The sequence below is a fragment of the Ylistrum balloti genome, unplaced genomic scaffold, assembly GCF_031769215.1.
Source record: "Ylistrum balloti isolate Yb309-2 unplaced genomic scaffold, AGI_CSIRO_Ybal_v1 Utg370242, whole genome shotgun sequence".
In the NCBI taxonomy this organism is placed as follows: Eukaryota; Metazoa; Mollusca; class Bivalvia; order Pectinida; family Pectinidae; genus Ylistrum; species Ylistrum balloti.
Window position 1 is genome coordinate 2,695,470 of NW_026782196.1, and position 72,089 is coordinate 2,767,558.

The 72,089-nt window shown below is 36.0% G+C and overlaps 1 protein-coding gene across 1 annotated transcript; it reads right to left on the reverse strand.

Annotated features, from left to right (window-relative positions):
* Positions 1–418: 418 nt before the first annotated feature.
* On the reverse strand, positions 419–37,136 carry LOC132552312 (uncharacterized). Its single transcript, XM_060216472.1, has 5 exons — positions 37,040–37,136; positions 18,116–18,163; positions 17,486–17,704; positions 12,045–12,515; positions 419–1,371 (listed from the first exon to the last, which is right to left on the reverse strand). The coding sequence occupies exons 1-5, from the start codon at positions 37,134–37,136 to the stop codon at positions 419–421; spliced, it is 1,788 nt and encodes a 595-aa protein (XP_060072455.1).
* Between the last annotated feature and the right edge of the window lie 34,953 nt (positions 37,137–72,089).

The window sequence follows — 72,089 nt, forward strand, 5'->3', positions numbered from 1 at the left end:
ATTTGTACAGATAGAGTTTGTAATCGTAGCAGATTCATTAGCCAATGTCGTCCCTTACTTTTTCCACAATCTGTGCCACACTCAAACCAAATCACGTAGATTAGGGATTAGAAAGTTAAAATATTGTTAAGACTGGATATCGAAAAGGTGACATAATATGAATTTTTCACGTTTGAATAGATTTTTTCACACACTATGAATGAAGTACTAAACATGCACTGTAACACGTAAATGCGTGAAGACTTGGGTAATGAATGTCAGTTTTCTGATTATTTGCCTTCTCAAATTTATTTTCAAAATTACAATTCACTTGAAGTTGTAAAAATAGATTTATTTGATTTATAAGTAGATACCAACAAAAACAAGAAATAACATGAAAAAGTTGCCTTAGACAATCACAAAGTGTCGGAGACAGAGTCTAAGATACCATGGGTCTGATTTTACTGTTTCCAAGTTGTCTTCTCCTGGAGAGAACTTCTAACAATAAAAAAGTAGAAAGCACTGCGACAACAGCGAATATTGCCGTTCCCAAGGAAACAATAACGGCTATCATATACTCATTAAGGATTCTGTCATCATCAGAAATGTCATCGTACATGAATGAATATTTTGATACGACCACGTGTTTTGTTGTAGGAGATGTTGTTGACTTAACGGTTGAGGTCACTGATGAACTGCTGATTGAGCTGGTGATGGAGGTGCCGGTCGAATCGATTGCCGTTGTATTGCTATATGAGGGGAAACTGTTTTCTCCCGTTGAATTTACGACTTGAGTATGAGTCGCTATCGTGACAGCAGTCGAAGCAGCTTTGTTCCCAGGTGTGACTGAGATTGACTGGGAGTCCACCGATGCGTTGCACGCCGACGGTTCTAGTGGAAAGAAACGTCCGACAGATAAGTCCTGTACGAACACCATGAGGGGAATGTTATCCTGTGTCTCTAGCACATATACGTCATCAGTCAGATTCCAAATATTCCATATATGGAACTTTCTGTCTTCAAGTACAACAGTCCGAGCGGACTCGATAGTAGTTTTTGATTTTTCACTCGATCGCCTGATATCTAAGAAACCAGACGTACTCGCGCTCATGGCAAGAATGCAAGTGTTGTTCACGCAGTTTTGAACTACGGCGACGTTACAGCTGGACATGTAATCCATTGGAAGCGGTAAATACTGATTCCGGTACGTTTGTTGGTCATGTGACGTTGGATGCTGCACCCACGTGGTACATAAGGTTTGAATTGGCTCCGCAGACAATACAACAACTTCCGATTGACCAGTCAAGTTCACGGTCAGTGGCATATATGGTAACGTGTCATAAAATGAGGAATTCCCGTCGCTTGTGACTGAAATATTTCCTTCCAGTACACCTGAAAAATATATATCAAAGATGCAAATATATTGTTAGCTTCACAAAGTAAAGTAATTCTTAGTTGCAAGGAAATTTGATAATAGTTATACAACACTTAGAGCTCGTGAATAATGATATCCATTAAATCTTATGATACTGACATTTTTATGGCACCTAATTAACAGGACGTTAATGACACCAGATGCGTTTATGACTCCAGATAAAGGTGACATTGGTGATTCATGACGTGTTAATAACACCCTATAAATATATTACCTAAGCTATTGGAAAAATAAATATAATCAGAATGAGATGGAAGGCATTATGAAATCAAAAGAATATTTACTTTTGTTGTGTGTTTAAATGTAAAAAATACTATCAATTAAATTCAATAGCACATTAAGTATATATAAAATTTCCTAAAATATCTCATTTAATCTTAATTTGAAATGACAACAAGCAAATGTCTAAAACATTGTGTATCCATTCGTTTATGTTAACAGACAATTGACCATAATAACTGTGGTAAGATCAGCCCCCCCCCAAATATGTCTTCACAGTGAAAACTTTATCATATGCAATTTCACAGTGAACAATGACAAAGTCCCCGAATCTGAACGACAAAAATATTTATATTTTGTGCAGGTAATGTCAGATGCTCTGATGGGTAAGCCAGAAATGGAATCATAATATTGATGTTCTCATGAAACAAATTTGAAATTAACCATAAATGTGACATCATAATTGTATTTGAAATTGCATATAATCTACTTTGTACTTGTACTAAATCACCATACTTCTTCATAATCCCACAAACCTCACATGTTCCAACATTTGAATGTTTTAGCGATGTTCATAAACAATATTTGTCCATGCTCTAGACACTTCTGATTTTGTTTTGCTTAATTTGAACTGTTCCTTGGTTGGTCTTAAAATGTTATCAACTTTCCATATCCTGTTTTATCCATGGGAGAGATATTACACTTCAAAGAGTGTCCATTAAGCAAATAGGATAAATCCTTTAATCTAATTTACGGCGAAAAAAGCATTTTCCCAAGGGTTGATATTGGTAGACTTATTTCCTGTATTAATATATATCCCAACCATTATCACCGACAAAAATAATTGGTGTTGTAATTTGGTCTTGGTCAAACATGGGATCCATAGTAGTCCTACTAGGGAGGATTGATAATTTGTGAGCCTCATATTGAAGGGTTTGACTTTTGGCGGACATAATCCCCTTCAGTATCTACACACGTTTGCCAGCGATGTTTAATGGTCTCAATGCCACTTTTAAAGATGTCCTTTTCTTGACCGTTTAGAAAGTCCTCCACTGCATGTACGACGTCATCATCTGACCGGGGAACGGAAATAGCTTTTTTTCAATTTTGGAAGTAAATGAAAGTCTGATGGAGCAAGATTAGGCTAAAAAAGGCGGATGTTCAATCAATTCAAAGCCCCAGTCATTAATGGCAGCCATGGCAATGACAGACTTGTGAACAGGGGCATTGTCCTTGTGGAACAACACACCTTCACTAAGTTATCCGCGGCGCGGAGTTTAATATTTTCTCTTAACCACCTTACAAGTGATGCATAATATGTGCTACTGTTTATTTGCCCTTTTGCAGATAATCTACCATCAGAATACCATCATCATCACAGAAAAGCGAGACCATAACCTTTCCAGGTGAAAGAACAGTCTTTACCTTCTTTAGCGGGGATGAACTAGGGTCTGCACGAAATTTGCATGATCTGCCACTGCGAGCTTCCGATTAGCACGCATCAAAGACCGCCTGGTGTGTTTCTGTTCAACTGTCAAATGTCATGGTACCCAACGGGCTGAGAGCAGTCTCAGATTTTTTTTATAAGAATGGAATGTACTCTTTCCTGTGAAATCCCATCTTTACTGGCTATAGGTTACTCGCCTGTCAGCCATAACTAAATCATAAACATAATTGACCTTTTTTGGTGGGTTACCATAGTGACAGGCCTCTTAGGACAGGTGTCATCCCCGAAGGTCGCTTGCCCCGCTTAAAGTCTGCCACCAACCTTTTCATTGTAGCATATTCCCTAGTGGGTATCCGTATGTGCTAGATCTTTCTTATGCAAATATTCAATCACTAATTTTTTACAGCGGTTGTGTCCATTTTACAAAAGGCACTTTGACTTGTTTTATTTAGAGTGCTACCTTTTCAAAATTAACTGGCCAAATGACACCAGTCTTTGGGTATGCAGCCTTAAATGGTCAGGGAATAGTAGAATTGAAAAAGTTTATCTCAGCTTAACTGCTTCAATACAAGGCTCACAATTTATCAATCAGCACTCGTCGCATTATTGACACTAAACACGGTGATAATATAATGTTACTAAAACCCTATGGAATATTATGCTGTCGACACCTTAATCATTGTGTAAAACATTCATTATATCGGAGAACTGATACCTTAGCAGTGATTGACACTATAAAACTGCAGCTGGTTATAGGGGAATATGACAGAAAAATGATGTCAGTGGTGAAATATTTATTCGAAAGCCTACTAGGGTCATTTTAAAAAGCAAAAACATTTTTTTATCTCGTTAGAGCGTGCGGTTGAAAATTTAAGAACAACTGATCCGAAACTTAAACAGCTTGTAACTACTAGAAAATGAAGTAACTCGTTATAATAAGATCACTAATGCGTTTAAACGATTTGATTATCTGGTAAAATCCAGACAGTTAAGGCATTTTAACGAGATGCTATAATGTGATACTCAACATTTTTTTACGTCATGTTTTAATGTTTTAATCGACACTGGCTTTGTGACAAAAGAAAAAAAAAACTAATCTGCACTAACTTTGTGACAAAACAACCAGAACTGACTTAGTGACAAAACAGCATGCACTGATTTAGTGACAAAACAACCTGAACTGACAAAACAACCTGTGACAAAACAACCTGCTTTGACTTAGTGACAAAAAAAAAAACCTGCACTGACTTAGAGACAAAACAACCTGCACTGATTTTGTGACAAAACAAACTGCATTGACAAAATAACCTGCACTGACTTAGTGACAAAACAACGTGCACTGACTTAGTGACAAAAACAACCTGCATTGACAAAATAACCTGCACTGACTTAGTGACAAAATAACCTGCACTGACTTAGTAATAAAACAACGTGCACTTAGCTTTATATGGTAATCTTCACTGAATTACAGAGAAACTTGTACCGTCATGATGTTTGAGCACAATGACTTAATTCCAATCATATTTGCTTTCCGTTAGACCCGATTGCTGCACAGAATTTTAAGATGCACAAGTGTGCATATGCTGGTGATAAAATCGATACACGTCTTTTAGTGTGAAATCGTTACTCCTGACACCGAACATTTGCTTCCTGCAGTCAGTCCACAGAGAGCAAATCAACACAATCTCATCAAAACCAAGCATTAGGTTTCATCAACATAACAATATCCGGTTAAAATCTGTCACAAAAACACGTTCCATTTAAAAAAAAAAAAAATTATTCCCCAAATGTGAATTGTTGTAATTTTTTGTTGTCTCCCTTGGAAACTTTTGAAATCCGGTAAAACGCGATTTCTACGGTGTTACATTTAGAACATAAACAACCTTATTTTCTGTATTAGTTATCTCGAGCGCTCGACTGAGTGTTTAACTCTTTTATCTGGAACACAAGACGATCGACACGTACTAATCTATATGTGATGTGGACGGTTGTTGGGTCCTGTTAACTATTTGTGTAATAACTGATATTGTGTGGTACATTATTTCTGAATACGGCCTGCAACCTGTACAAACATTAAGGACACCACATTATTTATGTTACGTCGCCTATCAAAATTAGTCGGTACCAATCACTCTGTAAAGATTAACATTCGGCAAACGTTTGTTAATTGATAATCAAGTTCTGACTTTTAAAATATTTCTTGATAGAGTAATATTTCATTTAGAACATGTGAAATAACGACTGGTAGAAAATATGATAATTAAGAATTTTGAAAAAGAGGATGGATGATTTTTTAAAGCTTTTGATAGAGATATGAACCATACTTGCGAAATCAGTAATGTATTTTCTTTTTATATGCGATTTTATTCAAACAGATTCAAAAGTTATTATTTTTTAGTATTTAGTATTTAAAACCATAGAGACGAAATCCATAGACTTTCATATAGAATGAAAACACGTTTATGACAATCATTATCACATAATTTAGACAGGTTGCATTTTGATAGGCTTTTAAGATAAAATGTTGAAGAAAAATTCAAGCGGATGCAGTCATTTTGTTGCGCTATGATCAATTCATGATGTTACGTCATTGTCTACGTTATGACGTCACAATCGATTCATGAATGGCGCAGCCAGTGGAAAACGCTCTAGGGTAGATTACACTGGTGACATAGAGCATTGGGATAAATACGTGCGTGTCATCAATGATAATTATAGATATTGATTACTTAACGAGTATTAAATATATCAGATCCACCACATGTATTCTTACGAAGAGACACAAGTAAAACTAATTATAAAAAAATGGCTTTACATTTGTATCCAATTAGAGGGTTCACATAAAGCAATACCCTTTAAACGCTTAAAATTTATGTTGATAACATTTACCAGCAGTACATTAGAATATGTAAATTGGTAGCTAGAAATCACACAAAATCCAATTACGATTGGAAATTGTTCTAAGGTGCTTCGAGTATTGCTCTTTTGTAGTACTTCGTTTACTAATTACGATTTTAAACCTTATATGGAATATTCTTGGGCACGAGGATCAATCGGAGAACGAAAGATGGCTTTACATTACTGCGAGGCATCGGTTACATGATGTCTATACGGCTTGCTTTGAAGACATCTGATTTCTTCATCACTCTATATTTGGTTTAACTCTCAGAGGAGTTTACACACATTTATATATGCCGTAAGCTTATCTCTATAATATAAGTATGTACATCGACTTAACTGCATCGAAAACTCATCGAAATATCATATTGAATCAGTAACATTATTAACTAACATTGCCAAGAGGGTTAATGTTTTAAAATGACATACTCCATTATAATTCTGTTAAATTATATAAGTCAACAATCCGCGATGTTAAAAGATCTTGAAGGATCACCGAAATATATTACTAACCTTTAATTTCTTTTGAAAACCTACTTGAAATGAATGAGAATTTTGGAACCTTCCAATAACTGTGGACAGAGACGCGGTCTATTTCCAATCAATCAGTAAGTAACGAGGGGGACCTTCTTCCATGAATTTAATCACTGAAGGATTTATATCGATGAAGATGATGATTGGTATTGCCGAAAAGCCATCACGAACAAATAGGATAATTTTTCGCACCGCATCTATATATTGAATATAAGGATAGTGTAAACGAACTGAAACACCTTCTTCAGTGTGTTTAGCGTCAAATGTACATACAAATGTAGGTCAGTAATTCTGTACATATTACAATAATATATATATAAATTACTGCTCTAGACAAGTTATTGATGTCATGATATTATTTGAATCACGACATGATTGAACTTTATGACTCCAAAACATGTGAAATACCTGTTGATTAATATAAACCATTGAAAAAAACAGGCAAAAAATCTCTACAATACCCTATTTTCTTTCTGAAAACTTTTTGTATGAATATAAAACAATTTTGTTTTTATCAACAATAATTCCGTATGATGTTCGTTAGTACAGGATATTACTAGGTAAACTTTTGGTGGGTCTCTAGGTTTTTTTTACTATAAATCAACTTGCTTCCATTATCAGGTTTTCTGCAGTTTCTTTGGATATTTTCGAGATTAGAAGTTCAGTGATGAAATGAGAATGATTTACGAAAATTGCAAAAAAAAAAAAATCTAATTTCTTTGGAGGAAAAGGGTTTAAATAACAGTACATAGTAATGGATAATGATCTCCGTTTTGAGGATTTGTGACAGTAAATCTCAACATGTTTGACACAAGTACAAAATACACACAAGTGAAAGCACCAATACAAATTTAGTATTAGACTCCGTAGTGTTAAGCAATGAACTTAACTGCATTATGCAACTTGTTCGTCCTTCTCGGCCTCGTTTGTGACCTAGAGACCTACCTTATCCGACTAAAACTGACGGAAATGTCAAAATCTAGATTGGGAATAGTACTAACCCCGTCGTCCAATAGATTTCGTAACTTTCATATAAATCTGGTTAAGAGATTCGGTGTGAAGCCGATAGGGAATTTTATTCCTAGATCATTGACTTCCGGTTCATCTAAAGTTTGTTTTTATAAAAAAAAAAACCCCTTTGGACCGAGCCATAGTTTTTTATGGAAAAAATAGATTTTGAAAATAAGAATACATCTATGCATACAGTTTAACAAAGACCAATGTGTAGTTCGGATTTGATATATAACAATTTAGGATTATGTGTGTTATTTGATAACATTAATGCTTATGTGTGTTATTTGATAACAATAATGATTATGTGTGTTATTTGATAACATTTAGGATTATGTGTGTTATTTGATAACATTAATGCTTATGTGTGTTATTTGATAACATTTAGGATTATGTGTGTTATTTGATAACAATAATGATTATGTGTGTTATTTGATAACATTTAGGATTATGTGTGTTATTTGATAACATTTAGGATTATGTGTGTTATTTGATAACATTAATGATTATGTGTGTTATTTGAAGATACGTTGTCCATAAAGCATATGTACATTATGCATGTAGCATTAAGATAACTTTTCTGTTGTCCCTTTTACAAGAGAATCACAATGCTAATTGTGCTATTATCAAGAAAATCATACGGAACGCGGTGTTGGTTGGGACTTTCAATGTTTCACTCCGAAAATACATCCCGCTGTTATTTTGTATCAAACTGGAGCGATACCTCATATTGACACGGTTTTCAATATTCTCCATTATTGTATTACTATGCGTTGCTGAGAGGCAGTGTCAATCTTTCTACTTCTAAAATGTACGATAGTTAGTCCCTTTTCACGGTCGCGCTAAATTCGATATCCAGGTTAGAGTCCCGATATCGCGATTTCCGTCATAGCTGTCAATAACTGACATTAAAAAGATGTCGACTGACAAAAGGGGAGCTTGATGGTCAATAACTGACATTAAAAAGATGTCGACTGACAAAAGTTTGATGGTCGCCATCATTTGAAACACCGAAAGAATCTCCGCGACATGTACCTGTTGTTAAAAACAGCTAAACTGAGATACCAATTTAATGCTTGAACACTATTATAAGAGACAGGAAACAGATAATTGCTTTCCATATATATGTTGTTTTGACTGGGGAACATCTTTTATCTTCGGTTTAAACTTATCTCAAGTACGGTGATGTGATTTGGAAAACTGTTGTTTGCTCACAGAAAGTCAGCTAACGCTTTCTTGTCAGATCAATAGATCGCCTCGGTATGAATTACACAGCCATGTTTTGTCCCCAGTTATCAATAGAACTAAACATATCATCTTGCTCTTACTCAATCTTGTATATAATGATATTGATGTTTACTTTCGATCCCCAGTTCAAACTGTTTTGCTTGTTATATTTATTTAAAAAAAAGAATATTTTTGTTTAAAAATGTACATAACTTAAAAATATACCTATTATACTTTGTAGGGGTTTCCGTGTAAAACTTACTTTTTCTTGAATTTTGCGCTAGATCGAATTAGAGTTTTAATTCGGTTGCCATGACAATATTATTTTAGTTTCATTTTGTTTTTACGTTGTACATATCAAAGTCTTATATGTTTTTTGCAGCCTGTAAAGAAAACCTGTCATAAATGTCCCTCACTCTGCAACGCACAATTAGTCTTACTCCAGATATGTTGGAACAAAACCTAGAAAATTGATTTTTCTATTATGTTCACATTTCTTGGGAAATAGTTCCTGAGAAGTTTCTATTATATGCTGGTATCAACATGTAGAGAAATAACCAACATATGAGAAAATGTGTGAGATTCCTTATCCCATTTACAGCTGATTGGTTGTAAAGACGGATAAACCTAATTTTGCTTCCACTTTTAAAAATTTAGTTCAATGACAACAAGAAAAATATTGCGTTTGAATTCCTCCAAAACTTTCTATAGATTCTAGCAGTATTATATCGTAGTAATAAATATCATAACAAATAAAAGGAAACGATTTCCAGTAGATTTGGACTAATTTTTCAGCACTCTGTTAACGTAGGGTTATCTACTTCCTGAATAAAATTCTATTAACATCCAATTTCATTCAGCATTATTTCGAACTTGCTTTGTTATCGGTTCCCGCTGTCTTATCCTAATACTGTCATAATGTAGCACCATGCCCTGTAATTCTGTACAGTGATGTTAAGGTAGTGTACCGTGACAAAGACTTGACGCACATAAGCTATATGGATTGATTACGGCGACATCTTAGTAACGCGGCTGATGGTATGTGTTGGTGACAACCATTGACACAATCAGATTATTTTACACGATAATGTATCAAGTATTGCATGTTGAACCTATCCTAATGACATTAAACTCTTCAAAGGAGGTAAGAATTGATCATCTGCATTTCTTCAGCAACTCGAGTGTAAAATGAATAGATATTACATGCTTTAGATGAAGATAGTTACTATCAAAAGGTTACAAAAAATCTATAATGAATCGATAGTGTTTCTAGGATCACTGATATATAAATCTGCTTTGTGTACTAGTAGTGTAATTAGAGACAATCAGGTGACATAAAACATGAAACCTCGTACCCTGATCACATGTTTTATGTTGTGGTGTTAATTATCAGCATTGTTCTAAAAAAGCATGACGTTAGAAGCTGATTAACTGGACAAAAAAAATTTACTCCAGAGGAGGTAAAGCCGATCCGCTTCATCAGAATTCATCGGGTAACCGCAGATCGTACTAAATAGGATTACTCTCCACTGATTTTAATGAGATCATATGATATTGATACGACGTAGTTCAGAATAAACACGTGTAGTTGACGACCTTTTAAAATTATATGAAAATTATGATTTTTTTTAAGTAATGGGTCTAGTGCACCTCCTAATAAAGAGCCTGAAATTTCGTTCGGTCAATTTTTGTTTTACACTATCCGCTCCTACGTTAGATAATTTAGGCTCTTGGCATCACTGATGTGTCTTGTAAGGACGAAACATCTGTATGATGTAGCATCGCTGACGTGTCCTAGAAGGACGAAACAGCTGTATGATGTAGCATCGCTGACGTGTCCTAGAAGGACGAAACAGCTGTATGATGTAGTATCACTGACGTGTCCTAGAAGGACGAAACAGCTGTATGATGTAGCATCACTGACGAGTCCTAGAAGGACGAAACAGCTGTATGATGTAGCATTACTGACGAGTCCTAGAAGGACGAAACAGCTGTATGATGTTACATCGCTGACGTGTCCTAGAAGGACGAAACAGCTGTATGATGTAACATCGCTGACGTGTCCAAGAAGGACGAAACAGCTGTATGATGTAGTATCATTGACGTGACCTAGAAGGACGAAACAGCTGTATGATGTAGCAGCACTGAAGAGTCCTAGAAGGACGAAACAGCTGTATGATGTAGCATCACTGACGAGTCCTAGAAGGACGAAACAGCTGTATGATGTAACATCGCTGACGTGTCCTAGAAGGACGAAACAGCTGTATGATGTAGCATTACTGACGAGTCCTAGAAGGACGAAACAGCTGTATGATGTAGCATCGCTGACGTGTCCTAGAAGGACGAAACAGCTGTATGATGTTACATCGCTGACGTGTCCTAGAAGGACGAAACAGCTGTATGATGTAGCATCGCTGACGTGTCCTAGAAGGACGAAACAGCTGTATGATGTAACATCGCTGACGTGTCCAAGAAGGACGAAACAGCTGTATGATGTAGTATCATTGACGTGACCTAGAAGGACGAAACAGCTGTATGATGTAGCAGCACTGAAGAGTCCTAGAAGGACGAAACAGCTGTATGATGTAGCATCACTGACGAGTCCTAGAAGGACGAAACAGCTGTATGATGTAGCATCGCTGACGTGTCCTAGAAGGACGAAACAGCTGTATGATGTAGCATTACTGACGAGTCCTAGAAGGACGAAACAGCTGTATGATGTAGCATCGCTGACGTGTCCTAGAAGGACGAAACAGCTGTATGATGTTACATCGCTGACGTGTCCTAGAAGGACGAAACAGCTGTATGATGTAGCATCACTGACGAGTCCTAGAAGGACGAAACAGCTGTATGATGTAGCATCGCTGACGTGTCCTAGAAGGACGAAACAGCTGTATGATGTTACATCGCTGACGTGTCCTAGAAGGACGAAACAGCTGTATGATGTAGCATCACTGACGAGTCCTAGAAGGACGAAACAGCTGTATGATGTAGCATCACTGATGTGTCCTAGAAGGACGAAACAGCTGTATGATGTAGTATCATTGACGAGTCCTAGAAGGACGAAACAGCTGTATGATGTAGCATCGCTGACGTGTCCTAGAAGGGCGAAACAGCTGTATGATGTAGCATCGCTGACGTGTCCTAGAAGGACGAAACAGCTGTTTGATGTACTTTAATTTATTTTTTGACACTACTGTATCTTCCTCTAAATTTGTATTAAATTGTGTTATGGACTTAAATGTACAATGATTGATATTATGAAAATGTTGAAATACGTTGATTTAAACTTACCTATGAATTTACACATGTGGACAGTCTTATTTGACGGGGACATAATGTGGAACTCCTGACCCATAAAATTTGTAGATGGAAGGCGTTCCCACGTAAAATCTGTACTGAAATTGCATTGACTCCCAGCCTTTCCTGACATCACAACGATACCAAAGCACTGGCTGCTGTTCATTCGGACACCATCTAAAGTATACGTAGAGTTCAACAATACAGTTTCGTAATTGTTGATTTGCATAGAAGCGACCATCTCCAAAGAAGTAATAGAAGAGGTGTTAGTATTCATGTATACATTGACTGTTGTGTTATCCTTCATCCCCACCACATAAACACCTTGTTGTTCATGTTGGCTAGCGTCGTCTAGCAGAAGTAAATAGGCCGTCGCCAATTGATGCGAAGATGGTATGTACATTGGATCCCCCTTGTCTGACAATATCTGCATATTTGGGCGAGCGTCTGATGTGAATCGGTGAACTGAAAGAAATAATGAAGAGTTTGTATATTAATCTTCGTAGAGTACACACAAAGGGTAACTTTTTTCAACTTTTCAACATCAAAAGTACAAGGTAAAATAGTTTCCTTTTGAATATCGAATAATTAAAAAAAATATGTTGTGAAAGCAACATATACTTTGTAGTATCCATTTACTTACACAACAATGTAATCTAGTGCTCATGCTGTAAAATGCTATCTTTATATAGAAAGCAATAAAAAAAAAAAAAAAAAAGAAAAGAAAAACAAAGAGATATTCAAAACGGTGCGTAAAAATAATGTTTATCCCGTTTAAGGAATATTTATGCCTGTTTACAACATTGGATTTCGTTACACATGTCTGTTTAAACAGAACCATGTTTATGATTTAGAATCCATTGGCGAGATGGCAAGCAGAACAGGGAACATTACATCAAAATAAAGAAATGATACAGCCGAGAACGGAAACATCTATCACACGTCTGAATGTGGTTACTGTCAAATATCCGGCGCCTTACAAAGCAGGTTGTAGGAGTCGCCTCAGTATAATTGGCTATATTGTGGAAATGGCCGTTTAGTTAAGCCTGATATGAATGGGGGCTCCGTAATATGTCGTTCCTGGCAACAGTAGAGAGATTGAAAGAAAGCTAGCTCGTGGTATCGTGGCTGCATGTTTTACAGGAGAAAATAGAAAGAGTTGTATATCCATTAGATTGACTTTGTTATTGTTTTTGTGTTGTCTACTTCGAAGACACTGAACTGGATGGATACGAAACTGGACGCGTTTGATGTTCGTTAGTTTGTCTGTTGGGTCCTTTGTTGTATACATTGTTCTCATTTGAGAACGTGACATTACTTACTTAGATTGACCTAGATTTACGTTGAGGGTATCGTCGATGAAGCATCAGACGCTTACACTTCCGGAAAACCTGGTCTTATTCTATTCTCCTTGTACTGTTTCAGGAGTATCCAGGAAGATCTTTGTTTTATTTTTTTCCCTTATATTATTGAAATGGGATTATGATTATGTACGCATGTTTTTTCTTGTTGGTTTTTGTAAAACTTGAATAAGCTGACATCGACACCGTGAGAATGTTTGGTCGTCAATATTGGTTTTACCTTTGCCGACAAGATCTTCTATATTTCTTTTGGAACAAATTATGTTTGTCTCTTCTTTCTTAAAGACATGTTGCCATTTGGTTTTAACCCTAATTTGAATGGCGATGTGTTTTCAATGAAAGAGAAGACGGTTCACTGCTGGAACACCTGGTCCTATTATCTTGCAAATTTTAAACTGGTTACCAATTTTCTATCGTTAACATACATTAAGATGATGACTAATGTATTAGAAAAGTCTCCATTAGTACTTGTTAGTGTCAGGGTTTTGATATAAATGTTATTAGTTTATACACAGTAGCTAAGTATCCTTATCTGGTTATCATTATTAGAACAGAACGATTTTTTTTTCTAAATTAAACTTCACAGCAAAATCAAAACAAACGATACTTTATACGGAGACCATAGAGACATCACAAGGGGAATAAAACAGGTGTTTCGGAAGGATAAACGCACTCTCCTTCCCCGCCAATACCTGCTAATCTGGACTGGATCAATATATTCCAAGTACGTTCATGTCCAAAGGTATTCATTTTACAACTTAATATTTCTATGATAACATGTTTGTTTATATCCAAATGAAGTCAAAGTTCATTCTGACTTAAAATATTCCACAAGGTCATTCACAGATATGTTGTCTGGTAATGTCTCCCATCAATATAATTTAAAATCTTGTTATTTACATATATTCAGCAGTATGTTTTCACCGTATCTAAATTCCATGCTTTAGACGGCTCACGAAACAAAACGTCCGATGATGGATGACAATGATATCAGTATACCTACATTTTAATCGATGCTATATAATACAGTTATCGTTCTAAAAGAGCAAAGCAGCTGTATGATGCAGTTGGCTTCATTTCTTGTCTCTGTTGTATCTAATTCTAAATCTGTGTTGACAGATGTTATTCACTTTTTTGCCTTTCTTTCAATCTTCGAACTAGCTGATGGTAGACACTTTTAAATTATATTGAATAATGGGACACTTCAGAATATACAAATGTACAGCTGTACTTTACTGTCTTTAGAAATCACAAGATATTTGAATATTGGTAATGTTATTGAAACAACATACTTCTAAATTCAGGCCTTGGTACACAATGAGAAGTCCTAGAAGGACAAAACAGCTGTACGATGTAGTTAATTTCATTATCTACCTAAACAACATCTAGGTGTGTGACCACTCGATTTAATTAATTGTTATACTGGTAAGCAGAAAAGAAAGTGTGGTATCTACAAAACAAGTTAGAAACTTACGAAGTGGTGTGTTATCTATAACTTTTAATGATATCTTCTTTTTTCAATCAAAGAAATATGTTCGTATGTCGCCGAATACACGCCGATACATGTAACGTTACTCGTTCACTAAGTCTATTACATCTAGCATTTAAGAGGTGTTAAAACTACCGTAGTATGTCCATATATAATTAATACCTTCTGAAACAGTAATTACAGACGTATTTGATATCTTATTTTATTGTTTTTATTCTATTTGCTATATCAGCATATCCCGCTTTCTGGCACCTGCGACTACATGATACAGATAGACAAAAAAAAAAAAAAAAAAAACCCGAGCGTCATACAAATACCACATAATTTGCTGAAATATTCGAAATAAAACACTATTTGAATTCAATAATTTTACCAGCGACTGTGTACTAATCATTTCCATTCAGGAATATTGAGGTACCGCAATGCACTCTGGGAGAGATTGCTTCATCAGTAATGACAGAGCGATCAATACCTGCTTACAAAAAGCAGATAACTTTGTATTGAGAAAAAACGAAATTTCCTCAGCTATAATTAAAATGTAATTTCAACGAGATAAAATTCAAGCCCGACCCATAGCACACCATTAATGTGAATTGAATGCGCTCCTTGAAACTAAGATGGGTCAAGGCCGCCGTCTTGATTATATTTTTGACCAACACGACACTGTTTTTTAATCCAGGCTACAAATCGCTGGTTAGGTTTGAGTCTCAGCAATCTCTCTCATTTACAATGTGTATCAGATGAAGCATCGGTAATAATTGATGTAAATGTTTTGAAACTCATTTAAGAACGGTTTATTTCAAATTCAACAGTTACTTACTTCTCTCATTACAGTTTCAAGTAATCATGAAAAGAATTTATCTGTAATGTGATGCTTTAAAACCAGACACGTCAGTGTGCAAACAACGGTCAACGGAAATATTTTCATGGACACACCAGTAATTTGATTACATTTTTGCGATATCGTTGAATATAGATATTTTTTCGCGAAAATCCTAAGCTTGCTGTCTTATAAAGGACTATCCCAAGGTAAGTATTAATATCAGCCAATCAAAGTGACAGGATTGGCAGTTCTGACCTGTCGCTGTATTTTCATAGCAATATCTAGCGGTGGGTAGAAAAACTACGGTAGGCAATCCAGTCATGGCTTCCATGGGGGATTGTTGCTCTGTCCGCCATGATGTTTCCATTCGCACAAAACACTACTGGGAATTCCAATTTCCACATCACATCTTAATGACTGATGTTTTGTGCAAATATTCCTTTTTTTTCTTGTATGTGTTATTTTTAGAGCTTGCCTTGCAAGCGATACCTGCGGGGTAAGTCGAGGTACGCCTACCATCAAAATCTGTAGGTCATTTGTTAGCAAATGTTCACTTCTTTCAGAAAAAATGAAACTAAAATTGATGTACAGTCGCTCTGTCAGTGGATAATTTGATGATGGTGGTCATTTATGTTAAAGAAAGATCTAAAAGAAAGTTAAAAATAGGGGTGAGAAAATTGATAAAAGGATAAAGACCACAAAAATCTTGAGGAAAAAGAGATACATCCCAGATTTCGTTTTTAAGATATATTTCTTAACGACTTGTCATTTGCTTTGATTTGTTTTGCTGTCAGGTCATACGTTTCCGGACTCCAGTCCAGCGTCAGTAAATATGATGACAGGTTGATTGCGGGATAAGCCCTGGCTAGACATTTCCACATTTTTCTAATGACTATCAGATATCGGCGACAAATAACACCTGCGCTCTTAAATGACTGTCTGATGCCATGTCTCTTCCTGCAGCAATCGGTGTTGCTTAATAAATGACATACTCTTCCGTTCATAATCTGAGTGACCATGGGGCGAAATGAATTAATTTACATCAATGATATACCGTCTTGGGTTTCGATTCAGCAGACGGAGATTTATTGATTTTCTCTATGAAATATGTTATCAGAAAAAAGTGTTCATGGACGGCTTGACACAGGGAATGACTGACCTTGACCTTGTATAGCCTATGACCTGGCTTATATCAACTATAACTACGGAACCCAAAGTCGTAACGAGATTGAGCTACCGACTAGATGGGGTCTTCACATATAATGGTTTGGTTCGATGAACATGGTAATCTATTTGGTCTAGCGGCTTTCCTTGATGGAAAATGTGAAATAGTATTTCGTAAGAAAATCTATAGAACACATCGGTAAGAGCGTAAATCTCCTTGGCTGAAATTCCTGTCTGATTTAAATATAATGCCAACATTCTAGGAATTCATTAGGCATGGGTGTATGATATAAGGTGTACATATGTTTTTTTTTTTACATGCGCTCTTATTTTACATATGGTTCTTTGAATCGAATCAAATAATGTTTATTAGCAAAAGCAAAGTCAAGTTCCTTTTTCTAACATGGTCGATAATTCAGACAGATATTGTAGAAAGAAACTTCAACATAAAACCCAAAGTCATTATGGCTCTATATCTATGGTCTCCATTGTTAAGAATGGACAAACTGAATGCCAGATTCTACCACGAGATTGGACTGAAAGACGTGGAGGAAAATGGAAGAAAACATGTCATCACATCTATGGTTCTGTTACATACCGTGTGCTAGGATACGAGGCGATCTGTACATCATGGAAGAGACAAGTGTTAGATTTGTATCATCAGTATAGCTTTCGTTGTATCGTGTCATCATAGTTATGTATAAATCTTGTCCATCTGCGACATTAGGATACGCTTGAAGTGTCATCTCGCAACCGGAAGTAGCAGTGCCGTATGCAAGAGGGGCGTAGTAATATTCATTTACGTCGTCAGAGTTAACTGTGAATATAATAAATATGTTATGGTAAGTTGTATTTTTAACATTAATCTATTGTACAGTCGTTATAGGGATTATAATGTAATTACAAGATTTATTAAACAATAGGACTACTTTGGTTTTTTTTTAAATACTAGAAAAGTGGTATGATACTATAACATCGGTAATGTTTGTAAAGCAAATTAAATACCTATTTACCAAGTAGTAGAGAGAAAAAAATAACCAACCTTACAATCTTCTTGCTTCTACAATAATAATGTTACCATTTTCTCACATAAATTATGTAGAACAAACTCATTAAACTTCCCAGATGTCTTGGAAGATATTTCCTCCAAAGCGTATTTCCTATGAATATTTACTCTAAGCGTACCTACACATTTTCGTGAACTCACACCAATTAAACATATTCTTACCTCTTGTCAGAGAAACCACCCATAAGGTTGCCATGAAGCTGAGTGCCGCTGAAATAAACAATTAAGTCGTTACATTTATAATTACTGATATGCATATCTCAGTACTGAACATATTATAAAATATTTATTACGACTGTGATTTATCACGGATAACTGTTTCTGAAGGAAATTATCTATCTTTAAAATATCTAAGCAACGTTATCAATACATTTTAAAGAATAAGTGGCTTATCGACAGGTAAATCTGCATTTGTTGTTTCTAACGTATCCAAGTCTACATATCATTCATTAAGATTAACACCAATTCCAACTCTAGTCCTGCCACCATCATCACTAATATCTTATCGATATATATTTAGTCTACACATCCCCTCTCTAGTTTTATCATCATTTATACTGATATTTGATAGTCACATGTCACAGTCACGTGATATATGCTTTTAGGATGTATATCGTCTCTATATGTCCAGTTAAGACTATCTATATATGTAATAGTTTGCTTAGTGCTCACTTCATTGTGTATCTTATACTTTTTATAAAATACTGTCTCTTGAATGTATTCATACTTAGCAAATTAAAACTGACATGATATTACATTACATCTCCCTACCTCCAGAACGATACACATGATATAAAACACATTTCCCTACTACCAGAACCTTACATGATATAAAACACATTTCCCTACTACCAGAACGATATACATGATATAAAACACATTTCCCTACTACCAGAACGATACATGATATAAAACACATTTCCCTACTACCAGAACGATACATGATATAAAACACATTTCCCTACTACCAGAACGATACATGATATAAAACACATTTCCCTACTACCAGAACGATACATGATATAAAACACATCTCCCTACCACCAGAACGATACATGATATAAAACACATCTCCCTACCACCAGAACCTTACACACGATATAAAACACATCTCCCTACCACCAGAACCTTACACACGATATAAAACACATCTCCCTACCACCAGAACGATACATGATATAAAACACATCTCCCTACAACCAGAACCTTACACACGATATAAAACACATCTCCCTACCACCAGAACCTTACACACGATATAAAACACATCTCCCTACCACCAGAACCTTACACACGATATAAAACACATCTCCCTACCACCAGAACCTTACACACGATATAAAACACATCTCCCTACCACCAGAACCTTACACACGATATAAAACACATCTCCCTACCACCAGAACCTTACACACGATATAAAACACATCTCCCTACCACCAGAACCTTACACACGATATAAAACACATCTCCCTACCACCAGAACCTTACACACGATATAAAACACATCTCCCTACTACCAGAACGATACATGATATAAAACACATTTCCCTACCACCAGAACGATACATGATATAAAACACATCTCCCTACCACCGGAACCTTACACACGATATAAAACACATCTCCCTACCACCAGAACCTTACACACGATATAAAACACATCTCCCTACCACCAGAACCTTACACACGATATAAAACACATCTCCCTACCACCAGAACCTTACACACGATATAAAACACATCTCCCTACCACCAGAACCTTACACACGATATAAAACACATCTCCCTACCACCAGAACCTTACACACGATATAAAACACATCTCCCTACCACCAGAACCTTACACACGATATAAAACACATCTCCCTACCACCAGAACCTTACACACGATATAAAACACATTTCCTTACCACCAGAACGATACACACGATATAAAACACATCTCCCTACCACCAGAACCTTACACACGATATAAACACATCTCCCTACCACCAGAACCTTACACACGATATAAAACACATCTCCCTACCACCAGAACCTTACACACGATATAAAACACATCTCCCTACCACCAGAACGATACATGATATAAAACACATTTCCCAACAACCAGATCCTTACACACGATATAAAACACATCACCCTACCACCAGAACCTTACACACGATATAAAACACATCTCCCTACCACCAGAACGATACATGATATAAAACACATTTCCCAACTACCAGAACGATACATGATATAAAACACATCTCCCTACCACCAGAACCTTACACACGATATAAAACACATCTCCCTACCACCAGAACCTTACACACGATATAAAACACATCTCCCTACCACCAGAACCTTACACACGATATAAAACACATCTCCCTACCACCAGAACCTTACACACGATATAAAACACATCTCCCTACCACCAGAACCTTACACACGATATAAAACACATCTCCCTACCACCAGAACCTTACACACGATATAAAACACATACCACCAGAACCTTACACACGATATAAAACACATCTCCCTACCACCAGAACCTTACACACGATATAAAACACATCTCCCTACCACCAGAACCTTACACACGATATAAAACACATCTCCCTACCACCAGAACCTTACACACGATAAAAAACCTTACACACGATATAAAACACATCTCCCTACCACCGGAACCTTACACACGATATAAAACACATCTCCCTACAACCAGAACCTTACACACGATATAAATCACATCTTCCTACCACCAGAACCTTACACACGATATAAAACACATCTTCCTACCATCAGAACCTTACACACGATATAAAACACATCTCCCTACCACCAGATCCTTACACACGATATAAAACACATCTCCCTACTACCAGAACCTTACACACGATATAAAACACATCTTCCTACCACCAGAACCTTACACACGATATAAAACACATCTCCCTACCACCAGAACCTTACACACGATATAAAACACATCTCCCTACCACCAGAACCTTACACACGATATAAAACACATCTCCCTACCACCAGAACCTTACACACGATATAAAACACATCTCCCTACCACCAGAACCTTACACACGATATAAAACACATCTCCCTACCACCAGAACCTTACACACGATATAAAACACATCTCCCTACCACCAGAACCTTACACACGATATAAAACACATCTCCCTACCACCAGAACCTTACACACGATATAAAACACATCTCCCTACCACCAGAACCTTACACACGATATAAAACACATCTCCCTACCACCAGAACCTTACACACGATATAAAACACATACACACGATATAAAACACATCTCCCACGATATAAAACACACTCCCTACCACCAGACACACGATATAAAACACATCTCCCTACCACCAGAACCTTACACATGACATAAAACACATCTCCCTACCACCAGAACCTTACACATGATATAAAACACATCTCCCTACCACCAGAACCTTACACATGATATAAAACACATCTCCCTACCACCAGAACCTTACACACGATATAAAACACATCTCCCTACCACCAGAACCTTACACACGATATAAAACACATCTCCCTACCAGAACTTACACACCAGAACTTACACACGACCACCAGAAACAGATATAAAACCTCCCTACACACGATATAAAACATCTCCCTACCACCAGAACCTTACACACGATATAAAACACATCTTCCTACCACCAGAACCTTACACACGATATAAAACACATCTTCCTACCATCAGAACCTACCACACGATATAAAACATCTCCCTACCACCAGAACCTTACACACGATATAAAACACATCTCCCTACCACCAGAACCTTACACACGATATAAAACACATCTCCCTACCACCAGAACCTTACACACGATATAAAACACATCTCCCTACCACCAGAACCTTACACACGATATAAAACACATCTCCCTACCACCGGAACCTTACACACGATATAAAACACATCTCCCTACCACCAGAACCTTACACACGATATAAAACACATCTCCCTACCACCAGAACCTTACACACGATATAAAACACATCTCCCTACAACCAGATCCTTACACACGATATAAAACACATCTCCCTACAACCAGATCCTTACACACGATATAAAACACATCACCCTACCACCAGAAACTAACACACGATATAAAACACATCTCCCTACCACCAGAACATAGCACACGATATAAAACACATCTCCATACCACCAGAACCTTACACACGATATAAAACACATCTCCCTACCACCAGAACCTTACACACGATATAAAACACATCTCCCTACCACCAGAACCTTACACACGATATAAAACACATCTCCCTACCACCAGAACCTTACACACGATATAAAACACATCTTCCTACCACCAGATCCTTACACACGATATAAAACACATCTCCCTACCACCAGAACCTTACACACGATATAAAACACATCTCCCTACCACCAGAACCTTACACACGATATAAAACACATCTCCCTACCACCAGAACCTTACACACGATATAAAACACATCTTCCTACCACCAGAACCTTACACACACAGAACCTTACACACGATATAAAACACAACTTACACAGATATAAAACACATCTCCCTTACCAGAACCTTACACACGATATAAAACACATCTCCCTACCACTTACACAGAACACCTTACACACGATATAAAACACATCTCCCTACAACCAGAACCTTACACACGATATAAAACACATCTCCCTACCACCAGAACCTTACACACGATATAAAACACATCTCCCTACCACCAGAACCTTACACACGATATAAAACACATCTCCCTACCACCAGAACCTTACACACGATATAAAACACATCTCCCTACCACAAGAACCTTACACACGATATAAAACACATCTCCCTACCACCAGAACCTTACACACGATATAAAACACATCTCCCTACAACCAGAACCTTACACACGATATAAAACACATCTCCCTACCACCAGAACCTTACAAACGATATAAAACACATCTCCCTACAACCAGATCCTTACACACGATATAAAACACATCTCCCTACCACCAGAACCTTACACACGATATAAAACACATCTCCCTACAACCAGAACCTTACACACGATATAAAACACATCTCCCTACCACCAGAACCTTACACACGATATAAAACACATCTCCCTACCACCAGAACCTTACACACGATATAAAACACATCTCCCTACCACCAGAACCTTACACACGATATAAAACACATCTCCCTACCACCAGAACCTAACACACGATATAAAACACATCTCCCTACAACCAGAACCTTACACACGATATAAAACACATCTCCCTACCACCAGAACCTAACACACGATATAAAACACATCTCCCTACCACCAGAACCTTACACACGATATAAAACACATCTCCCTACCACCAGAAACTTACACACGATATAAAACACATCTCCCTACCACCAGAACCTTACACACGATATAAAACACATCTCCCTACCACCAGAACCTTACACACGATATAAAACACATCTCCCTACCACCAGAACCTTACACACGATATAAAACACATCTCCCTACCACCAGAACCTTACACATGATATAAAACACATCTCCCTACCACCAGAACCATACACATGACATAAAACACATCTCCCTACCACCAGAACCTTACACATGATATAAAACACATCTCCCTACCACCAGAACCTTACACACGATATAAAACACATCTCCCTACCACCAGAACCTTACACACGATATAAAACACATCTCCCTACCACCAGAACCTTACACACGATATAAAACACATCTCCCAACAACCGGAACATAACACACGATATAAAACACATCTCCCTACCACCAGAACCTTACACATGATATAAAACACATCTCCCTACAACCAGAACCTTACACACGATATAAAACACATCTCCCTACAACCAGAACCTTACACACGATATAAAACACATCACCCAACAACCGGAACATAACACACGATATAAAACACATCTCCCTACAACCAGAACCTTACACACGATATAAAACACATCACCCAACAACCGGAACATAACACACGATATAAAACACATCTCCCTACCACCAGAACCTTACACATGATATAAAACACATCTCCCTACCACCAGAACCTTACACACGATATAAAACACATCTCCCTACCACCAGATCCTTACACACGATATAAAACACATCTCCCTACCACCAGAACCTTACACATGATATAAAACACATCTCCCTACCACCAGAACCTTACACACGATATAAAACACATCTCCCTACCACCAGAACCTTACACACGATATAAAACACATCTCCCTACAACCAGAACCTTACACACGATATAAAACACATCTCCCTACCACCCACACATGACATAAAACACATCTCCCTACAACCAGAACCTTACACACGATATAAAACACATCTCCCTACAACCAGAACCTTACACACGATATAAAACACATCACCCAACAACCGGAACATAACACACGATATAAAACGCATCACCCTACAACCAGAACCTTACACACGATATAAAACACATCACCCTACCACCAGAACCTAACACACGATATAAAACGCATCACCCTACCACCAAAACCTTACACATGACATAAAACACATTTCCCTACCACCAGAACGATAACACACGATATAAAACACATCTTCCTACCATCAGAACCTAACACACGATATAAAACACATCTCCCTACCACCAGAACATAACACACGATATAAAACATATGCCTAGCAATATAACTTACTTAACACTTATATATAACATAAACAGCAGATCACTGTGGTACAGCATTGTTCCACCGCCACTAAACACATCAGTATGAAACACACCACTTCACACTATATTTAGTACAATCGTTACATTCTTGACCTTGGTAAGCGTCATACAAGCGTCACGAGACAAGAGACATTATGACAAGTGTTTTTTTGAGGCGGAGCAAATGTTCCCACTTTACACCATTTGTTTAATTGAAATTACAAATTAAATTGATTTTATGGACTTCTTATTAGATACACAAATTCATGAACGGAAACATTATGATCTGAAATAGTAACATTTAGTACATAAAACTAGCTATTTATGTACATACATCCATACTCATTAACATTCCAAGGGGCTACACATGAAAAAGTCCATCCACCAAATAAACTGAGTGTAACCGTTATGTTTGTATTTATAATTATCTTAATTGAAATTTAATTGAATTGAAGTCAGTCATATTGAAGCAAAATGGGCTTAACGCTTTTTGAAAAATGAGGTCAACCCCGTATAACTGTCCTCAGAAAACTGATTGGGTCGAGCAGGCTTCAACGGTATGAGGTGGATAATTAATAACCTCATGCATGTTCGTATGGAATTTCAATTCCAATTTATTATTATTATTTTCTAATTTAGTTTCGGCATGATTAAGACAGGGGTTTAATTAATTTGGGATCAAGACCAGAATGGTTAGAACACTCGTCACAAAACACATTCTATATCGCGTGTAGCTTGAATATATTGCTGCTGACTACGTGTATTACTGTATGATAGTAGTTTATTTTACACTATATAGCAAATCGAATGACCTATTTTTGTCAATGAGTTACGCGTGTAATCAATTATTCATTTTTGTTCTTTTGTTTTTGAAATTAACAAACCATCTTCTGTAACTACAGCCATTGTTCATTTATTAATTGATAGTGGTTGCAAGGGAGGTTTTCACTAAAATATAACATGTCTGCCATTTATGGCGATTGCATCAAAACACTTCAGACAAAACTATTCGCAAAAACTAATACTTCACAATAGAAATTCGATACAATGCTAAGCAAAGCTAACTGTACTTACGACACCTAATTCCTGATCAATAGGTATAAGATGGGATTGGTAAGTAGATAACGTAGTCCACAATACTTTGACAGATTGACAAAGGGTTGGATTGTCAGGGTAAGGTAGTCTATTTCCAACTTAGACTTAAGTACACTGGTAATGAAGGTAAGTAAATACAGGTGAGTAGAGATGACAGTCACGAATGATGTAGTATTATTGATAGATATATACAGCTGATAGTGATAAGAAGGTACATTTCAATTATCTAATGTCGGGTACCTGTAAATATTGACAGGAGGTCGATAGATGGTACCACAGATTAGACCTTTAGCTATTGATTTGATGACATTTATTCTTGGATATACTGTAGTGAGCCAGATGGCACCGTTAGCTACAGGTCACGTTACGTAGATATTTAGAAAAGACCTGTATGTCACATGATAATGTAGACAGCAATAGGATAGAATATTACTAGCCAATTTTCAGTATGACTACAAGTTGCACCACAATAGCGTTTGGTGTTATATTAATGCATCACTCGATACACGTGTATACATAAGGACAACCAGATGTTCTAAACACCTGTATCGCTATACAAACAAAATCATATTTCGGAATCGCTTGTAATATATGCTTCATAACCACTTATTGAATACGATTTCGTATTTTATAGTTGAAAAAGAAAAAAAATATAAAATTAAAAAAAAAAGATAAATAAATATAAATGAAAAAAAAAAAAAAATCAAATTAAAAAAAAAAAAAAAATCCCAATGCATCTAGTGCATTTGAGTCAGGATACAATCATAGCATTGTCCTTTTTGAAAAAATAATCTTTTTTTTTTTAAATTATTTAGTTTTCTAAGTGAAACTCTAAAATATAGTACTTGTTACTTGATTTCCCTTTACTTCCACTGCCACAGAACAGGGTTTATAGTCGCACTATTGCAACGAACATACAATTATACATTGTGTGCACATGATGCAGCTATGTCTTCTCGGCATCTTTGAATATTTCATGACAAAACGCATTGTTCTAGATTTGCCACCTTGTCAATGATGCAAGTTGAGTCTACAAGTCTACATCAGTTAGGGAATTCTATGTTAATGTGACAGCTGTGATTAAATATTCAAAGGGATTCACAGTCATCTGCACAACTCAGGAACAGGACGTCCTCAACACTTAGAAAAAAGTACAATATCCTGTTTCTGTTTTATTTTTTAATCGTGTTTTAGAATATAATATAATAACTGTTACAGTTGATTAAAAAAAACCCAGACAAGGCAGTTTTAGAAGAGAGAGATGGAGAGTGAATAAAAAAGAAAATTTCAAAAAGCGACAAATAAAACTTATTTTCTTTTACAACAATTGTGTAGCAAGTTATTCCAACCAATATCAATAACTCTTGTCGGCCTTGGAGACAATCACGTGGTCGGTCAGGTGATCGAACTCCGGACACCAGTGCAAGCGAGTGCGTTACACTGCTCCGCACAACCATCGTGAAAAATGAGCTGTTATGTAAATTGATATGATAAAACAAATATGGATTTCACAATAGAGAAACCATCTTGATTTTTATTGAGAAAGGAAAGATAATATGTAGCGTTTCCTGATAAATGAAGGGTGAAATATGTTGTTTGTTATTCTTTAGGGCGATGTTGGCGATACCACAATAATAAAGTAACAACTGGCAGTTAACTCCATGCCACAAGAAATGTGGCCTGTCTGGACAAGTATTTTGTGTTGGTATATTTACAGCTGTGTTAAATGATCGAAATATTTCCAGTCTGGTAGTCCACCGTATTTATGACAGCAATAATTCAATGTCCGATTCGTATGAACATGGACATACAGAACGAGCCAGCGGGAATTACCCTGTACTCAGGCGAAGCTATAGTTAGGTATTGTCAATAATGGTCCTTGACCTCTTCAATTAGATACCATAGGAGACGTGGACAGTACGCCGTATTGGTGAAAATGAATCTATTCGGTTATTTTCAGAAAAAGTGAGACAAGCAATTGTGATGTTTTGTTGTTTAATACTTCCACACTTCACATATGCAGAATACAGATTCTGCCGCGATAGGTAGGTGTTGTTTTACTGCCGAGGCATCAATTAATCATTACAGCTGTTTTTAAACAAAACAATTTAATCCACATGTTAATTACACTCAAAACGCGTTCTGAGTTTTCATGATACCATCAACTTCGACTGGGGCAACTTCGTGCTCGTCGAAGTCACCATGTCTAACGCTCACACAGACAGCGTTTGCATTCATTTCCATTTGTGTTTGGAGGACTAATTGATGGTAACGAATTTAACATTAACTGTAATACTGACAACATTGTTCCCTCCTTGTTCAAAAACGTCCGAGGGTTATTTACACCAGCGACGAGGGCTATGAATGTCTGATCTCTTAACAATGAAAGAATGGACAATTCGACGAGAGAAACGCTTCAGACAGTGGCGGAAATCAAAACGCGCAAAAGTAGTTCCCAATTAATTTTGCAATAGTTTACTTTTTTTTGTAAATTTCTATCAAATTATTGCTTTGAAGATAATAGACCCATTAATTACTTGCTATAATTTGTATTAAACTTTGGGTTTGTCAGTTTTCATTTCACAAAAGGTCATGTCATTAAGCCCTACACGATAAAGTAAATAAAATACACGTGGGTACAGAACAGGCCAACTCATTGGAATGAAACCTGGTGGTCCTTGTGTATATGTTAAAGGTCGTGTTTTTGGTAACTGTTCACAAATAACTGACATAAATGAAAGAAATAATGCTGACTTTCACTGCCCGCTTCATGGTTTTGGGTTCAAAAGCAAAACAAGAACGAAGAATCAGTGTTGATTTTATGTGACACCATTTTTTTTCTAATCTGGATGATTAATTGCAGATTTCGAGTTTTTCGGAATAACCGACGCCTCAATTAGTCAGCTTGATTGACTTGATTTAACTGAGACACAGTAATAGAAGAAATAAGCAATATATATATAGACTTTAACAAGCGGACATGGTCTGTGTGTCGTAAGTCACGCGACGCTGATACTGGTAAGCTAATGATTACAGCGTACTCCCAACATCATGGTAGTCACGTTTTCAGTGGCTCATTAGCTAATCGCTAGGTTCTTTGTCTGCTTTATTGAACCATACGGATGCCTAGCAACGATAGGAAGAAGAAAACGTTATATGCTAATCCGTAATCTGCTATTGACGAGAAATCATTATTGGGAATCCCTCGGCTACTTTCAATTCGGAAAAATTAAAGCAGATTTTAGTCGTTTGTGGTCGTAAGAAATAGGCTGTACGCCAAACTACAAAGATTTTACAACCATAACGTTTCCTTGTGTAAAATTTCCCTTAAATCTGAGTGGTTTCCTGAGTCAGAAAGTCCAGAAGCATGCCATTTCACTTGATGATTTACCAACTATATTACTAAAATGATCGTGTTTTAATTATTAAACTAAAATAAAGGTAATGGTATTTCATGGTTCAATACTAATTAATTACCCCTTTATGAATCCATATCGATCACATACAGGTAACATAACTGATCAAATCGGATAAAACTGCCGTCATGTTTAATTATAAAACTTCGCATTCACTTGGTATATTCGATGTTAAATGAGATGCGGGTTGATTACAAATGTAACACTATTAGAGACGGGTACAAACACTGCTGAAGAGGTAAAAAAAAACATGTTTATCGAAGGAGGAGGGAGTTGCTCCATTTATCGTTGAAAACTTGAACCAGCTCTGCAAGATTGAAAGCTGATTTTCACGTTTTCACACGCGTTGTTCAAGAACACCGAAAACACTCTCAATTGGCTACAAATCAGATGATTTTGTTTGCCAATCTAACACCACAATCTATTCTGCTGCAGAAAAGTGATGTTGACGCCACTGGTGTTCGCTAGTGCATTATCTTGCTGTGGTGTTCGCAGAACTCTCTCTTCCTTGCCTCTACACTGTGCGTTGTCCGTCCCAGTTTTGCAGAAAAATCCAATGCTGTAAGGCCCAATGACGGTGTGTTGGGGTCCTAAGCTACTGCGGTCAAGAATCGATTGCGCAAGAGCATTAACCGTATACGACAGTTATCCCTAGCAGCCATTTTGCGTGGTCGACTACTTTAGGGACGACCAGGAGTGACCCAGTGTGATTCGAGCGATTTACCAAATGGTGAACTGTCTTAAAACTGCAACCAAATGCTGTGTCACTCGGCGCTGAGACTTTTAATCTTGGATCATGCCTACAGCCATTTCCTTCTGTTTTTGTGACAGCCGGGGCATGATGCAATGTTGACAAATAACAAGATTGAATTTGATGAAGTATAATGCCCTAAGACTTTAAACAGATGTCAGTTTGATCTGAGTTAGTCACAGAAAATCTCCTGGAGCACCTTGGATGAGAAACTTTCATTCTTGAATGTTTTTTTGTCACACCCTTTGTATTTGTTTGATAACTATTATAAAATTCTCGTTTTGCGAAACAGCCGTATATCGATTTCACTATCCTAAAGTGGAACTTAATTATGACAATCAGCGTTTTGAGGTTGACTTGTACTATTAAAGACAATAAAACAGCATTATTTTAATTGTTTTTATTATTTTCATAGTTCAGTTTCAGTCGCTGTGTTGATATCATATTAGAGCGAATACAGACGTATGAGGGAGACTTTTAATGTTGATATAGTGACCTAAATAAATTACCTCAGTTTTATGAACTCAACGATAGAAGGTTATCAGCTTGTATTAGAAATAGCAGAAATGCTATCTGTAACACACTACATCAGCTCTACGATCAAATTACATCAAATGTATGCTCTCATTGATGTAATGAACACACTCGCAGTTTTGATATTATTTCTTTGAATCATAATTATTATAACAGTTATGATCGCGGATACGATAAGAACCTATAATAAATTATTTTGTATATAAAAACGTCTTGCGTGCTAGTAATTCTTACGAGGATGTTTTAGACGATTGGATGCGCGTCAACATTCGGCGGTTGGTAGGGCAACGGTGTCGCAATGAAGTTTTGATGATTCGATGTTTTATTTACCTATTAACAAGAGTTTCTTAAACTGATGTCTTATAACAGTCATGTGACGATAACATAAGTTGATATATACGTGTTGAACATATACAAATGTAGTATATGAAAGAAGCATACTTTAAATTCATTCATGCATTCGCTCGTCCACTGCAGCCCGGTCATGGATGTTATGAAAAATACATTGGTCTAATGGTCTCCTTCATGTAAAAAGATGGCAACAACACGACCTACTTTGTCGTACAATGTAACGCATTACATAAAAATCAAATGGTATATCATTTGCGTGTATTTCCACACGTTAAAGTGAACGGAGGAGCGTGCAGTGGGTGCTATTAGTGGGTTGTATGTTGTGTTGGTGTCTAGACGGTCCTTATCCTCAGTAAAAGGGCAGTTATCTTTTATTTGCTTTGTCCTGGCATGTTGAACTTATCGCAGAATGGCTATAATGTTTTCCTGCACGTCAGATTTATAATTCGTAACACTATGCCATATGTAAACATTAAATGAAGAAAAATCACACGATGAAGTCTACAAGACCATCACGGGTCATATCATCTTAAAAAAGTTGGTTTCTCGAAGAAAAATTTTCTCTCAAATACGACATAAACAGCGCAATAGAAATTGTCTTCGGTCTCATGGACAACATCTATCATGTTGACATAAAAGAAAACGACGCGAAAAAGTGTTTCTACAAAGGGCAGCTTTCAGTATACGCTTAAAAATATAGAAATTTAGTAGCAACATTATATGTTGAATCACCTCCGTATATCCAAGGTTTGTAAAGGAAACAAATACGGTGTTCGACACGCCTTCTATTTTCGTTGATACCTTGGTAACATTTTTTGTTCTGATGGAAAAAGGACCTATCGTGTGTATGAGCTCTCTTATAATTTGTGGATGTTTTAGAATCGGTAGAAATATAATGATGGTGCAAAACCTATGTAAGGGCTCGTTTCGTGCTATGTTTTAAATTAATTTTTTTCTGGTGTCCAAGCCATACCATGGTAAAATATCTGTCTTGTTATAATCTACTGTAAAAGGAAGTTGTGATTCCAGGTAATGACCGATAGTTAACACTAGACGATTATTATTAGACCAAAGAATCGCAAATATATATGTGTTAATCATAAAGGTGAGACCCTGTAACCTAGTAACGTCCTGATCCTGTTCATATCTTTGATAATACACGACAAACAATCGTTTTTATATGAACTTGAATTCAGTAAAACATATCACATGATGTGTGTCTTTTGTAGACTTTCAGATTGCAGATGGTAGACGCTGCTGGTGGACTTTTAGTCCCCGAGGTTTTCCTTTCCGTAATCTGCATGCCACATCTTAATTTCATTTGAATAGGGGCATGGTTCAGAATATACACATGTACTCGTTATTGTTCTGTCATTATCAGACATATAGAATTTATTGAAAAGTATTGAATTATGAAGCTATTACACCTCCCCATTAAGATTGAGTTTTTTTTTTTTTAAATTTCTTTCAGTTATTTCAGATTTTCTTCATTCACCTCTCAGACTTCAAAATTTAATTCCTTAGCATAACGGACGAGTCCTAGAGGGCAAAACAGCTGTGCGATACAGCTTTATGCCTTGTTGCACTCAGCCTTATCTACCTATAAGTTTACATAAACCATGTGGTTTTTGTACAATCTTCAATGCGCAGTTATTATAATTCCTTGATAATTACAATTATACATTAATATTTACCGTCTATATAATTTATGTGTAGATCTTAATTAATTTAGGACACCTGTTCTTGACTGTCGATGACAATATTCTAAGCTTTGTACTGCTTGCCTATTTAACGACATGTTATGGTGGCGATTTCTGACTTTCATCACTGGTTTGCTTCGTCTTGTGTGCTGACGTTGTGATATATCTTACACTTTGTGTCGCCACAGTATTATGTTATCCTTGTTTGGACAATGGGGGACTGTTGACATGCAGTATATGTATGTGGTTACATCATGATGCCACCTCTCACTTATTATTGTTTCTGCAAGTGAGCAATTTTATTTGAGGAAAACCCTTTCTTCTTCAGAAAAAAAAATACATATCATACAAAACATTGGACCTCAGCCATTTTGGATTACATAAATAAATATGTGGAATGCAGTCCTTTTATGACGCTAAGAATGTGTTGTCCACAATAATCTATAAAATATTTGTTAAAACATTATGAACACATAATGCGTGAAATATTTTGTACGAAGACCATCTAAGTTTTATTTATTTTTTCATTTAAAAGAACATATACCTCAATTATATGAATTGATAACCCATTGAAATAAATACGAACTCATGAACATGTTTTTGTGTAGTGACGAAATGTTAAAAAACCAGACAGTTTTGGTACGCTCCGTTATTCTAGAACATTAGTCGAAGGGATAATTGATTAGCTGTTTGTTTCCCTTATGGTATTTCGTATATCTCCGATGGCTATATATTATCTTTTGTAAATGTGATCGACATTTTTGTAACCAGACGTCACCAGTATATACTGGCTTTGATGTCTACGGCCGTAGTCTGTTTGGCAAATGTCATCCGCCACATCGGCGTCATTCGTGTTACAGAATTCCGGATAAACCGTCCTCATTCATAATACAACTGTACGTAGCGTTGTTGTGTCTCTAGGATTTAAAATAATTTTTACTTTCAATTATTGACGCGAGGAATATCTGCAGCATACACAATATTTTCTTATCAAATGTATATTCAGATCCCTTTAACAACAGATATAGATTCCTTTCGTTGGTTGGATGATCAATAGAAAGCCTTCATTACTTTACTTCATAATCATTTTCATGTCACTAAATCCAACAAACGGTATTTGTATTTTGATACAGTACAATCTTGATCCATCAGGTCTTTGAGAGATTTACATACGTATGTCCGAATCATTGTTGTTTACACCTATCGCTATGTTACCATTCGATAGATAATGCAATATTCTCCAGCCTGAATCATGTTCTACAACCAACGGAGAAGACAAACGGTCGAGGTCGCCTGGAGGCCAGGAAACAATGCGGCTTTATTCTTAGTATTTTTTATGGTCAACATATCTATTCATCTTCGTCAAAGCGTGATATCAGCATTCAAATTAAAGAAATTTAGAACAAAATACTACGGCTAAATGCCTGCCAATCACAATGGTCGTATGTATGTAAACATTAACCATTTTACGAGAGATTGATTCTCTTTAATGGAAATTTATATATAAATTAATTCGAACGAACTAAGGTGTAGTTTAAATTAAAACTTCTCTCAAAGAGTACAAAGATTGCATGTACAATCTTCAAGATTACAGGTAATAGACTGTGCTGGTGGACTTTCAGTCGCCGAGGTTAACTGTAATCTGCAGGCCATGTTTTACTTTATTGGAATACAAGCACACTTAAGGATGTACTTACATACTTAACGTACCTTTGAAATAATCTTACTTATAAAAATTACGAAAGGTATTAAATTTGAAGCTATTGCTCTACTCCGTCTAGGTTTTGATATTTTATTTCGATCGATTTTAATTTTCCACGTCATTCAGTTCATGTTGTCATCTGTGTTTCCATGGGTACCTCGTCACTCAGTTTTTCCACGTCACTCAGTTCACATGTGTTGTCACTCAGTTCACGTTGTCGTCTTCTTTGTTTCCATGGGTACCTCGTCACTCAGTTCACGTTGTCGTCTTCTGTGTTTCCATGTGTACCTCGTCACTCAGTTCACGTTGTCGTCTTCTGTGTTTTCATAGGTACCTCGTCACTCAGTTCATGTTGTCGTCTTTAGTGTTTCCATTGGTACTTCGTCACTAAGTTCATGTTGTCGTCTTTAGTGTTTCCATTCGTACTTCGTCACTAACCTCATGTTGTCGTCTTCTGTGATTTCATTAGTAGTTCGTCACTCAGTTCTTGTATTTTCATGTGTCAATCTCAATTTTGAATATTGTATTTAGCATACAACTCTACTTACTAATTTACTAGTGATAAGTTCTCGTTTAAGATAACCACGCACAATGTCGAGATTCAATAGTCAATATTTAAGGTCATGCTAAAAGCCATATATTATCATTGTTTTAGTGGCATGTCGGACTGCGAGTTGTCATTTTAAGACGATATTTATTAGTGCTCAACCTGGCAATTATATAGCGTGATGAATGTTTTAAAACGAAATTTTATCGATTTCTTTGTAGTAACATTGAAAATTGAGCGTTGATTGCGACGTCCGTCAATCCCTATAGAAGCTATGATGTTATTCATCAGGTAATCTGTTGTTTCTGTTTCAACGTCAGTTCCTATAGAAACTGTGATGTTAATAATCAGGTAGTCTGTTGTTTCTGTTTCAACGTCAAACCCTATAGAAACTGTGATGTTAATAATCAGGTAGTCTGTTGTTTCTGTTTCAACGTCAAACCCTATAGAAACTGTGATGTTAATAATCAGGTAATTTGCTGCTTTTTGTTCCATTACTTTGCTAGTATTGAATGAATTTCAGTGTAAAGAAAACCTGTGGAATCTAAGTTGGTTACTGACAAGTAATAGAAAAGACACATCAACACACGACATGACTGATGGACTTGACTGATGGACTTGAAGAAACACAAACATTTAACACCGACACATTACACACCTAATTTACTTCCCATTCACAGCACGAACAGACTCAATATATTAATGCCATGCACAGTATAAGGAACCCGAGTTTAGTGTTGTTACAACGTACTGACTTAATGTACTATTAATACAAACTACCAAGACACGATATACTGAAATGTGTATTTCTAATACACAGTATACTAGATTTACCATAATAAAGACAAAAATCCCCACATATACTGTTGTCATATACAACACACAGACTCAATATACTGTTGTCATTACAATACACAGGCTCAATATACTGTTCATTTAAACACACAGATTCAATATACTGTTGTCATTCTTAACACACAGACTCAATATACAGTTGTCATTCTTAACACACAGACTCAATATACAGTTGTCATTCACAACACACAGACTCAATATACTGTTGTCATTCACAACAAACAGACTCAATATACTGTTGTCATTCACAACACACAGACTCAATACACTGTTGTCCTTCACAACACACAGACTCAATACACTGTTGTCATTCACAACACACAGAATCAATATACTGTTGTCATATACAACACACAGACTCAATATACTACTGTCATTCACAACACACAGACTCACAGTATTGATGTAGTATACATTATTTAGACTGAGGAAAAGCAAAATTATTTAAAAAAAAAGTCACAATCTAGATATGGAGGTACAGTAGCTCCGAAATTTCATTTATTTCAATATTGCATATATTTTAAACAACACAGAGCATTTGCGAATTCTAAACCTAACCACTATTTTAATTTCAATGAATAATCAATCTAATTTTGGTACACCGACTGACTTAGTTATCATACTCATTTCACACTCCATACATTGTCGCGTCATAAAAAAACTCTAAGACTGAAGTTATATATCTGTGTTGAAAAACCAATCTTTTCTGGTGTTGCGATTTATGGTAGCTGTAAATAGAATCCATAATTGCGTCATTCATACGCAAATCTGCCATATTTTGATTAACTAAGTGGGCAAACTTGAGGAAGAAATTTCTTGTTCAAATTACATTTGTTAATTTATTTGTACGAATAAACAATGAATAAAAAACTCTTATCATCAAACGTCAACAAAAGCATGTCTAACATCAGACATACTATCATAGTTCCTTACTTATTTCTATGAATACAATGATTTCTACAATTTCCCTTTTCCTTATACACATTAAAGCTATGAACAAGTTTGTAAGCGGACACAATAGTCATAGCTACTTTATGATTTTCTTTACCTTTTTACAAAAAGCATAAGCATTCGTTTTTTAGACTCTTATCAGAACAATATGTTTCCTGAAAGGAGCATCGATTCTACGTCACCGTCAAAACTAAAGCTACAACATATTTTTGCAGATCGAATAAATCCATGTTTATATATGTTGTGATATTTCAGCATTACAATTACTGTAGGAAACATAACCAGCCTTGTATTTCAGTGCTATGTCTATAGGTGTAGCCAGATAAACCATCCTAAATACTTCACTTTATCTTCTGTCCTCACTTCATACCAGCACGTTCATCACTTCTATAATTAGTTTCAAACGTTTGCGTCTCGTAACGTTTATCATCAAAATAAGGCATCTGCCAAAGACGTACCTCTACCATAGCGTTCAAATTGTGATGTGTCGGTTTAACATAACCACTGTAAGTTGTTAGTATGTGTGTTCTTTTTCCCCATTACCTTATATTACCTTATAAACAATCATACATTTTGTATATATAATTTTACAATTTCCAATATATTTCTTTTGTAACAAACTTAAGACGGTACAATTTACCATAATATTAATAAAAAAGTCAAGTTATGTTTGAGTATTTAAATCTTACCTTGAATGTTAAGATCCGGACAAAAAATGTCAATTACCATCTTAATCCATTGCTTGTTACCGACATTCTGACTTGCCCTTGGTCTGTAAGTGTCTCACAACAATAATCTTCATTTAATTGACTAATTACGGCCAACGAATCATCAAAAACATGACCAGAATATGTGTTATTCAGAGTAACACTGCGACCGTCTCTGATTAACAAAACTCCGTTAGTTTTATGGCGTAGAAGTAAAAAACAGAAGTATTCCTGACATGTTTGGTATCGCAAAATATTGTTTTGTACCTAACCTTCCATTACACAGATGATGATAAAATCATGTTAGAGACACTGCCTTGTACATACCACCGGCCACTTGTTAGTCCTGAAAGTTGTCATCGGTTTTTTGTTTATAAACTGAGAGATAAAACTTTTTGTCTCTTTTATATAGCTGGTTAGTCTTCCACAGAAAGCGATCTTTCAAAATAAAAAATGAAAATGTTGATTTGAAGTGTCTGGTTTGGTGTCCAGTTCATGAAGTATTACTCCTACGGAAATAAAAAAGTGAATGACACAGTGTGTCAGATATACTCCTCCACTGACGTTTCTCCCGTAAACATTGTTGGCTTATAGAAGTGATTTGAGTGATGTTCGCTGGCCTATCTATCTGTATAGGCCTATTACGTCTCACAAACTGTTGGCTTATTCCAGGCGTGATCGATAGCGCTGTGTTTATATACTGAGGCCTTCCTTCTGCATGTGTAACTCAGAGACCAGACCGGCCAATCGTTGGCAGCATTTTGCCAAGTTCAGAGGAGCAACCAACACGGAGATACTTGTCAAATTACAAATATTATTGGAGGATATTGCTAGTTTTGTTCGTGCCTTTCTTATATGATAATGCAGGTTACCGCTAAACATTCGATGTCATACCGTCTGTGTGTATTTCGTCATACTTGCAGGCATAAGGTGTCTATATGAGTGTGTGTGTAAGCTAAATATCATTAACATTGATTTAATTCTACATTTAAGGCACATCAGGTAAGTGTCAGTCCATGTTACTTGTTGCAATAAAACCTTGTTTCTTTTTAAAATTTACAACAGAAATCATTTTGGGATTAGAAAAATAAAACAGCAGGTATAAGGTGGAATGTAGAGTTACAATTAAGATATTTTCTATTATCATAGCCGACTAACGCGAACATAGAAAAAGCTATCACAAGCCATTTAATCCGTATATAGCAAATATTTATTTATTTATCGATTTATCTATGAATAATACAATATGAATATAATTTCTAAATATTTCATATAAGATATGATGCATATACATAATTATGCAAATGTCACATATGCAAGCCGTCCTATGAGAGGACAACTTACATATATTGCTCAGGGCTCTTCAACCATGAAGGCCTTATTAGAAATCAAATTGTACATATTGATATCCATAAATAGATTTAAATATAGACATATAATTGTCAAAGAAACCAAATATACCATTTTTTCAATTAAATAAAAAATATATCTATGACGACATCCAATCACATACCCCCAAAACTAAAACACACCTCCAAAACTCAAACACACCTCCAAAACTTTAACGCACCTCCAAAACTGAAAAAACACACCTCCAAACCTAAAACACACCTCCAAAACTAAAACACACCTCCAAAACTCAAACACACCTCCAAACCTAAAACACACCTCCAAAACTAAAACACACTTCCAAAACTAAAACACACCTCCAAAACTAAAACAAACTCCAAAACTAAAACACACCTCCAAACCTGAAACTTACCTCCAAAACTAAAACACACCTCCAAAACTAAAACACACCTCCAAAACTAAAACAAACCTCCAAAACTAAAACAAACCTCCAAAACTAAAACACACCTCCAAAACTAAAACACACCTCCAAAACTAAAACACACCTCCAAAACTAAAACATACCTCCAAAACTAAAACATACCTCCAAAACTAAAACATACCTCCAAAACTAAAACACACCTCCAAAACTAAAACACACCTCCAAAACTAAAACACACCTCCAAAACTAAAACACACCTCCAAAACTAAAACACACCTCCAAAACTAAAAAACTCCAAAACTAACACACCTCCAAAACTAAAACACACCTCCAAAACTAAAACACACCTCCAAAACTAAAACATACCTCCAAACCTAACACACACCTCCAAAACTAAAACACACCCCCAAAACTAAAACACACCTCCAAAACTAAAACACACCTCCAAAACTAAAACACACCTCCAAAACTCAAACACACCTCCAAAACTAAAACACACCTCCAAAACTAAAACACACCTCCAAAACTAAAACACACCTCCAAAACTAAAACACACCTCCAAAACTAAAACACACCTCCAAAACTCAAACACACCTCCAAAACTAAAACACACCTCCAAAACTAAAACACACCTCCAAAACTCAAACACACCTCCAAAACTAAAACACACCTCCAAAACTCAAACACACCTCCAAAACTTTAACGCACCTCCAAAACTGAAAAAACACACCTCCAAAACTAAAACAAACCTCCAAAACTAAAACACACCTCCAAACCTAAAACACACCTCCAAAACTAAAACACACCTCCAAAACTAAAACACACCTCCAAAACTAAAACACACCTCCAAAACTAAAACACACCTCCAAAACTAAAACACACCTCCAAAACTAAAACACACCTCCAAACCTAAAACACACCTCCAAAACTAAAACAAACCTCCAAAACTAAAACACACCTCCAAAACTCAAACACTAAAACAACCTCCAAAACACACTAAAACACACCTCCAAAACTAAAACACACCTCCAAAACTAAAACACACCTCCAAAACTAAAACACACCTCCAAAACTAAAACACACCTCCAAAACTAAAACATACCTCCAAAACTAAAACACACCTCCAAAACTAAAACACACCTCCAAAACTAAAACACACCTCCAAAACTAAAACACACCTCCAAAACTAAAACACACCTCCAAAACTAAAACACACCTCCAAAACTAAAACACACCTCCAAAACTAAAACACACCTCCAAAACTAAAACACACCTCCAAAACTAAAACACACCTCCAAAACTAAAACACACCTCCTCCTAAAAAAACCTCCAAAACTAAAACACACCTCCAAAACAACCTCCAAAACTCCAAAAACACACCTCCAAAACTAAAACACACCTCCAAAACTAAAACACACCTCCAAAACTAAAACACACCTCCCAAAACTAAAACACACCTCCAAAAACACACCTCCAAAACTAAAACACACACCTCCAAAACTAAAACACACCTCCCCAAAACTTAAACACACACCTCCAAAACTAAAACACACCTCCAAACCTGAAACTTACCTCCAAAACTAAAACACACCTCCAAAACTAAAACACACCTCCAAAACTAAAACACACCTCCAAAACTAAAACACACCTCCAAAACTAAAACACACCTCCAAAACTAAAACACACCTCCAAAACTTCCAAAACACAAACTAAAACACACCTCCAAAACTAAAACACACACCTCCAAAACTAAAACACACCTCCAAAACTAAAACACACACCTCCAAAACTAAAACACACCTCCAAACCTAACACACACCTCCAAAACTAAAACACACCTCCAAAACTAAAACACACACCTCCAAAACTAAAACACACCTCCAAAACTAAAACACACACCTCCAAAACTAAAACACACCTCCAAAACTAAAACACACCTCCAAAACTAAAACACACCTCCAAAACTAAAACACACCTCCAAAACTAAAACACACCCCCAAAACTAAAACACACCTCCAAAACTAAAACACACCTCCAAACCTACGCACCAACAATGTGAACACGATTCGAAAGGTGAGAGAGTTTTACTTTCGAAGACGTCTTCAATGTGCACAGCGAACACTTTCTGACAGTACGTTATAAGAGTCAGAAGAATTTTGGACTTACAGGAGTGTTACTATACCAATTACTGAAAGGAAAGATGCTTTATCTTTTTTTCCTAAATGATAGATACTTCCGGCATTTATTTATATATAGCAGTTAAAAAGTAAAGTTTATAGTTTAAAGCCATCAGATAGGTAGAATTCGCCTCGGAAAGTTTAATTGGTCTCTGGAATCCAGAATACCTAAGCCAAACTTTAACTACATAATACATCTTTGAAATGTGTCTCATATTGTGCAATATATATATACATGTGTATTAAATCCACTTCACAAGCCACAATATGGCTTCGTATTATCAAATGTCGAGACAAAAGTTCTCATTAATAAATAAACATTTTGTCACTGTAACATGTGTTCGTAACAATATTAAAATGTTTTTGAAGCTAGACGTTATGCATATATACAATATATATATATATATTGTTTAACATTTTTGATAAGAGGTTTGTTAGTGACCGGTATTTGTATGTTACTAGCTATACGAGAAGTCTTGCTGTATCATTTCTAATTGATGGGGAAACATCATTTCCTTCCCAACTTGCATAACTATCTCACATTTTACATAATAAGTATGTCTAAGTACTGTAATTATGTTTTAATACCACAACTTGGAAAGGTTTTAAAAACTTACTTAAACAGGCCAAGCATCTCGTATCTCAACTAGTCGAAATTGAATTTAAGTCGTTCCTGCTTGCTGGATATAAAACTAATATTAGTTATGAGAGTCAAGTGATCTTATCACGTGACTAGCTCGAGATGTGAGCATGGGAGTCGATTATATGTAATGTAGGATTAATCATGTGATGTATTTAAAATGTGTTTTTAAAGTAAACTTTCCTGATTGACATTAGTTCACGTCAGTCTAATCAATCTGGATGGTCAAAGTTCATAGATCTACAAAGTGATTTAAAAACGTTCAGGTACAATGACATGTACGGCAATTAACAATTTTCTAGGTTTAGTAGAATATATCTTATCGTAGAGAATGATGTAACGACACGGTAAACGTATAAATCATTATTTGAAATACATATAATCACTACTTGCGGGATCAACTCTCGATGATCTTTTATGAATTTACTTGTTTGAATAAAGGATTCACATATGAAGTAACAGTGCAATAAATACCTGAATCTAATACTGGTCGTTAATTGATGGGAAAACCCTACAGTACCAGTTGCGAAATCTGGGGAACGGTCACGATTTACTTAAACTGTCTTTTTTAGTTTCATGGTAATGAGAATACATTATTGTAATTAAACGTTGTATAGTAATGCATTGCATTGTGGTGGTTTAGCGTCACAGACCAAGAAGGACGAAACAGCCGTACGATGCAGTTTAATTCATTATTTTCTCTTTTGTATCTTCTCTAAATTTGTATAATAAAGTGGTGTTTATTTGTGTTTTTTTTTATCTTTGAAGTACAAAAGGGATAGATTCTATTATTTGAATGAACATCACGTCATACATCAAGATATCTTACACCGGTAAACAAAATACGTGAGACAAACTCCCCGATATGGAAACTCACAATTGATATATAAATTACATGATACCTAATATACCTTGCTTCATATGCGATAACGACAGCCGTATTAATCACACAATGGAAATTCGATCGGGAGGGACGTCAGACTGGAACACCAATCTCACCAGTATGGTTGTCAGAACGAAACAGTAAGTAAATGCTGGGACTGGATCAATGTGTTCAACAGCGGCAGGTCGCCACTTAGAGCCTTAAACTTAAACCATGACAGAAACAGTAACTTGGCGCTCCTTGATCTGGCGCCAGCTCTCTTTGATACCACATTTTAATACGTCAACGTCGTATTCTGGCGCAGTGTCGCCATTATGTACTCCTATAGTGTACTTAGTAATGTTGGTATAACCCTCGGGCAGACTTTATAAAAAAGCTATTATTTAAGTCTATCCGGAAATGTTTCATTATAGGCTTCATACTGTTTTCAAATCTTCAAATCGATGAAAATATATACACAGCAAGTGCACTATATACGTTTTGTAAAAGAATGAAAAGTACCGTGAACATTCTGCAAAAATCAGTATATGCCAACGTTGGCCATGTTTAAATTGTCTGAGCTCTTTTGTCATTTTAAGCCGATGTTCATATTATCAAAACACTTAAAGAGTTTCATTAAAAACAATCATCGGAGAATGTCAAGTTAATAAAGCAAAGCTATAGCAGGTGTTAATATGTACACACGCATTCTGTCTATATATTCTTTGAATATGTATATATAAGAGGAACAGAAAATGTAACATTTGGTTTCGTCTCAAAAGATGAATTTTCGACATGTTATCAGGAAGGAGACGCAATTCCGGATTTTCGGTCGGTAGATTAGAAGTCTCCTGTTAATTGATGATTGTGGTATTGATAAAAACATGTCATTCATTTTACTTACCGTCAAATTTGCTACCAAAAATTGTGGCGAGGAAATGTAGCTGACCCACTTAGCGTGACCTTCAAACATAGTAAAGGTCTCCATAAGACGATCGATTTAGTACCACAGCTGCACCAATCAGAATTTGCTGGTCTTAAATTGATTAATATTGCGTTTGCGTTACAGTATTAATCTCTGTAAGGGACCCTACTGTTTCGACGGCCCTTCCTATTTGATATTAACGAAAATTGTCAATTGTTCTCATAGTTATATCTCTCGAATTTCAGGTAGATTTGTTTGCTATTGGAGCAATACCTACAAGGAGAAATGACATTTGTTTCGTTGACTCTTGGAGCTGACAAACTCCCTACAGATTCTACGCGGTCATGATATTTAAATGCTTTAGTGATGACTAACAAGTTCCTGGTGGCGTTCCGCTGTCTTCCTGAAGTAGGGGTACTTTTACAATGGAAACTTTTCTCTAGAACATTGATAGTCAGAAACAAATCGTATTGCTTAGTGACTTTGAAATGCTGATATAAATATTGATTATCTTACTGATAAAAAACTCACGAAATACCAACTTGTAAACTTAATCATAATTCTAACTCAAATTAAATAAAGCTAGAGCATACTAAGAACAAAAGATAGATTAACACGGAGACATCTGAAAAAGAACAAGAAGAATTTGACCAGGTGTTCCTGAAGAGTAAACATTTTCCGCTTCATCGACAACACCCGTCATATAAACCTTCTCCAATCAATTTTCACGTTCTCAAATGAGAACAAGGGATACAACAATGGAACGAAATGTCAATTTGTTGAGCATCTAACAAATCCAGCTCCATATGGCACAAAAAAATAGAATATCTAAATAATGGAAGGCACAATCACACTCCATTGGTTTTCAATCCGCAAAGTGACGCTGCAAACAAAAGTGTAACAATAACACTTTAGCAGTATTAACAACTCTAACACGTTTGTTGTAGAATAGTATTGTTATATTTTCTTGTTCTCATCTTAGAAAGTGACATTATTTATTGTGATTAACAATCGTGTATGTGTTTCGGGTGTCGAAGTAAAAGGTCGCTTACTTTTCACAGACACCTTTTCCAATTCTTGTATTTTTAACAGAGTCTGTTTACATCTTTGTTTTTTTCAAGTTTCAGCGTAGTTTCCTCTCATTCGAGTTTGAATTTAGAAACAGCTGGTTCAAACTGCTTGAATTAAACGTTTATTACGAACGCGGTAAGTAATATTGTACAAAATATTATTACATAAAATTGTATCAATTGAATAGCACATTCGATACAAATTTGAATAAGATACAGAAGAGCCAAGCAATGGATTAAGAATTTAAAGCTTAGGAAGCTTGAGAGAAATTCAAAGTGATCAAAACAAAATTCCGAATCTAGTTCGTGTGGTGCACTGGTCTCATAATTCATTTCGTAATTTTCATATTAATTAATAGTAATTTTAGGACAGAAATTCCATTCAAGAAATATCAATAGCATGAAATGTGATCTTTCCTTTGTCATTTTTAACAATCAACCCCCTACACTTCGTAGCAGCCGATTCTTATCAGCAAAAATGGATGTAGACGTTTTGATCTAACATTGACTCAAACAAAACCAAGAAGAAGGCACTGAAATGTTGACGGAATACCTTACACGAACATTTAAATAGCGCAAAGGAGAATACGACCAGATGTTCCAAAAAAGAAAGCATATTTACCCCTTTATCAACTACATCTACTATGTACAGTTATAAGCGTAAATAATCTTAAAAGTACGTAGTCTGACTGGAATAAGATATCAAAGGAAAAATATGCTAACGAGCATCAAGCAGACCTAATTTCATATTGTACAAGGAGTACGATGTTACGAATTAAATCGTGATTACAACCATAAAAGAATCATCAAAGCTCTCTATCAAAAGGATTTTCTTTAAACTACGTATGTAGTTTTACGTTTATCAGTCAGCAATCGACTTCTTTTACATAAAAGTAATTTGGGGACACGTCTTAGAATTACATCATTTATTGTGAAATAAGGTATATTACATGTACTATATAGAAATTGAAAGGTAACCCTGTTAGTTACATGGATGTCTAAGATGTGGAAGGGTCCTTGATTCTTATCAAAACAGGTCACAAACACTTTTCATTCAATTTCGCTTTCAGGTATACAAATGAAGTCTTGGCTTTGAATAACAAAGATGTTGACCATGTCTGTTGAGTATGTATATACTCACCAGAATCGAAAGTCAAGGACAAACCAATATCTTCTCTGTTAGTCGCTGACCTCGATTACAATCCAGACCGAAAACAACAAGTATAGCTATCCACAAAGCTATATTAGGAATTTTCCATTTCTTGATAGCACCTACATGCATCCACGGTCTAGCGTTTACATATCACATTCGATTCGATATTCAAACGTGCGATATAAAGATTAACGTGTTTTTTCTGGTCAATATCTCCTTGTGGTTCCGTTATTGATTACTGTATTTTCATCGTGTAACCTGATATTAATTTAAGTGACCAATAAATAGCGGGCATTGTCTATGAAGCAAAAGATGCTTACATCTGATCTTATTCTCCTCATTATTATTCATGAGTATACCTGTTAATCTTTTCTTCACAGTTTAACGTTGTTTTATCAAATTTGATTTTTCAATAAATTTTTCATATCTTATCTAAATCAATGTATAGATTTATGACTTAAGTTGTTATCAACACTAGAAAAAATAGAATTTCATGTTCTCAATTCTAATTCTGAATGTGTTAAATCTTCGTGTTTTTTGTTTTGTCGCCAAAAACACATTGATTTTCCGAATGTTCTCTGTGTTTGATCAATTCCGGGAATTTATCAAATATACGCCACCTTCGGTCAGCAGTGATTTTGAACGATGGCATTTTGTACAAGCGTCAACATACAAAGGCAAAAAGTGTTTTCGTAAACACAAAACTCTTATGGTATAAAAAGTAGGATTCAATAAAACTACTTTATTATATTATTTTCATTAAATTGATTTCATGTTCCTAATATGGTTTGATTTGCACGTCGGTATTTCAATTCCCCCATAATTCCGACGTAAATTCATCAAAATAAAAAAGTTCTTGTTTACCACATCAATTTTTTTCAAATCTCGCTACAGAAATAAAAACACTTTTGAGATGCCGGAGTATTTTCCAACGTCAATTAGATAATCTAATCATTCGATGTTTTATTCAAGTCACAATCTCAAGGTAGCGTGCTGTTTAGATAACCCATCACTGTATCCGAAGGAACATGTTCGTTTCCTTAATCCGTTATCATTGTATTCTAAAGCGCAAACTTCTTACTTGTTTTCTGTACACAAAAATCGGCATTCATGCAAACAAATATCGAGCTGCCAACCTGACCTTACCATCTCCCTGGGCGGATATATATGCAGTCGTTATTTCTCCAAAATATTGTAATAGAAGTTTATCTAATCCAATTTGCGTTTCGGGCCTACGCACAGTAGATTTTCTGCTTTCAAACGTACCCGTTTATTGAATTCCACTGAAACTAAATAAGAATCTATACATTTTTCTGGTTTGCCGATTTCGTAAAATATCAATTTAAAAGAAGACTGGCGTCTTGCCAAATCGAATTGAATATATTCTGTGTGTACGAATTGATACATATGTCATTGTTAGATCTACTTTGAGTGCGGTTTGGATAATATAGACAAGATAAATGCATGACGGATGATAACTAAGTTTTCAAATGAAAGCTTTGCTGCAGGTTTGCATAAATTATCAATATGGAGTTTGTGTTCTTATCTTATAACACTCCTTAGGTTATTGCAAGTCCAAAAACCACAGCAATTTATCATCTAAAAATTAAAGTGATTTCGTGCGAGGCATCAATCAGATGAAGAATCACGTAAAATCATGGATATATACTATATTTCTATAATTCCGGTTGTACAACGAAAATCGTTTTATGACGCCAAATCATATAAGCTTATATGTATATGATGGTTTTCATCGTTCATAGTATTGAACTCTGTAACAACAAAGAAAATACGAAATGCACAAGAAAACAGATCAGCACGAAATATCATATAAATGTATATACTGGACTTGTATATTATTCTTCTCATCTGGAATGACAAACATTTCTCTCCAACGATAAGATAATAATACATGTTCTATAGGACTGGACTCCTGACGCCTGATGTAACATTGACAAGTAGGTTTTATTTTCTATTATGTTATAAACACAGAATACAACGTACGTCTTCTTGACCGTTTATGTAAGCTGCGTTGTCGAGCGTTGTAAGAGGAATAACGGATGAGAACTTGGAATTCAACATTGGTATTGACATTAGGTATGGATAATTTCCAAAAATAAACTTAGTGTCAAAAAAGGTGTTACGCGTGTATCACTGCTTTGCGTACTTTATAAATTATATATGATGCAAGGACGTGATAATCTAGTGAATCGACCTCACCTGGTAAAATGTGTGACGACCAGAGGGTATCGATGCTGTCTGATTATCGATTGTGTTTAAACTTTATAGAACTGGCTTAAAAGCTTTCACAGATTCTTGCTCATGTCACGCATTACATTTTTATGACTTGGTAAATCTTGATGTACTTACGTAATGCAGTGTCTTGTGAACGAAATCATTAATCACCTATTTCTGCACGACATGATTTAGAATTCCAATAACACAACAGTAACAATTTAGACTGAAATTGGTTTCACTAAAATCCTGCTATCTTACAGCACCTCTGTTAAAGTACATCAGTTGCATTTTAACACGTTCTGTGTTTTGTTTATTAAATAATTATTAGGTTCCAAACACTTCAGCAAAGGTCGATCTGAATATCAATCCTTTAACAAAGTAATTTGAAGTGCATTTGAGATATAACATAATGATGTGCTTTAGAATAGTTCTAATTTAAATCGTAATTGGATATCAGGAAGGGTGCATATGCTGGAAATGCTTTCAACGAATATTAATATCAATAATGTGTTGGAACACCTTATCCATTATTAACTGGATTCAAATGAATTCATATACAGTAGACAAGTCGCTACATACTTTTATGTAGTGTAAATAGATACATGCATGTACATACGCTGTTTTCGATTTACGTATTAATAGCTTCCTCTCCCATTCTTGCTAAATTGGTAAAGTATCTCATTGCTATTTTACTATACCCTATTACTTAAACAATAAAGTGGTAGCTACGAATTTTAATTCAAACTCAAATTCAATAAACTTTTGGTAGAATATGAATAAAGGAAAGAGTTACACGTAGACTCATAAAACAATACAAGAAGAATAAGGCAAGGTGGTCTGCAACAGCATAGAAGACCATAACGAAACCATCAAACATGTTACTTATAACGAGCATCAAACAAGTCCAGTTCATATCACACAGGAAAATAAAATATGTCCCAATGAGATTATTATAGCAACCGTTAAGATTCCCCTTAATCTTTATCAATCTACATTTCTCGAAACCCTGTGATGTGAGTTTGTCAGTTTGTCGACGTTTTGTTCGAAAAATCGTGATATTGGGAACAAGCCTTTCAAAACCATAGGTGACGTGCTTGTTCTTATCCAAGAAATGCAAATGAAGATATAGGCATTTAATTGTTAATAATATAATAAAATACATATAAGGCATCATTAGATATCTGAAACGGAAATAAGTTTGGTAGACAATATATCATTAGACCTTGATGGCACGACATTCCAGCAAATTAAAACAGGACGGAAATGTTCTCTCCCAGCCATTCGCTTACTTCGCTAAAAATTTTGAATTGATTGGGTTGTTCCTTTTGGAACCTAAAAAATCAAGAGCATTAATATGTTTCTATATTAGCCGCTTCTATCAATCTAAATGGCATCCAGGAACAGCTGTATTGTAAATGTGATAAAACAACAGTAGCATTCATGCTTCCAAGATATTTATGAGGTTGAGAGGTTGATGAAGAGATAGTACAGAAGCACAAATAGCTATGAGTTTCTTGCAATGTGAATTTAAAATTAGATACAATAGAGCAGAATTAGGCTTCATCATTAGTTGATTGTGTTTAAAGAAGTGGATAGTGAAACCTAGGAGGCGGCTGCAGAAAAATAACATAGGTCGGAAAAAAAATGTTAAAAAGATATCGGGAGGTACACTCCCAAACGTCCATAAATTTCTTAATAAAAAGAACACGTGTATATTCTGAACATTTTGGGCTAATATTCTCTCGGATAAAACGTGACATGCAGGTTACTGCAAAATGATGAATTAGGTTCAACGTACCAAATGTCCTTTGTGTCAAGTTTATTTAACTTTTCTTTAGACTTACATAAATATCTTTATTTTTACTTTATCGATAGCTTATGTGCTATATAGGTTGTGATGTAATCATTCCAAATGCAGAAAAAAATTAATTGAAAATTATGGCAAATAAAATGAATTCCAGAAGGAAGTGTTATTGTCTCCGTTTTCTTGGTAATAAATCCAGCCAAGTGTTTATTTTATTTAGAAGGTCACATGAAAGTCTAGAAATATTTTCTCAAAAGTGGCGGATAAAACAAGACCTTACTGTACTGTTGATCTCTTTAAATAGGGCACCTTAGAACTAACATTTCTGACCGAATATATTTTACAATGCAACATTATTTCAGTTGCAGCTTGTCCTCTGTAACGTCCTTCAATATCGGTAAGGAACCAAACATTATTTTACACGACGCCTTACTGAGTTTAACCTTCATTACACGGTACAATACGGAAAGTTTCGGATGTAAACTATCTGCTGGTGTTTTTCTCTAGCGTCTATGCAAAGTAGAAGCTTTTAAACTACGAACATACTATGCATAGTGGTAAGTGACTGGTAGCATGTGGATGGTTTGTTAGCAACAACGTCTACATTTTCCAATTCCAACCGTCAACATTGTAAGACTATAAGATATTTTATCGGCGTCATCATATCATCTCCATTTGCTATATAAAGTTCGCTGTGTTTCATGATTGTTAGTTTGAGCAGTAGCTTTAGTGCTTTTAAGTCGTTCTCAATTAGCGATCAAGACATATTTCTTCTAGAATTTAACGGCAGGTGTCGTCAATGGAGCAGAACATGCGTAAAGTTTATTGGAATCTGCAGGTTCTTTTTTATGGTTCTCCAGATATTAATAGTCTTGTGTTTAATTAAACGAGCATGTTTGGTTTTTTTTTGTAATATAGCGTTAACGCAATATTTCGTAAATATTTGATGGCTTAGTTTTTTTTTTATCAATAGTGTTGAAAAATCAGACTGAAAGGTTAATTAAGATGCTGTTACTTCACCACATCTGAAATCATGTTGTACAAGGTATAAATAGTTAATACAAGACAAGCAATTTAATTGTAATGATAATGAGTTATAAGTATTTATCAGAGCTGAAATCATGTTGTACAAGGTATAAATAGTTAATACAAGACAAGCAATTTAATTGTAATGATAAAGGTATGAAATCATGTTGTACAAGGTATAAATAGCTTATACAAGACAAGCAATTTAATTGTAATGATAATGAGTTGTTAGTCTATTTCTTTTGGGTGCTAGAACTAGGAAATTGTACAGAACAAGTGCCCATCTCCGCCTCCTGATGTTCAGCGTTTCACATATAAACGCAAACGTTGTGTTACGACGATTGTTTTATTTGAAGTGGAAAGCAATTGAAAAATGAAACATGTGTTTTGACAATTAAGTAATGGGTTAGATTTAGAGGCAAGGTGAATCAACACAATCATAATAACATAATTTGAGTATTTACTTCTTTGGTGCAAGGCCATTCTCAGGGAACAAATGCGTGGATACAACCCTAGCATCTTTTCGTCTAAAATATGTGTTTTTACTGGATTCTGATTTCTAATTTTCAAAAAGTCGTGTTAAATACTTTTCTTTCAAACATTAATATTACATGGAAATTGTTCCAAACACACGAATAAATCAATGTAGATACTGATCATTCAATTTGGGAAACGTTTGGAACCATAATCGAAGATAAGAAAGAAGGCTTGGTTACAAACTCGTAAATGCCACCTTCACCATTTTCTTTCATTCTTAGTTAATCACAATAAAACTGCATCGACTAATCATAATGGTAGAGTTAAAACACGTGTCCGGAAGTGTCTAAAGCATGCACCGGAAGTCAACGCTATTATAGGAATTATTCTGTAATGAACCAAGCTACTGATATCGGCACGTTTTCAGATCAGACGTCATTTATGGACACGTAAGCTAGCATTGGTTGTGATAAAGCCAAATAATCGCTATCATCACCAATAGTCAATGGTGCTAGTCGTTCCAACACTCTACCAAGATAAGTTAAGAATGTTATCTATCATATTTCAAGCGTAACAATTGGTCCGAGATAATATGCCTTGTTCATCGTGTACGAAACCGTCAATAGGTTTACGACATAATACAATACACGTATTTATGGCAAGCAGCCCGAATATTACGGCTATTAACTAATAACAACCCCAGAATAAGGATTATAATGTTAGAAGATAGTGAAACAAAACCTGATCCGGCTGTAATTTGAGAAATTTGGTTTAAAGGTATTCTGAATGAGGACGAAGGCATCGGTACATTATCCTCTTAATGCAAAACTATTTATTAAGACAGACGGTGAATCCATCTCTATTCAGAGTTACAGCCAAGGCTGGGGATTCAAGGCAATGAAATAGGATTAAGTGTGTCTAGAACCTGGTATTCGTGTTAGCACTGATTAGCAAACCGTGCGGTTTAAAGCTGATTTATGATTGCATCATCTGGGTGACATAATTATGGGATTACCAAAGCTGTTAGGGCTTAATATCCCATGCTTTTATGTGCGTGTGTTTGGCATTTTATTCGTAATGCTATGTTCTCTTCTTACTTGTTTAGACACCTTATAAATTGATAATAGGTTCGTACACGTCTCCGAAAACGCAGGGGTCTTCTTCATCACACATTGCAGATTCACTCCCGGGTATTTTCTTGACTTCCGCTTTGCAGTCTTTACGTTCTTATCATAAATGTCTGTCAGATACTGGTTGTTGAGGATGATGATACATGTTGGTTCCATCGGAGACCCCGTATTGGAGGACTGCGAATGCACACAAGGTATTGCATGAGACACACGTAACGGAATCAATTACACTTGAAAGCTAGTTGTAGCACTGACAAATGCTTTCATAATACTTAGTTTTGCACCGAAGTATGTATCTATATGTCGATATATTGTCTTATTCGCCCGTAATCCCACCGTGTTACTTTTATCATTAAGAACATCCAGCTTGGAGAGCCAAGTTACCCCTCTCCAACGTAAGAGTAGTCTTTGGTATCAGTAATACTGACATCAATTAAAACTCGTTTTAATTCTCGGTAACTTAACACATTCGTTATATTTTTACGGATGAATAGGACGAAAGTTTTTGTCTGTAATAAATTCTCTAACATAGTTTCGGGCTGACAATTACACGTTACCCGACGTTATACGGGACATTCCAACGTCTACTCTGCCGAAAGTGAGTTGTCGTAATTTTTCCCGTTTATACCATCAGAGACACAAAAGAGCGTCAACGCACTGAAAGTCATCAGATTGGTCAATAGGTCAATTACTGCGGTACAACCGGGACAGAGCAACACGAAGAATGTCGCCAGGAATGCACTGAATGCACTCCAATGATTATTAAGGCAGGAATAAGATAAACTCCCACATATGGAATGCATTACCTGAGGAATTAATAAATATATTGGGCATTACGCTACTCATAGAACACGCCATACACCTTTCAATTATTGCGTCATCTAATAATTCTCGTGAAAGAAGTCAGTCAATCCTGATATTTCATGAATGTGATTTACGATATTAAAGAACTCTCTCATCGATCGATAATTGAAACTTTCCACTTTTGTCAAATAAGAGATATACAATTAAGGCATTCGAAATTACTCTGGCACTGTATCATATTTTTTTGCTTCACAAAAACTTAGGCATCACTTAATGAAGTTCTTAATATACGTAGGTCTCATCCAATCAGTCTTCATCTTCCTTTTCCGGGCTTACGCGGCAGATAAAGGGAGAAATTCTCTGGAGTCCATTTAGAGAGAGAACACGGTACAATATATAGTTAGCTAATTGGTATATTCTAATGGTAGCAAGACTACCGACGACAGCTAAATTAAAATAAAAAAAAAAAAAAAAAAACAGAGAAGAATTCGCTACATTATCACTAACTTTATTTTTTTTTTATTTTCCACTGTCACCGAAGAGTCCTATAATTTATCTTAAATCGACTGTATCTAATCCAACATTCATATTGAGATGTACTATTTTCTGTGTACAATCTTTGTACCAGAATGAGCAGCTGACTCGGTGCACGCAATAACTTTAATGTCCCAAAAATGTTCTTACCGGCTTTATTCTGCCAAGAATATTATCCACAAAATCTTTCACACCTACACGTTGATTACACATAGACACTATATCTAGAGACCAGTACATGTAACAGCAGTTATAGAAGAACCAAGCTCCCATATTATACTTGCATGTCTTACAACCACTACGAAATATTTTGAATTTTGAAACAGTGAGACATTTCGTTTCGCGAACGTAAAGAATATTCAAGTGTAATCATGTTACTCCATAGCTGACGCCCAACTTAATTCCTGGTGAGATGGTTGGTGCGCTTCTTGTCGACCTATGACCAAACGCTCACAATTCTCACCAGATAATTTCAGAGTTATATTTCCATCTTAACCTGCTAGACCTGGAAGCACCAAGTGGGTAGTATGACCGACAATCTTGGACCAGTTGATTGAGAAACCGCGTCGTGGCAGCATGTGGAGTGAAGTCCTAAGTGCCAAACGGCAATTATCTTCCGGTTTTGCCAGGAAGAGAAAATCATCAATATTGGATAAAATAATACATGTGTTTTATTGAGCGCCAGATGGCTGAACCGAACCTCTAAAAATCTGTGGTCTTTTGTGAAAATTCATCGACTAAGTGAAAGGAATAAGCATACACTATGAGTTAGAATCAATCAGGATATTATTCATCATGGATACCAATATGTAGATAGCGGAATGTTATTCTCAGATTTTTCTAAAGACTGCTACAATCTATATGTAAGCACCTTTAAGACCATGCGGTCTTTTCTTACATGAGTATCGATGGTATTCAATTAATTGCTGAGTGTTTAATGGTAGTGAATATCCGATTCCCTAAACGTTACTCGGGGAACCGACAAGGTTGTCCTTGATCTGACTTATTCTTTGTTATCATTGTTGAGACTATGACATTTATTTAAAACACGTCAGCTGGCGGATAATAATGAACTGAATGGAAATCTTGGCACATTTTCGGAATAAATTCTTGACGAAAAAATTAAAAAAAAAAAAAAAAAAAGAAAAGAAAATGAGGAAAATCGTTTGATAAAGAAATTCCTTTTGAATACATTGACGGACTAGATGCACGCGTGAAATCATGAAGTGAATACGTCTATGTACATCCTGATCTAGATAACAAGAATTGGAAATTGGAAATAGGACAAAAATATCCTATACCTATTGCTTTCAGTGTGAGATATAGGTAATTGAAGACATATTATTTACATTCATTTCAGGATAGAATAGATAATGGATACGAATGCATCAATCAGCATGAAAAAGAACATTTAAACAAAATCATAATCCAAACTGAAATTCGATAAAACTAGGGCAAAAATGAACAAACGAAATATTTACACGGAGACTTTTGACCAGGTGTTCCAGAAGAATACGCGTCTTCTGCATCATCAACGACACCCGCCATGTAATTACCACCTGACAATCTGGTTGTCCTGGGGAACAACAGTGACGAGACGAGTGACGAGAGACTCTTAAACATCAGTCGCTCACCGCGATCATCTCAACAACGAACCCGATATGGATAGCTTTCTATCAAGTTGTCTGGTGATCGTGATAACAGCAAGTTCCCTTAAGTATATTTCACAATTCTGGATAGAAAACTCCTGCATCCTCAGCCTATGGTGTTCACATATCGCTATCGATTCCATATTCAAAAGATTGATTCAAATAAAACAATTTGCGGTAAGATATCAATCACTGATAAAAAAAACTTATAACTCCGGGTTTCTAACTATGTACGTCGATGAAAATTAATAGGAAATTGTAGTACCAATACAATAGTTTTATTGTCAATTATGTTTTCAGGTGTGACATGAAATTGGGCGTGTTTGATGCTTGTCAGGGTGTCTTTGTTTTGTTGACATTTTGCCTTAGGTACATGTTGTGTTTGTCTCTGTTAGCATTCCGATTTTTTACCCTTTTAAATTGATAACATTCTCCTTACTGCTTTAAAATAAAAAATCTTCTTCTTCTTGAACGCTCCCTATTGGCTAACCTAACCTAACTTGTTTGCGATAACAATAAATGCAATAGGACCTATGTGTCTGTTTAGATTTATTTTCACAAGAAGGTTTGCAATACATATAATGTAAATTTCTAGAAAGATTTCTAGGTTTCTGTGCCGAAGCAATCCTTACGGTAAAAGGCTGTCACTACATGGTTAAAAAAATAAAATCGATACGTTACAGTAATATAAGGATCCAAAGACCGACACACCTCATCCTTATAACAGGGATTCAGTCAAAGCACTTGGATATGTAAGATTCTGTTTCATCTCAAAGAAATATCTCATGCTTAATGCACGTGAGATAAAAAGAGTATAACAGAAATTCAATAATATGCATCGAATATATATTAATTTGGTAATTTAATATCGTTCATTGTTTCATGACGTGCGTGACTCTTAGCTTAAAACGCGTAGGCACATGTCTATATCAGGCCCGTGGTCCTCGTGGAGTTCGTGTCACGTGCTACTGTTTTATTTTTATTGTTATGTGGTTGCAACTAAGTGTATTAAATGTTATAATGCTATTTATAACATAATGATGGTCTGTGCTTAATGTCTTTGACGCAATCTGCTGTTTCTCAGACATGTTGATGCCAGTAAACGTTTAACCGTAAAATGTACAAGCAATTTAGTCTTACTTGGAAAGGAATCGTTCGTTGTCCTCCATGTCTAGACAAAATTGGGATAAACTAAAAGCGATCTGACTGAATGGGTTTCCTTTATAATACCAAACTTACTGTTTGGAGTCGCAGGTCATCTTTTTTTCTTTGTTGAAATAAAGATCAGTGTTACATTCAAAGCGATTTTTCGAAATGATACCTTTGTGAAAATATTGAGGATACGTATTGTGATAATAAATCGACATAGAGGTGCTCATCATTTAAATTTCAATTTTCTCAATATTTTGCATTTAAATTGTCAGAAAAATTACTACACGGTTAATGTACAAGAGTTACCGACAAGAAATATATTCAGTCAGTCAGTTTAATGGTTATGATGTAACACTAACTTTAACACTAAATCAGTATTCTAATTTGATGTTTCTTTTTGCGTCATTCGTATGATTAAACATCCAATAACTTTTATTATACTGGTAATGACGTTATTTTCATTGAATGTATCCAGCCTCAATTTCATTCATGAATTAGGATATAATGTACTTATGACGGTAAAAAATACCTAATGCTAATTTTGTGCGATATCTGACAGAAACAAGAAAAAAAATGTCTCGACTTCAAGTGAGAGCAATAATAGGTATGACATCATAGTTTATAAAAAATTGAACTGTTCTCCAGTTACATTTAAAATTCACCAATGTAATATTTCCCCATATGTGTTTAGTATGATGTAGCCAGCCTGAAATCGTTTGTAGTTTCATAATATGGACAATGACCTTTTGACCTTGTGTCATGAATAGAGTATGACATATCAATTTTGTTAATGTGATAAAAATATCTTAAAGTTTGTATTTTATATGAGACTTTATGAATCTCGCCTCAAAGTTCTTATTTTTTTTTTCCAAAATAGAAACTTCTATGACCCGTTTCACAATTTAAATTTCCTATGAAAATCAAACACTCCGCTAGGATCCTATTTATTTTGATTGATTATCTAAGCTGTCATTATAATTTAAACCTCAACGGAACATGTGGAAACCTTTTAGGACGTAATTTCCTTAAAACCAGACCGATAAGGTTTTAATGAATTAAAATAGATGACACAAGATGCATTACAATAAAGCACGCAACCAAATTAATATTACCTTTTCGACATACCTTCGTGGATATCTCTTTAGTTTAGTGTACAATGTGTACCTATATAACGAGGGACGATAGCAGTTCCCAAAAGCTGTAAATAAAGGAAATGAATTCGAATTTTATCCGTACGTTGAACAGAATTGTAATGGGTTACTGAAATCAAACATAAATTTATCAAATGCTGGGTAGAAGAAGCGTTGGTGATTGTCGATATATCTCTCCGGCTACCACACCAACAGTGCATTGTGCCATTGTGGGTTGATATTTTATCCCACTTACACAATCTGATTTCCCTGAAAAGGTCGGAATCTCACTTCAAGAAGTGGTATTTACTGCGTCTTTGGAGTTCCATCACTCCAAATCTTCCGTGATCCACGGAGGGTCTAATTTTACGTTGTCGGTCTGTAAACGCTACGATAAATGTAGCCGGGGTGTTTTTTGGGGAAAGAGTGACCCGTATTTGTGGTACAGACCTATCATTGGATAGATCGATGATACAGACCATTCTGCTAAACACATCGTTAGCTTTACAGAATCATAATTCATTTGCCCCTCATACTATTACTCCAAAGTCTATGAGTCATATACAAAATGCATTTTCTTAATTTGTGTGAAACGTCTTTAATCATTTTCCCGAACTTCAGCCAGTATTTGAATTTAAGATGTGTACATACGTACCGACATAAGATATGGATTGAGCTCTTTGACAATGACAGTGCTTTTTGTAATGTGTTTTCCGAGACTAACGGTTCAGTACTTCTTCTGGACGGTTTCCGCGACATTAGACAAAGTGTACTTTAGCATGAACATCTATCCAAGTATACTGTTCACGATTAAAGTCTTCGTTGCATTTGATTTAAGTCGCATTGAAGTAACACGATGTCCCTAGAAGTGATATAATTACTATTTTGTCTTCTACTTTTTTTTGTTTCATACGCACATGTCCACAGATTTGATCCCAGGAAAAGGAAACAAACTATTATTTACATTATTTGCTAGATATCTCAAATCTGATCAGCCCTCCGGTTCCTGATTTGTAGAGGAACATATTCACGTCACTTTGGCTGTTTGCAGAGTATCTAACAAGTCTGTGTATGTACGAAACAGGATACAGAAAACAGTAAAAATGTAAATAGCATTTTCATTATGAATTATAAAATGTTAACCATAGTGATTTATTAATCAAAATTTAAAACGAAATCGAATGAACCTTGTTATTGTTTACTCTTGAACATATTCTTATATGGAATTCAGTTTGGTTCTTCATGAAATGCCTAAACGCATTTTCTAAACCTTACAGTGTTGGGTTTTGTGTATACGGCGGTATAATGGTAGTAGACAACCAGCATACTTCATGACATAAGTTAGCGTTTTACTGAAAAGTTTGTTGTCCAATGGGCTTAGAATATGCCACCCAAAAACCTTACAATTAAATCGCACAACTTGAATAATTCAGCATGAAGAGGCAAACTCAACGCCGGACGATACGATGGTACGTAAGAGAGATGGGTTTGTTACGTAAATTGTTGCCGTCGTATACATGGTTTTCTGGAGACACTTGAAGAGGATGGAAGGCAAACAATTGATCAATATGTAGTGGGTACCAATGCGTTGATCTTACTTTCGTGGTATTTTTTTCAAATTTTTCATCGACATCATTATAAGTATAGATAACACTTTCACCCGTCAACAGAGCCGTGACTTCCTAAATGTGTGCTATATATGTTGTAAAGTATGAAGATTGTTCCTGATAAAATTTGATATTATATGTATCTTTATGCATGTTGGATGTTATTTGCTATTTTCGTATTGATTTTGCAAAGATGAAATCATTTGTCAACGAAGGGCATCGATGGAAAATGAAAATATCCCCTCCGTTGGAAATCTCTGTCAGTATCCAGTATTCAATCAATATTTCGATATCTACTTTATGAATAAGATGCAGAATTCACTCACGTGTTTAATGCTGTTAAGATACAACTGCCAGTAGATAAATGAGAATTCTTGCTTACTACTTGTACAAACCCTAACTTCTCTGTTGCGATCAGAATCCATCACAGACGAATATAACATACATTCCGAAGTTGTGCCTGTCTCCTAGCTGATAGTCTTTAATATTTCTGTCACGAGATCCCTACTGCAGAAAATTGCACCAGAACACAAAGAAACTATACGGATTTAAGTCAATGTGAAATGTCCCCTCCTGACACGACTGTATAAATGTTGTGATATATCTAACCTTGTGTGTTGACCGTTCAGTTTTGAATGATTGTTTTGATGTTAACATTCGTCTCTCAAGTCGATGATTAGATTTTTTTCTGTGTGAAATTGATAACAGTTTTCCAAGGCCCATCCGCACCACGACACCATATTGTCCCTAAAGGTTATAACTGATAAATTGCATCTTTTTACAGCATATCTTGCATATGTATAAAGCAAGTTTGAAATAAGATTTGAGAGATGTCGAATTAAGAAAACCATCAAAATAAATAAAAATGAATACATATATTATTTTTTTATTTTCTTTGTCATGGTAATATGTACGCCCAGTTAGAGAACTTCAGAATCTCGCATGTGTATAAGGTATGCCTCTTTTCAGGTTCCTACCCTGTAGTTTTGATGAATATACTCGACCCTTAAGTACGATATTTATTTTAGACTGAATTGTCCATTTTTTGTTTTGTTAATTGATCTGTAAGTGAGAACACGTCTATAAATATTGAGCTTCTTTGTCTGTAGCGTGATATTTACAGGCTGGGAATAGTTTTCCGAGAAGAATAAGTGGGCGTATATAAGAAAATGCTTCATACATGCGATCAACAAAGAAAGCAGGGTGGCATGGGAGAAAGGCAATTTAGCATAGGCCAATGAATTGAAACGTAAACATATCAGAATACAGTTGCCATGGGAATCTGAAAGACATAGACATAAAAAATACATTAGTTTAAATAGTACAAAGTCATCTTAGGAACCAGGAAGAGACATATATTGTGTAGTATGATAGGGACAATTTAGAAGAAACACATTAATTACAAAAACAATATGTCTTTGAAAAAAGCAGCTAATGAATTGGAGAAACAAAGTCATGGAAGCTAAACAGAAAAATAGCGTAAAATGTACACACAACGAACGAATCCCTCGATATTTCTGTGTGGTTTTGTTATTTTGATAGAGGACTACTCTAATGCGGCGAGTGGCACAAAGAATGTTTCCCAATCCTACATAAGTCAAGGTTTAATTTAACATTCGTGACGTAATCTGATAGGTGAAAATACATAATGTCACGTGGCAAATTCAAACAAATCTTGCGACAACATTTTAAGATAATATCGGTATCACGTCGCTCTGGGAATATCAAGGAGAGAACCGCTTTAAGAAAATTTAACGTATGATCAGAATATTAAGTGTTATAATTACTTTTAAAAGATTAAAGGAAAACACTTTAGACGTCAGAATGAAGACACCTGAACTTAAAAGCTGTTGATGAAATTGCATTTTATAAAATTTTGACTTTTATCAAGTATGAACTAGTTTTGCATTAGTCATTTCCGATATACCCTGGAAACGTAAAAAGACATTTCACAATACATCAAAATAGATAGTTTTCGTATCCATTTTATGCAAATAAAAATTCTGCTTTCGTTTTGAGGAAGCTGTGCACCATTGTAATATACCGTTTCTAAATTGGTAAAATCATCTTAGCCAATCTTCTATGTACTAGAAATTAAAGAAAATAAAACCAACAACAGTCCTCCCCCCTCCTCACAAAAACCCCAAAAAGCTGCAAAAAACAACTCTCACCACACAAAAATCCGCATATTTCTAAAAGCTTAGAGGAGACAAAGTTCCACAAAGTATGCTTTTTTACCATCTGTGTTAAGTAAATACGTTCTTTCTTCCGCCACAAATACACCTTCAAATTCTTTACTTTCATTCCATGCTCCCGTCAATACTGTAGACTTAATAGTTCAGCCGTAATTGACCAAAAGGAGAAACGTCTTGATATTGAGATCACATTCAATAGGGGAAAATCATATCAGACAAATATAGAATTGGTAATGAATCTACCAATAGATCTAAATTACAACACGAAAAACCAGTTAATTACATTGTCAACTCAAGACAAATAAGAACCTTAATCTTGGTTTAATATTTATCGCAGTGGCCATGAGTTTGTACAAAGAATCGGAAGGTTGTCCTGGATTTCGGACGAAGATTAAAATTGCTGAAAATCTATATTTTCATTGTGAAAGGGGATAACAGCATCCCTTTATTCGAACAATATCGAAAGTTTCTAAAATTAATCTTATAAACAGTTAGTCAATAAAAACAGGATTTCAAACGATGCAGATTGATGAAAATAATGGGGAAGGTTTATGATCGCCATAGTGATCTCATAGAAAAAAATGTTCTGTTTCGTTGTGTGATATGAAGCTGAGTGTGTTTGATGCTCGTTAGTTTGCCTGTTGGCTTCGTTGTTGTATATACCTTGTTCTCACTTGAGAACGTTACAATACTTACTTGGATTGACCAAGGTTTACATGGTGGGTTTCGTCGATGAAGCAGAAGACGCTACTCTCTTGCTGGACACACCTGGTCTTATTCTCCTTGTACTTTTTCAGGGGTGCCCGTGTAAATATTTCTCTTGTTCCTTTTTTGCTTAGTGTTATGGAATCTGAGTTTATGATTATGTTGACATGCCGGTATTTTCTTGATCCCTTTTTCCCCCAGTATACTGAACATATTGTATTTGTATTTTATTATAAATTTCATGTTATATATTTTGACATCACACCAACTGAACCAATCTGCAATTAATGAACGTTATCAAAGTTTCATTGACTGCAAAATTCGCACTTTCCTAAACAAGGATCGACATAGCATTTGTCGCAGCTGTCACATAGCAACAAGTCCTGACATTGGTTCTTATACGATCAATCAACTGCCGGTGACGTTCACTAGGTACATTATCCGGGCACTCTCTGACTTATGCACGTGTAAATTCTACCTGACAGGGGAAGCAGCCTTTCTTAATTGTAAGTGTAATTATATGATACGGAGATATATATGACGTGCTGGAACTGACAGCGTGAATCAACGAGGACAGCAAATCGATGTAAGTTTTGACAGACATTCAAGCTACTGACGGCAGATGTTCCTATATAAAGTATAAATTGATTTTATTTTCATGGAGACCGCTTATTCATCATATACGTTTGACAAGATGTCCGCTTTTATCTATTATTAAATCTTCTAAAGTAATTTGCCCTGAGGAATGCACTATAGCCGTGAAAAGGAAAAGGTTATAAGGAAGTACTTTATCAGTCCAGCATTTTGTCAGCAGATAAAACAGTGTCCCGTACCTCCAGATACCAAGGTCAAGTATAATGCCCGCTACATATAGAATGCGTATTTACCATGCACATTCCTACCGATGGGCGTATCGTATCAATGTACACGGAACAACCCCCTCACCCGCTCTCTCTGTCTCCCTCCCCCTCTCTCTGTCTCTATGTCTCTTTCTCTCTGTCTCCCTCCCCCCTCTCTGTCTCTCTCTGTCTCTCTCTGTCTCTCTGTCTCCCCCCTTTCTCTCTCTCTTCAAATACTGTTTCATAAGACTCTCTAAATATCTCTGGTTTCCAATAACATTGCCATAATCTTCTTGTAGCCTTAATGGTAAAATTTTCAACTATTGTGATAGCGTATGTGTTCTGATTGGTTAAATACACATTGTATGTTTGAGAAACAAAATGACAATGGGACAACGAATGGCGGTCATATGTGTTCGTATCATAGTAAAATATATCACCAGCAAATTACTGACCCTGTACCCTCTCTCTTACTCTCGCCCCCTCTCTCACGTAACCCCTTCATCTAAATATTTCTTCTATTGTCACACATGTATGTGAATACATGAGATGTGTGAGCACGAGTGCTAATGTTTGACAGTGTATGTCATTGAGAATATGTGTGTATGCGTGAGTGTAACAGTATTGTGTTTGTTATCAATATTGTTTATATGTCCTTGTCTACAAATGTATTACGTTGTACGTTTTATATGTTAAATGTGAGGAAAGTGACTCGTAGCCGTAAAGCTGTTCACAATCCTCGTTAAACAAATAAAGAATTAAATTAAACCCTGCACTGAATACTCTGTAGGAACATGGGAGAACGCCGTACCAGATTCCATGGCACTATTGTTCGTGGTTGCAATGACCGCGTGTACTATGGTTAGAATTTGTCTTGTAACACTAACATTATAGGTGTATTTGTCCCTCGTACTCCTAGCCATGGACAGTACATCTACAGGATACACTGTTCAGTATGAAGACTTTGTGGATTCTTTCCAAAAACAATAAGGTTGCTGTCGTGTTCGAAAAACGTTCACTTTCTCTGTCCGTGTAAAGCCTATCAGGAATTCAGTTAAAAACTGTTTCAGGTCATCCTTGGAAACTTGCTTGAAGACACCATAAAACTATTTTGTGGCACAAATAAGACTTTTAAGCCTGTCCTTGTGGAAAACTGTAGTACCCTAACAAATCGGCAATTTATGAAATTCGAGTTCGTAAACAAGGCAATAGATGCTCTAAGTACCGGTTATATTTTTCACACGCGTCTGTAAGAACTAATATCCAACAACAATCTTGTTATTTTCCCACGTACTTTAAACCTGTTGCCTCCAAACACTCCAATCACAAGCAAACGCTGCAACATCTGAATCTAGATGACATTAGTGTTCTGTCTCTGTTTATAACTGCGGTCTAGTTGGACACATGGTAACTGGCGATTTACATGTCATTCCATGAATTGGAATGTAAATTTAAATATATTTATTGATTTCATGAACAAATATGCGAGGGAGTCCGCGAAATTAAAATGTCTAGCGTTCACACTCTCAGGATTAATACCATTCTTAAGCCAATAAACAACTGAAAATCTAAAAGGAAAACAAAACATGTCTATACTCTTTTATTATAATGTCTAAAACACGTTAAACGATTTTCATGACATACAATATAGGCAATGTTACGGCCCTTTGTTTACATAACATTCACAATATAGGCAATGTTACGACCCTTTGTTTACATAACATTCACAATATAGGCAATGTTACGACCCTTTGTTTACATAACATTCACAATATAGGCAATGTTACGGCCCTTTGTTTACATAACATTCACAATATAGGCAATGTTACGACCCTTTGTTTACATAAGATTTACAATATAGGCAATGTTACGGCCCTTTGTTTACACAAGATTTACCATGTAGGCAATGTTACGGCCCTTTGTTTACACATGATTTACAATATAGGCAATGTTACGGCCCTTTGTTTACACAAGATTTACCATGTAGGCAATGTTACCGCCCTTTGTTTACACAAGATTTACAACGTAGGCGATGTTACGGCCCTTTGTTTACACAAGATTTACCATGTAGGCAATGTTACGGCCCTTTGTTTACACAAGATTTACCATGTAGGCAATGTTACCGCCCTTTGTTTACACAAGATTTACAATATAGGCAATGTTACGGCCCTTTGTTTACACAAGATTTACCATGTAGGCAATGTTACGGTCCTTTGTTTACACAAGATTTACAATATAGGCAATGTTACGGCCCTTTGTTTACACAAGATTTACCATGTAGGCAATGTTACCGCCCTTTGTTTACACAAGATTTACCATGTAGGCAATGTTACGGCCCTTTGTTTACACAAGATTTACAATATAGACAATGTTACGACCTTTTGTTTACACAAGATTTACAATGTAGGCAATGTTACCGCCCTTTGTTTACACAAGATTTACAATGTAGGCGATGTTACCGCCCTTTGTTTAAACAAGATTTACAATGTAGGCAATGTTACGACCTTTTGTTTACACGGTTTTTACAATGCTACATTGCTGTGTCGAATAGTTTCAGGATCAAATTCTAATTTTGAAACTGGAAACCGTGCCTATGCAGTGTGTATTTTGATAAAGGCCGTGAGCTGCATGCCACGTTCTAACTCATTCGAGTAGTAACACAATTAAGAAAATACACATGTATTTGACGTTATTTAAAAAAAGATCTGAAATATTTAATGATAGGGCTAGTGCACCTGCCCGTCTAGATTTTGACTTTTCTTTCGATCACTTTAGATTTGGCTCTGTCGCCTCCTAGGCTTCAAAGTTAAGGTCATACATCTATGACGAGTCCTATGAGGACGAAACAGCTGTATGATGCAGCATCACTGACGAGTCCTATGAGGACGAAACAGCTGTTTGATGTAGCTTCACTGACGCGTCCTAGAATGACGAAATAGCTGTATGATGCAGCATCACTGACAAGTCCTATTAGGACGAAACAGCTGTTTGATGCAGCATCACTGACGAGTCCTAGAATGACGAAACAGCTGTATGATGCAGCATCTCTGACGAGTCCAAGGAGGACGAAACAGCTGTATGATGCAGCATCACTCTGCAATCTTTGAATTACCATGCCCCATTCCTTAAACAACAACATGCATGTACTAACATGTTAAAAGAACACATTTAAACGTTTTATTTTTGAATATTCAATTAGAGAATTGGGAACGATAGTACAAATAATTGTTGTCAACTAATCTGGGGTGCATTTCATCAAAAGTGTGCCTAAAATATGTATTATTATATTGGAAATGTTCGGGGATATTCTTGTTGACAATATATCATTAGGGATCGTTGTAAATATTTTTAATAGTCTATGGTTCCCTCTTTGGCCGCCTTTTTGTTTTTGATCATACTTGTTTCTTTCTTAGATGCAACCATACTTGAAGTATTTTGTAATATTGCATTCAAGTACAAAATGTAAATTCTATCGACTTTAAGAGGTTTCGGTACGGATAAGAGCAGTAACAACAATGTGTTTACTCTCCATTGTCCTGACGCTTAATAGTCAGTTAAGTAAGATTGCAGTGGATTGTTACAACAAGGACATTCACAAGCAAAATCTTACTTCTTAAGCTGGAAATGAAAAGTAAGACAATTGCCTAACATGACGTGTAGCTCCGTTCAGGATCTGTTTGTTATTTGAAATGTCTGTCCTGTCCGCCAACCAATATATCGGCGTCTCCTGCAGTGTTTCAGGTTAGGACAACATTTTCTCTTATACGTCACAAACACATGTGCATTGATGTTTTACAACAAGTGAATACCAACATTTGAACATAATCATAAACCAAGCTCAGGGAAAAAATCAATCCTTCTTTACTTACAAAACGCCTTAATTCTGAACGCTTGCCAAATGCCCGAGTCTTAACTTTATAATGAATAAGCGTTTCAATCACTATTGCTGTTTGCGCGACGGATTCTGATTAACAACTTAGTGTACCTAACGAAAGTTAAGTGCTGGGAAAATTAATTTGCTTGATAAATTTCAGAATTCTTACCATGAGTTGAAATATCTGACTACATCACAAAGAAGTGAAATATTATATTTATCTTCAAATATTAAAAGCAATATTAGAATTACACTGAACAAACTCCATTCCCTTTAATCCATTGATTGTGGTAGAAGGCCATGCTGCGGTATCACGGATTACCTATCATTACAGGTGATCGAAGACCTGTCTGCTTGGGGACGTCCATGCGGTAACATATTGTCTAAGATATATACAACATTTAAGTGGTAACAGCTCACTCATTTCTAACGTATATCACACTTTCTCCCAAATATTAAATGATATGTTATGAGAGGGAAGGAAACATAAGAATAGATTAGTTATATATAATAAATAATGATAAATAGAATAAAGTATTACATTGCATTCCGGACTAAAACTTCTTTTAAAATATAATCTATTCGTTCATATCAGGGAAAATGGTCCTTAATTAAGTATTCTGTCAAATGATGCCAAAGTTATACAATCAAATTGTTAAATGGGGAGCTGTTGAAAAAAAATAAACTTATGTTAACTTGGCGATCTTATTCTGCTTATTTTCCCTGGCATTATCTGCACATGCCTGGCTGCTTCTACCTCTCGGTGCTCGATTGTCGGTTTCCTTCATCACTAGGTGGTTGCCACTTTCATTTGACGTTTCAATCCTGGACGACGATATTCTCCAGTTGATGGGTCAGTAGCGGTGGCCAACCACTACCCGAATGCACCTGGCTTCTAGTATATGTCATTCCGACGGTGCCTTATCCAGTATGATTTTTTTTTCTGTTGCTTCACAAAGTTTCAGCAAGGCTGTCGATTTCGCCCTTCTCAACATTCCCAGCTGTTGCAAAAACTTCACAGTCTGCTACTAGGCCTGCATACTTGAGGCTCTCGTGCGCCTCTTTACTTTTCTCCTCCCATGGCACTGTCAGTTCCACTGCAATTAGTGTTTTAAATTTGTTTAGTGTTTTGGAAATACGAGTCTCCCATCAAGATCCTCTTGAAACTACTAGCCCCTTACGCTGTCCACCAGCGATGTTCAAGCCAATTCTTTTCCCTCAGCTGATTCCCCTTGCTTCACGAAGACTTTTCTTTTCATATTTTTGTCTTAGACCGCTTCTGTTTCCTCGCTATCTCCAGAACTTCTGCCAACTCTTGCAGGACTTTATCTTGCCGCCACTTATACAGTCCTTGCGTCAGTGACACCTGACAGCCTGACAGTTTGTGCGACAGAATCTCTCGCTTTCCACACAGTTGAGAACTGGGATCGTCTGTTAGTCTCCATTGATGAAGGTTCGCAGAAAACGGCAATGTGCCGTAGACTGCTCTCACCAGAAACGCGATCCTGTATAGGTCCTTTCTCTGTCCACGACAGTTTCGTTCTGGAAGCTCCTACTACATCCACACTCCTTGCCTCCCCAGTTCAACTGCATGCGCTTTTCGATGGTCTGATTCTACCCGTCTTATTTCATTCTGAACCATCTCTCGTCTCTCTGTTGTTGTTGCAATATTCCATTGCTGAATATGCACCATTCCCAACCTTATCTCGCGGTACAGGTATTCCCAACCACATTTCGTATTTGTAGCATGCATTCAGCTTGGTCTACTGATGTTGACACTGACCATTTCCTTCCTTTGCCTGTCTGAATGCCTATTCCTCTTACTCTAGAATCAATAGAACCCCTCAAAGTCATGACGAACTGGCAAATGGCAACTTTGAATACATCAACGACAGATGAAATTGGCAGATGTAGTTGGGATGACTTCCCATACAATCCTCTGATTTCTTCAATCCCTCAAATCTTCGTACATCAGCAGCAGTCAATTCTGTTCAGACAGGATTCCATATCGGTAAATCCAGGTCTTCCCTGGTAGATCGTTTCCATCCACTTTTCTCATCCATGCTTTAGCTTGGGACAATGTATTCTTGTTCGAGATATAGTCGGAGAGGAACTCATCAAACCACTTACCTAAGCACTTGATTGCGTTGACAACCAATGTTGGTATCTCCTCAATTTGTACTTTTAACTTCACTTGACAAATACGACCCCTTTTCAAGACTTCTCGACTTTTATGGCTTGAACTCCGTGTGAGCAAATGCCACGCTTTCTTCTAGTGCCTTTAACACCCATCTGACTTGTACATGGAATCTTGTAGTTACAGTCAGATCATCCATGAAGCATCTTAGGAGTGATTGATAGATGCCATAGTCCATCCTGGGTTCCCAACTGTTGACGACCCGAGTGATCTTCTCCGGTACACAGTACAGGTCCATAGCTGTCTCTATCAGTTTATAAAGGACTGATCCGTAGGCATTAGCCAGGTCTAACCACACCTCCAATAAGTTCTTTTTACCCACTTTCGTCTTCCTTATCAGTCGGTTAAGAACGCTGACGTGCTCTACATATCTTGATAATCCTGGAATTCTTTCTGTACTGATATATCTATGTAGATTTTCTCTACCTTGTAGACTGCCAGGCGCTTGGTGATGACTGAAAGAAAAATCTTTCCTTCTACGTTAAGCAGAGAGATTGTCCTGAATTGATTAATGGTTTTCTTTTAGTTCATTTCTTCCGCACTACTTACAATAGCTGTCACAACTTTCGCATCAACTTAGGACACTTCTTACATACTTTATAAGGAATACCATTTGGCCCTGTACCTTATCCTGATCTTGCTTTCTCTATAACTTCTGTGACCTCTTTCCACGTTAGTTCTTCCACACGTATGGGGAATGTTGATGGTTACACGTTCACTTCTCTTGGGCATTTGCCCAACGGTTCTTCACAGCGTGGATCATAATATATTTCCCATAAGTGCCTCTCCACTGAATCTTTTGAGCCTTCCTGATTTCTTTTCACCATGTAGCTCTTTCGTGAATTTGAAAGGGGAGTTTAAAAATATTCCCCTGCTCTTTTCTCGTTTTATCGTTATCTTTCGAAGTCTCTCGACCCTTCCTAATCTTGCTAGCTCTAATCTTATATCATCTGTCGGTATAGATATTCTGAACTTCTCGTTTTCAGACACCCTCCTAAACTGCCTGTTCAGTTCTTTCAACTCCTGACGACATTGCTTGACTTTCCTTTATTGGGAACTTGTGATTGTTTGTTTGCTCCTCTCCTGACTTTATTCAGCATTCCAAACCGCTCCTCTTTCCCATTTTGTAGATAAGATTTGATATTGCCTCGACCTTCTTCTCGACGTTTCCCTGTATTGTCGTCTCTAAGATAGTACCCACATCCTCATCAAACACCCTCCAGAACACGTCCTCCTCTTTGTCCACGAAATTCTCCCTTTAGTTAACTGGATGGGCTTTCCCGGATACAGTTCAGCTTACATCCTGAATGATATTTAGTCAAACCAAGGAATGTCAGGTTCTCTAAATGCGTCCGCTTTTCAATTTCGATCAAATCTCAGTGATGTCAGGCTCTGAAATTCAGGGCCATTACAGTGCCAAGACAAACGGTTAACGTGATCAGGTTAATTGAATGCACCCAACCTCATAAAGCACTAGGTAGCAGAATATTATCAAAAACATGAAAATACCAACCCGTCAATCTAATCATAATCCCAACTTAAATTCAACGAAACTAGAGCAATATATGAACAAAAGAAAGATTTACACCTGAAAAAGTTCAAGGAGAATAAAACCAGGTGTTCCGGAAGAGTAAGCATCTTCTGCTTCCTCAACGACATTTGCAATGTAAACTTTGGTAAATCCAAGTAAGTAAAGTCACGTTCTCAAATGAGAGGAAGATATACAACAACGAAACCAGGGGCGAACTAACGAGCACCGACACGTCCAGCTCTAATGAGATCACTATGACAACCGTAAAACTCATCCTGCATCTTTTGAATTCCTGTGTTACGAACTTGTCCGTCAGTTGACGACTTCTTGCACGGAAGTCGTGATAATGGGAACAGTCTCTTAAATATCGAATCAATTGCGACATGTTAACACCATAGGTTGGAGATACGAGGGTTGTTGCTATCCAGGGATGAAAAATTCACAGCAAGAACTCATCATGCTTGGTCACATAGCTTGGTGAAAAGCAGTACAAGCTGTCAAATCAGTGATATTATTGACATTACAGCATCCATGACATTTCCGAATAATCGTCAACAAAATGCATCTCTTAAACTTTAATCGCGTTTTACTAGCGTTTATAGGACGACTGTGAGTGAAGATAACAGAGATTTCGGTAATGTAAACATTGAAAATGCAAAATGTGAAATGAAATATTGAATTTTCACGTATAAGTTGCAGAGAAATCCTGTTCATGACAATATAGCTTTCAAAAGTTTCATGTCCGTGTTTTAGCAATCACGAAAATATTGATTATAAATGTGATAAAAATAATGTAAAAGAATGTGCATAAACCTAAAATTGGCCGTGAAGTATGATAATTACAACAATCACGATTTATCATCTGTAGAAAGTTCCAAGTCCGTCCTTATGAACTTCATTAATAATACAATCACAAATTGAAATGTGAATGTATGAATAGACTTGAAAGTCCTATTCTAAGCATAGCAATTTCACCTTTCTTTCCGCTTTGCAGGTAAAATTACACTGTTGGTGTATGGTGTTACATCAATACAGAGCATGTTATATTTATAACAGTTTTCATTATGTAATTATTTCTATATAGTAGCGATCAAATCCTGATTAATCCTTGGTGATTTCTTTAATTTGTACGTATTACTCAAATACAATACCAACAATAACGTTAATTCAGATTTATAATTTACATCCAGAAAACGAGGTCACGGTGTGTTACCGAACTTGGA

What these genes read in the sequence shown, in the direction of transcription:
- LOC132552312 (XM_060216472.1), bottom strand. Translation starts at nt 37,136, where the DNA reads ATGGTAGAGGTACGTCTTTGGCAGATGCCTTATTTTGATGATAAACGT. An exon ending in TAGAAGTGATGAACGTGCTG is followed by an intron (nt 18,164 to 37,039) that starts GTATGAAGTGAG and finishes TGTTTATTTCAG; the next exon opens with CGGCACTCAGCTTCATGGCA. An exon ending in GGTGGTTTCTCTGACAAGAG is followed by an intron (nt 17,705 to 18,115) that starts GTAAGAATATGT and finishes TTATATTCACAG; the next exon opens with TTAACTCTGACGACGTAAAT.